Source organism: Aplidium turbinatum, chromosome 3, assembly GCF_918807975.1.
Source record: "Aplidium turbinatum chromosome 3, kaAplTurb1.1, whole genome shotgun sequence".
NCBI lineage: Eukaryota > Metazoa > Chordata > Ascidiacea > Aplousobranchia > Polyclinidae > Aplidium > Aplidium turbinatum.
This window is the reverse complement of record NC_137474.1, coordinates 34,151,799-34,223,887: the sequence shown is the minus strand read 5'-3', so window position 1 is coordinate 34,223,887 and position 72,089 is coordinate 34,151,799. Positions and strand designations below refer to the sequence as shown.

The 72,089-nt window shown below is 38.7% G+C and overlaps 1 protein-coding gene across 1 annotated transcript; it reads left to right on the top strand.

Annotated features, from left to right (window-relative positions):
- The first annotated feature begins 17,734 nt into the window (after positions 1 to 17,734).
- Positions 17,735 to 54,605, top strand: LOC145767047 (uncharacterized). The gene is made up of 9 exons (XM_082578784.1): positions 17,735 to 18,039; positions 24,525 to 24,621; positions 38,879 to 38,965; positions 40,642 to 40,986; positions 42,256 to 42,348; positions 42,639 to 42,788; positions 43,529 to 43,876; positions 46,195 to 46,302; positions 50,360 to 54,605. The coding sequence occupies exons 1-9, from the start codon at positions 17,789 to 17,791 to the stop codon at positions 50,579 to 50,581; spliced, it is 1,701 nt and encodes a 566-aa protein (XP_082434910.1). The 5' UTR covers positions 17,735 to 17,788; the 3' UTR covers positions 50,582 to 54,605.
- The last annotated feature ends 17,484 nt before the right edge of the window (positions 54,606 to 72,089 follow it).

The following is a 72,089-nucleotide window of genomic DNA, read 5'->3' as shown; positions in this document are numbered from 1 at the left end:
TCCTATATCCATACATTTGATCAGTAGAGAGATCCCTCATGACATCGTCATGCAGTGAAGTAAGAGGCTCTCCAATGGAGATTTTGGTAAATGAAGGATCCACTTCAAGTTCAGTAGCAGTGTCTAGCATTTTTCCAATCTTGCCTGTCCACTTGTTATGAGACAATGTCTTCCCATCCAGTTTTGTGATCAAGTGACGTAAGGGTAGCTCAATAGCTCATTAGTGTGTAGAGAACAAACCAACCAGACCAACTTACGACCAAGTTTTACCTCTATCCAGTGCATGCAACCACCCCCCCAACCAGTATTAGCGTTCGTTGAATCACCTCCAATGGCTTGCAGATTGTTATCAATACCCTTCTTCTTAATGAAATCAACGAGATTGTCTGCAATAACTTCTGCTGGTTTTTTCTGTAAGTTTTCTCAGGAGTGAAATGGTACAAATATCTTCCACCTGGCTCACTACATACACAATAATGCTCTTCTTTAATGACGCTGGGGAACTGACGATTGGAATTATCTGCTTTCAGCATAACTTTAGTCATATCTTAACGACCATCAAAGAAAATACAGTCAATTTCACCCCTGCTACAACGATCATCAAACTCTTGATCTAGAAGCTTCATAACTTTTTCTTGGGCCCTCTTGACTTTACTATGATCAATTACAAGACTCCTGTCTTCTTCACTGATCAAACCAACATCTATTAAGGCAGCGGTGGAGATGGCAGCTGCGGCACGTAGGCCAACACCATATCTGATACTTTGCATGGCAACATTACGTATCTCTAACGTGTTGTAGAACTGCTTGTTGCTATAAGCGGAAGATGCCGATGTACTTGGCAATTGAACTGTGACTTCCTCATCTTGAGTTTGAGCACTGTCACTTTCATCATCTGAGAAAGTAAACGAAACATCTGACTGACAGTTTTGCCTGTATTTATCTATCCTTCTTTTCTCATCTTCTTCCCTTTTCTGCCTTTTAACTTGCCTCTTATGCTCTGGCAGATCTGGTAATGCAATCTGATGTGGTCCAATTGAACCAGTCTTTTCCCTCTGACCTTTGATGAATGTTAGTTCTATCAGAGGGATCTTCATTGGCTTAGGGCAAATACAAATAACATGAGTTTCTTGTTTACATCCACCATATAACCTGTTTGCTCATTGCCATTTTTCTATAACTTGTGGGTAAATATCTTTAGCAAGAGCAGCTGTCGGATAATTTCTGACATCTTCGCAACTTTGTTCTCTTACCAGTAAACCAAATCGCAAAACATCTCGAAGAGTTGGAAGCTCTGACGGCAACAACTCCCTGCTTGTAATGAAGTTACTCATATGTGTGAATGCACTAAGCCTCGTCCTCTTGGAAGCCATTCAAACAGTAACAGAAATCTCTGAACTCGAAAACTTTAAGAAGCACAGCAGCAAAATGCCTTCGTTCTCTTTGGTAAACTCAGCTGTATATAACACTCAATCCAACATAAATGTACTCCTGAAAGTAGTTTTAACTTAACTCGAAGTAATTCACATCCTACAAAAAATTCATAAAAGGACATGACACTTTTTTGGATTATGCATTCTTTAATTAAAGCTAAGAGAATGGTGTTTCACCCTCACCACTTCAAAGTTTATTGTAACAGTAACACTACCGCAAACCTGTAAGTCTTAATTGCAAAGATAAACTTGCCTTGCCAACAATAGTAAAACTTCTTACACGCTTATAATAGTAAAACTCTCACAAAACGTCATAACGCTTGCTTACTACTTTTATTTTTGTTACAACCAGCCCCCACCAGTGCCAACAGATGCAAATAATGCATCATTATTACGCAGTAAGGTTAGCATTGATGTAGATACAGTTGTCGCAGCAAAATTCTGTGTTACGTCACAATTGGAAAAGAAAACTTACTAATTCCTATCAGCAGGAGGAAAACTTGAAGAAGCAAGATTTCGATAAGCTATTTACCAAGCTAAACTGCTTTATTTTTCGTTTAAAAGGGTATTTTTAGAAGTTTTACACCAAGCCACAACTTTTTAGCACCAGTCATTGTTGGGATTTGGCAATTGAAAAAATCAACACGCCCTACTACTCCATGCTCTTTATGAGGACACTGGCGAAGACAGCATAGACGAGGTTGTAAAAGCGTACTTGGAAGCACACAAAAGACCATTGACCGTGGGCGCTTTTCCAACGAAAGATTTCCAAAATACTTTTTTTCGCTACAACACGCCAATACCTTCCAGTGCTGCGGTGGAAAGAATGTTTTCAATGGGCAAAGACATATTGAAACCAAAACGCAGCCAAATGTCAGATCAACACTTTCAGATGCTTGTGTTTCTTCATGGAAATTCAAAATAAAACTTGTTTGTTTCGAGTGGTTTATACCGTGTGAATGTTTGGCACCTAGCAAACAAAATGAGTTTGCCCTAGTGTATGCGCTGACGCCGTCAACTTTTTTTACAAGTTGCGTTGACGCATGCGGCGCATAGTTTTTCGAACGTTTGCGTTTGCGCTGACAGCGTCAATATTTTTTGTATGCGCGTACATTAGGGTGCATCATCTGCCCTTTTTCGTTTAAATTTTGTTCTGCAGTTGTCAAAAGTGTTCCTTTTGTCAAAGTAAACACACCTGTGAAGTTTTATGCGAAATGATTTGGATCTAGGGGTACCACATCGCGAATGAATTTTGGCATATAGACGTCGAGCGAAAAATGTGAAAAGCCTTGTTTCAGATGGCATGTCTGTGGTATACATATGTACCGTTAGTCCAAAAGCGTTAAATCATTCATTTTAGGGTTTTTTTCTCTTAACTGCACACCTTTTGATTATCATATTGCAAAAAAATATTCGCTGAACTTTATCTAAACTTTAACATTCACTGTTTTGGTCACAAAACACCAATAAATGCACATTGTTTTGCCGAATTTGCAAAATTCTGTATTTTCCGAATTGAAATAACTCAGTTAGAAAAGGCACAGTTGCCTGCTCAACAAAATATGCAGTATCCATTGAACATTGTTGTTCATTTCCTTCTTCCGTAAATTCGGACGCTGCCGATAGCTGCCTTCAACAGTCTGCAGAACAGTTGGGAATCTCTGTTCAGACTTTGCCGATGAAACATGGTCGCATCCAAGCTTGACGCCCCGTTCAGCTGCATCATTCACTACTCTCAGCTGCCTTACAACTGTGCAGCAAGCTGCATATGAAGGACAGCTGTCTCACTGAAGAACATCTTCGTCCATGAAACTTGTACAAATGTACAATGGCCGAGCTTTAGTGCTGCAAAAAGGAACCAGGCATCTTCATTGATTAGATCAGCCAACTTGGTGGCTGACAACATTGGAATCAACCTTAGTTTTCCAAAACCTTCTACAAATCTTTTTAATGGCTGTCTGAAACTTTTCATTTTCTTCAGTATTGCTCTTGCCATTGCTGCTTTCTTAGCTGGCAGTGTCTTGGTGCTGAAAAGGGCTAAGGGAGAAAGTTCTCCAGACAAGTACCATGTGTGTAGCATGAAATATTTGAGCGCTACCTCTGCTACCAGCTTGTCTTCTTCTTTGTATTGGTGTAAGACTTCAATAAAGCGCAAGTCGTTTGTTGGTGCGTTGACTTGGCACGGTGCTAAAAACCAGCACCAGCCATAGCACGACAAGATAAATTTGACAAGACGTTTAAACTTTGCAATTTGTATGTAATACACCTTTTGCACGTCATGAACCAGTATGTCTGATAGAATGCAAAGGGATAAGTGTTCAATAGGGTGGCTCTTATTTGGCAAAAAATGAAAAAAAATTTGAATTTTATGTGGGACACCCTTTTAAAAGGTGAGGTTGTCAGAAAAAATAACTCCTGCAAAAAATTTTTGAATTTGAAATTGATTTAGAGGTGGCCCTCCCCCCCTAAAGTTTTGTGCCCTCCTCCCAAATACCAAATCTGCATATCTCAAAAACTGCTTGAGCTAGAGATACGGTTTTTGTGTCAAAAGATGCAGAAAGCATGATTTCCTATCTGCTTTCTGAACAGTGATTGCGCCTATCTTGAGTAGAAAAGCAGTTATTTAGAAAAAAACCTGTTTTCGGTATTCTAGCACAAAACAGTGCTGAATAAGTATTGTGGCCCAAGCTATTCAATAAACAAAGTTCATAAACTAACCTGTAAAACTGGTAAAGCAATGAACGAAATAAGTATTCCTAAACTTTTATGCATTCATGCATAGCTAAAATGCCCGTTTTTTGGCATATTCCTTGGAGAAACTTCTGAGCGTGGAATCCGTTTTCAAGCTTCAGGTGCTATGCATCGCACTTGTTGGATGGCAAAGGCGATTTATGCAAAAAGCTTGGTCTGCATTTATGGTATCTGTCCGAAGAAATGGTTGAACTAGCCTTGTTTGACTCTCGATTGTCTGTGGAAATTAAAAAGCTAATGGTGGCAACCATGTTAGATGAAACAGCAGAACGTCTACCAAGGAGACCAAGCATCAAAGTAGATGCGTTTCTTAGCAATAAGGGTCTAGAACAGTATTGCACCTCTAATTCAAAACGGCTTCTTCAGCTGTTGGGTGAAGATGAAGCAATAATTATACTTTCAAAGGATCCTGCTCATTGGACTGAAGATAGTGCATTTATTCAAGCTTTACACATGGCGAAGGGACTTTCAGTAGTCAATGATAGAGCAGAGAGAGGAGTTGCTCTAAGTCTAATCCAGGATTTTAACAAACTCTCAACTGAAGATGAGTACCAACTTCAGTTTCTTTTGCAAGTTGTTACTGAACACAGGAAACTGTTTCCAAATTCCAACAAGAACAATATTGTCGATTCTTCTTCGTTTAAACCTTCTTTGTTACTCCAGGGGTCAAGGGGCTCTGTCTTTTACCACTCTTGGGCAGTGGCAATGCGGTTTGGATGCTTGAGCAGGTGTCGAGCAGCAGTTGCATTGATTCGTCATCCAGTTCAAGCAGACCACGCACACTATTTGGCGCAGTTACAGATAGTGTGGTTTGTGGTTTGTTCCTCTTTGCCACACTCACAGATTGCGGATGGAGCCATCCCCCATTTGTGCATGTTTGAGCAGAATAGTCTGACTCCAGTAGCCCAGTACGCAGGCGGTTGAGCCACACCCAGGCCTTCCTTGGCAAATTATGCATTCCGGTTGGATGGGGGCTGGTGTCGGAGATAAAATTTTAGAGCATTGAGTTCTTCTTCCACTCTGAGCTCCATTTGTTGTCCTCCCAGGTAGCCGCGCTGATGGATTGGTTTTCAACGGTTTTCATCAGGAGTTGTGCATCACATACAAATGGGTGTCTCGATTTCAGTTGCAGAGGATGCTCGATTGCTCGCTCACAGACTCGTAGAGACTTGAGTGGAGCAAGTGGTTGGGGTTCGTAGTGCCGAGAAAGAGACAGGATGGCTTCTTCGCGACGAAACTCAGCTGGTTGGTTGCCTGCAAGGACAGGGAAATTGTCCGATGGTATAGGTCGCAGACATCCTGTCATGATACGCAAGGCAATATGTAAAATATTGTCGATAATATCGCTTCTTGCAGTACTGACCAGAATTACATTTTGAAATGAATATCGTTACCAGTGTTCTCTCTAAGGTGCAAAAATTAAGAAAAAAAAACGAAATTTTATAGACGGTTTCGTGGTCACAAAAAAAGTTGTAAAATCAAGATTTGGTCAAATGCGTTTTTTCTAAATAACTGCTTTTCTACTCAAGATAGATGCATTCAATGTTCAGAAAGCAGATAGAAAACCATGTTTTCTGCATCTTTTAACACAAAAACCGTATCTCTAGCTGAAGTGGTTTTCGAGATACGCAGATTTGGTATTTCGGGGGAGGGCACAGAACTTTAGGGGGGGAGGGCCACCCCTAAATCAACTTCAAATTAAAAAAAAATTTGCAAGAGTTATTTTTTCTAACAACCTCACCATTTGAAAGGGTGTCCCAAGCAAAATTCAAAAACTCAATTTTAAGAGCCACCCTAGTGTTCAACCATGTCGGAGTCGGTGTTTTTGTGATAGCAAAATACTGGATGCACAGTTGCTTGGGCATGTGTCCAGTGAAAGCCCTGGATTTCATTTTGCACATGAAAGGAATAATTCTCTGAAAAGTCCATTGCAATCAAAACATCACCTTCTTGCAAATTTTTTTTTCTGGGCTTGTAACAATTTGATTGTGCTTTGGACACATAACTATGTGGAAGAAGTTAGACCAGCTTCTCAATCAAGGTTTCTATGAAATCTGAAACACTTGTGATCATCGTAACAATTTCTGCTCTATCAACTGTTGTCCATTGTTTAAAAGTGATGTCTTCATCATGATCCTCAAACAGCGAGTTAAGGTGGCTTCTCAAAACTTCTGAAGATGGACATTGGTCGCACTTGCAAAACATGCATTCTCTTGAGGTAATATCACATACCATTAAAGAAAGCAAGTCTGTAAGATTCTGCCAAATTTCCCGCCTCTATCAGTAACTTGGAATTATCATGAATTAGACACACACAAACTGAATGGGTTACGGAAGCTCCTGCCAAAACGCACCACTTTGGCCTTAATGTGCAAAATTTTGACAAACCAAACTTCATATCTGATTGTCTCTTTTAAACTCCTAATACAATAATTCATTTAGTGTCACCAAAACCAATCTGTTTTGTTGATAGCATTTTTTGCCCACAGACACTTTATCATTTTGACTTGGAAGTAACCTACTAAATTCATCATCTTCATAGAACTTTAACACAGAATCAATAATCTCTTGAGGGAAAGCCCTTTGTCGACGTTGAGGTTTTGGAAGATTGGTTTTGGTGACACTAAATGAGTTGTATCAGGAGTTTAAAAAGAGACAACCAGATATGAAGATTGGTTTGTCAAAATTTTGCACATTAAGGCCAAAATGGTGCGTTTTGGTAGGAGCTTCCAGAACCCATTCAGTTTGTGTTTGTCTAATTCATGAGAATCCCAATTTAACGTTGTAACTGTTGTATAAGACGTTGTAACCGGCCACGGAATTGGTTTTAACGTCTCCCCTCAGTCAGTTGTTTAAACTGTTCTACCTATCCTTTCTTCACTTTAAAAAATGCATGGTTTACTACAGAAAACTACCTCATTTCTACTCAATTATCCCACTTCATATTTGGAAGCTAGAAAGCCAAGGATATTATCTTTCATTTAAGCCAAGTTGTAGAAAAATCGAAGTAGAGTGTTTTTTGCTATAAGCGATCAAAGTTTCGTCATGCATGAATGATCACAAATAGTCATGTGTGAAACTAGCCACTTGGTGGCCTGTAGTGATATAACAACAAACAAAAAATATATCTTTGCAGAACCTCCTTACTTTGGATAACTCATATGCATTGGAATTTTCAAGTTACCATTTGAAACACCTTCATAATAGCCTAATAGGTCAAACAAAATTTGCAGTTAATTTTTACGCATGAGCGATCACAAAAAGGGCCAATTTTCAATCGCCGATATCTCAAAAAGTAGTGGGCCGATTTTGGTAAAATTGGTATCACTTTTCTCAGAATTGCACAGAGATTCTACATATGAAATTTCATAAAACTCTACCACATACGGTTCCACAACTGTACCAGTAGCCACGAAATGACCCCAAAATAACAAAAAATGACATAATTTAATCCAATTGTGGTACCCCTAGATGTTAATGAATTCCTCTTCAACAATCATAAAAAGGAACATTTTAATCCACTGCAGAAAATCAAAGAAAAAAATGAGGGGCAGATGATGCACCCTAGCGTACATCACTGCAGATAACTCAGGTTATTTTTGATGCCTTGAAAGTTAAAAATAGTACAATTGTAGGAATACTGTTGCCAGTTTATGAAAAGGGCGCATAGACTCCCTTTAGTCTGAAAACTGTCAAATGTAAGATATGAATAGTTAATAGTAGGGTGGAGTGAAATAAATAAAAATCACTAATTCAAAAAACGTCCCCTCTCAATAGTTGCCTTTGGTCCCAAAACTAAGTTTAAAAGTGGTTTTGGGAAGTTGCCTCGAATACTCAGGTAACAACCTTGACGCAAAGGTCATGCGGGGGTCAAATCCCATAAAATGCCATAACTCTGTGAGCAGTGATGCTAGGGAGATAATTTTGATGCCAAAAGAAGCAGAATGTGCACTTTCCTATCTGTCTCAAAAAAAGTTTTTTTCGAAATTTCACTAGATATATGGTTACTTTCACAAAATGTAATTTTCAGGTCAAATATGAATAACACATAGCATTATGCACAGTTTAACATCACCATAACATAATCACTCCATAAGAAATCAGCATAATGAATATGATATATCTCTAGCCAATGAGACACACATTTGAGTGGTTTTAGAGCAAGCACAACAAACAAATATAAAAACAAACAAATATAAAATTGGGTTTCATAATATTACAATAGCCTAGACGACAGTCGTTAAATGCCAGTTTTTTTGCAGGGGGAAATGGTATCGGCAGGAGGACCTAAGATTGAAATTGCTTTTTGGTATTGTATTACTTCATCAGTTTTCGTGACCGAATCTTTAGCCTGATCAGATCGTCACGTCTGTTGAAGCCAGCTACTGCTGATGAAGCTTCGGTTACAAGCTTTATGTGGCGCTTCACAGCTTGATTGTGGCATGGGTCGCGAATAATGAGCTTTTCTTCTCTGATTTTTTTGATGTCACAGTTACTCAGGTGTCGAATGGCTGGTGGCTCGTTGGTTTGGCCAGAATTTAAGTTCACAAGTTTGTAGTAAGATTTAGCATGATTGAATTTTCTCACATGGACAGAAGCTACAGATTCTTCCCCATCGGATGGCTCGCACTTCATTTTCGATTGAAAATTGTTCAATGACCCCTCTCAAACTAAGGATTTTGTTCACAGCTAAATGACGAATATTATGGGTACAGAATCTGCATGGCCATAATGTTGGGCACTGTTGATGAAGATCTCGAGCTTCTCGAAGTTGGAGGACTATCCCATGCAAGGTGGCTGACCTTGGCCTGTCACATACCCCGTTTCTATGTTTCTGTACAACGACCACAACATTGATAACAATCGTAGAATTTTGCATTAGAGTTTACTTTCCGGCATGGTTTGAAATCAAGCACTACCACTCGATCGCAGATGGACCGAAAAACTTCTTCAACATGCTACAAAGAGTCATCAAATTTCCGAACAATAAAGTCAAGAAGATTGCTCTGGATGTCCTTAAGCGAAATGCATTCTTTACGCACCAAGAAAACATTCTCTTGGGGATGTTGGCAGATGATGATGAGACAGTTCGTCATTTAGCTGTGAACAAAATCCTTAGTTTGAGAGAGTCATTGAACAATTTTCAATCGAAAATGAAGTGCCTGAAAGCGAAGCAGCACCAGTCCTAAACGAGCCAGCCGATGGGGAAGAATCCGTAGCTTCTGTCCATGTGAGAAAATTCAATGTTCCAGCAATCAACGTTCATGCTAAATGTTACTACAAACTTGTGAACTTAAATTCTGACCAAACCAACAAACCACCAGAAATTCGACACCTGAGTAACTGCAACATCGAAAAAATCAGAGAAGAAAAGCTCATTATGCGCGACCCATGTCATAATTAAGCTGTGAAGCGCCACATAAAGCTTGTAACCGAAGCTTCATCAGCAGTAGCTGGCTTCAACAGACGTGACGGTCTGATCAAGCTAAAGATTCGGTTACGAAAACTGATGAAGCAATACAATACCAAAAAACAATTTCAATCTTAGGTCCTCCTGCCGATACCATTTCTCCCTGCATAAAACTGGCATTTAACGTCTGTCGTCTAGGGCTCTAGGCTATTGTAATATTATGAAACCCAATTTTATATTTGTTTGTTTTTACCATCCTGTGCTTGTGCTTGCTCTGAAACCACTCAAATGTGTGTTTCATTGGTTAGACATATATCATACTCATTGTGCTGATTTCTTGTGGAGTGATTATGTTATGGTGATGTTAAACTTTGCATAATGCTATGTGTTATTCATATTTGACCTGAAAATTACATTTTGTGAAAATAACCGTATATCTAGAGAAATTTCGAAAAAAACTTCTTTTGAGACAGATAGGAAAGTGCACATTCTGCTTCTTTTGGCATCAAAATTATCTCCCTAGCATGCATCACCGCTCACAGAGTTATGGCATTTTTATGGGATTTGACCCCCGCATGACCTTTGCGTCAAGGTTGTCACCTGAGTATTCGAGGCAACTTCCCAAAACCACTTTTAAACTTAGTTTTGGAACCAAAGGCAACTATTGAGAGGGGACGTTTTTTGAATTAGTGATTTTTATTTTTTTCACTCCACCCTAGTTAATAGACTTGTTTTTTCCTGGCATTGCAGACAAAGGAAAAAGTATGACCAATCACAATTGTATGTTTGCAAAAGTGATGTTACAAACAGTATTACTAAACTGCGTGTCAGCGTCTGGTTATTCAACAACACAAAATAGCATTTCAAAATTTACACCACCAGCAATAACACTAGTAACCTACTATTGTCAGCGTCTGAAAGAAGTCTAGTTATTTAACAATCAAGCCAACTGTCAGACCGAAACTCTGCCTGCAACCAAGCTAAGATAACAGGCACACCTGCTTCACATTAAAAACTATCAAAAAAGTCTCGTGCCTTTGCACCAGACGGTCTATTTTTAAAAAAATGCTGTAACAAACCTCCTACTTTCAATACCTCCAGTATTAGCCAAACACTTTTTGCTTCAACAGAGGCTTAAACCACCTCCGCAGGTGGCTTATATCTTTCTGCTTTTAAGCAGAGTATATGCCTTGCTAAAGTGTAAATCTGCTTTCTGAATCGCAAAATCGATGCTTAACGCAGACTTTTGTCCAGACAGACTTAAGCCGCCTTAAGTCTAGTTTCTGAATTCCGCCCTTAATACTACTATATTTTATCTCGCGATTACAATTACTAGGTACATTATATTGTGGGTAGGATTTCTTCAGCTGCTAAACTATGCTGGTAGATCTTCAGCTGCCAAACTATAATTTCGACCTGACTTCGATGTCAAAGATAATTGTTACAGTACGGTACTTGAATAAGGTTGTTTGTGATGGGTCCACGTCTTTTCGGCGCAGACAGTTAGGCGCCAGTCAAATAGGCGTGCACAACTGCACAAAGTCTGGGAGCCTACGACAGAAGATTTCACCCCATAAGGTACAAAAGGTTTGACCCCTTGAAGTTACTGGGTCAACCATGTCACTCACAAAAAGTATGGAAGATTGACCGCACCGGGTGGATCTGGTCCCTAGAGCCCCCTAAAAAGCCCAAAAAGGGGGTTAATTTCACCCCATAAGGTACATGGACCAAACTTGGTGAAAACGAAGTTCTATGTCAGGACATCACAAAAATATCAAATCTAACAATATTTTCGAGTGGAAAGGTGATGTAAGACCCCCCCGAAAGTGACCCCCTGGAGGTTAATTTCACCCCATAAGGTACATGGACCGAAGTTGGTCAAAACGAAGTCTTATGTCAGGACATCACAAAAATATCAAATCTAACAATATTTTCGGGTGGAAAGGTGATGTAAGATGCCTTTAAAGTGACTTCCCTTAATGTGACCCCCTCGGAAGGTTTATTTCACCCCATAAAGTACATGGACCAAACTTGGTCAAAATGAAGTCTTATGTCAGGACATCACAAAAATATCAAATCAACAATATTTTCGGGTGGAAAGGTTTTGTAAGATGACTTCAAAGTGACTTCCCTTAATGTGACCCCCTCGGAAGGTGTATTTCCCACCATAAAGTACATGGACCAAACTTGGTCAAAACGAAGTCTTATGTCAGGACATCACAAAAATATCAAATCTAACAATAGTTTTGGGAGGAAAGATGATGTAAGACCCCCCGAAAGTGACCCCCCCAGGGGATTAATTGCACCCCATAAGGTAGGCTACAGGGACTAAAATAGGTTAAATCGAAGTCTTATTTCACGGCATAACAAAAATATCAAATCTAACAATATTTTCGGGTGGAAAGGTGATGTAAGATGTCATCAAAGTAATCTTAAGAGGGTTTATTTCACCATAGAGTACATGGACCAAACGTGGTCAAAACGAAGTCTTATAGGACACCACAAAATATCAAATCTAACAATACTCTCAGTTGGGGAGATGATAAAAGACCTATCCAAAAGTGAATCTCCTCCTATAGTTTAATTTACTTCATCCCTTACTCGAACCAACCTTGGTGTAACGGAAGTGTTATGCCAGGACAGTACGAATGGATTAAATCTAAAAATATTTTTATATAGTTTTTGGTGAAATACATTCACAAGCTGTCCCATGATGCATGAAATGGAACTATAGCCTAGCCTACTTTACAAAAAGTTGTTGTATAAATCATATTCAGTCAATCGAAAAAAGGCAACAGGACATGACAATGCATGGCTTTGTAACACCAAAAACAGAAATTAGGCTACATAAGAAGCATATAGGCTACAGTAGCCAGAAAATTGATCAAAGATCTTGATACGACCACTAAATGTCGAATTAATCGAACAACTGACTATCCAAATGAAAACGTTTCAAAGTGAATCATTTGGAACGTTAATTCAGGCAGTAATGAACATTTTCCAGCTGCTACAATAAATAACCCAATAAACCCAATGTAGTAAAGTTTTGTTTAATGCCATTTGCTTCATGTCTCCAATCAGTTATTGTAACTGTTCATTCATAAACAGAGATTGTTTGTGTAAATGTAAACGGTCGTTTCTTTATTCTTTATTGTCACTGCTGTCGCTTTCACTTTCTTCGTCTTATTCTTCGTCTGATTTGGATAGTCAGTTGTTCAATTAAGTCCACTTTTAGTGGTCGTATCAAGATCTTAGATCAATTTTCTGGCTACTGTAGCCATGGGCGCCGATCCCTATAGGACAATGGGGACATGTCCCCACCATCTTTTTACATTATTTTTGTAACATAAAAGGGAAAATATTACCCGAATGTCACAATTTCACCAGTCAAACGTTTAAAATATATTGAAAGGAGGGGACAACATTTTTGTTTTATGCGAGGAAGCACCAACCGTAGTAGAAATGTTTTACTAGGCAGAGAAACCCTGGTGTAACTCGCAAATTGTATTTAATTTGGTTACGCCAGGGCCACACAGTGCAGAGTTTTAGAATTACTTTGAAAGAGTCGTACAAGCATGTAGTGCAGTAAGCGTAGCTTGTGTTACTTTTTGTATAAGAAAAAAGCTATTTTTTCAGTTATTATTAGATCGAGGTTAAGAGCTGCTGAAACGTCTTTACCAGTTTGGCAAAAAATTGTATAGGCCTATAGGAAAATCAGCAGTTGGAAGGCTGGCAGGCAGCTTTTTTTCAATTGAAAAAACTCTTACCCTACCCAATTATTAAAAGACTTGTCACGTTCCAAATCGTCTTCAGTATGGACATGGCCATGGTCAACCTCCTAAACTTCAAGATCGATCGATCAGAGTATTTTGCAGTCATTGACAGCTCGCAGCAAAATCTTACTGACTATTTCAAGTCGACCGATCTTGAGCACTACAAAATTCTACAAGAATCACTCTTTAGTGGAAAGCTACAATCACATTTGGTAGACGATTATCTTGAGTTCTTTGACACAGAGTCCCTTGCACAAGATTTTCGAATGATATTCAAGAAGCTGTTTGGTAAATGTTTCCGCAAGTGGAACTTTTGCTCATATCACCAGCCGCTCGTGTTCAGCTGAACGGTCATTTTCAAGTTTGCGACGTATCAAAACTTTGTTACGATCTACCATGACACAGAAACGGTCAAATCATGCAATGGTCTGCTATGTGCACAACAAAGTTTTGAATTCGATCAACCTTCATTACAAGCCAAAGATCAACCAAGGACTTCGTTTTTAATTCGCCGGAGACTCGTTGCCGAGTTGCAGTGTTTGGACTTCTGCTTTCCAATGCTGACACTGACAATTAAAATACATCGCATTAGACTTGTAGCCTATCTACTGTAGGTCTATTTGTTTGTTTGTTGAACAGACCCCAATCTTTTAGCTCGCTTCGCTCGTCTGCCCTTTCTTTCCTAGTAAATGTCCCAACCAATCTTAGAGAGCGATCGGCGCCCATGACTGTAGCCTATATGCTTCTTACGTACTTCTTACGTACTTTCTGTTTTTGGTGTTACAAAGCCATGTATTGTCATGTCCTGTTGCCTTTTTTCGATTGACTGAATATGATTTATACAACAACTTTTTGTAAAGTAGGCTATAGTTCCATTTCATGCATCATGGGACAGCTTGTGAATGTATTTCACCAAAACCTATATAAAATATTTTTAGATTTAATCCATTCGTACTGTCCTGGCATAACACTTCCGTTACACCAAAGTTGGTTCGAGTAAGGGATGAAGTAAATTAAACTATAGGAGGAGATTCACTTTTGGGTAGGTCTTTTATCATCTCCCCAACTGAGAGTATTGTTAGATTTGATATTTTGTGGTATCCTATAAGACTTCGTTTTGACCACGTTTGGTCCATGTACTTTAAGATGAAATAAACCCTCTTAGGGTTACTTTGATGACATCTTACATCACCTTTCCACCCGAAAATATTGTTAGATTTGATATTTTTGTTATGCCGTGAAATAAGACTTCGATTTAACCTACTTTAGTCCATGTAGCTTACCTTATGTGGTGCAATTAACCCCCTGGGGGGTCACTTTGGGGGAGTCTTACATCATCTTTCCTCCCAAAACTATTGTTAGATTTGATATTTTTGTGATGTCGTGACATAAGACTTCGTTTTGACCAAGTTTGGTCCATGTACTTTATGGTGGGAAATACACCTTCCGAGGGGGTCACATTAAGGGAAGTCACTTTGAAGTCATCTTACATCACCTTTCCATCCGAAAATTTTGTTAGATTTGATATTATTGTGATGTCCAGACATAAGACTTTATTTTGACCAAGTTTGGTCCATGTACTTTATGGGGTGAAATAAACCTTCCGGGGGGGGTCACATTAAGGAAAGTCACTTTAAAGGCATCTTACATCACCTTTCCACCCGAAAATATTGTGAGATTTGATATTTTTGTGATGATCTGACATAAGACTTCGTTTTGACCAACTTTGGTCCATGTACCTTATGGGGTGAAATTAACCCCCGGGGGGTCACTTTCGGGGAGGTCTTACATCACCTTTCCACTCGAAAATATTGTTAGATTTGATATTTTTGTGATGTTCTGACATAGAACTTCGTATTCACCAAGTTTGGTCCATGTACCTTATGGGGTGAAATTAACCCCCTTTTTGGGCTTTTTAGGGGGCTCTAGGGTCCAGATCCACCCGATGCGGTCAATCTTCCATACTTTTTGTGAGTGACATGGTTGACCCCAGTAACTTCAAGGGGTCAAACCTTTTGTACCTTATGGGGTGAAATCTTCTGTCGTAGGCTCTCGGTCTAACACTGTGGCGTCTAGATATTTAGGTGCGGAGCACTGTTGCACCCGTTCAGTTAGGTGCTATTCCTAGTAAAGACTGCAGGTTGTATCAGCTTGGCAGGTAGGGCAATGCTTTTCACACAAAATGTTATATTGAACAGAAAAATATGTTGTTTTGTTAATGCGCGTGTGGAGATGAGATGCAAGACAACGCTCTACTCTTGATATTAGCACGTCTCCACAGGACATTTGCTATGCATCCTAAACACTGGTTGCAGCCTGATGGAACCTTACTTAATCTGTTATCTTTCGCAATTACTTCTACTCGGGATGGATTGGTCGTGTGGCGAGTACGTATGAGACAATGCTCTACTACATAAATACATTTCTATATGCAATATGAACCCCTGGCTACAAGTTGCAAACATGATGGTGCGACTTTGCTCGTTATTAAACCTAGTCAGGGTTTTGACGGAAAACTAAGTTACTCTTCACTCAAGCCAACCACCCGCTTGAATATAGGCTACAGTCTATTTTTTACTGATGTTTAGATTGTTTAGTGTAGTTATTATTTGACTCACTAAAAGTGAACTCAGTCATGTTCGGAAACTTGAATAATTTATTGATAAAGCTTTCGCCGACGCAAACCTGGACTAGCAACAAATAAATGCTGAACATTCGCATTTAAATACAATACATTTTTCTGTTCAATAATATAACATTTTGTGTGAAAAACATTGCCGGTTTAAGCAGCTTCACTCACGGAAGACATGACATATTGTTTTGTTCAATGTAACACTTTTTGTGAAAAGCATTGCCCTACCTGCAAAGCTGATACAATCTGCAGACTTTACTAGGAATAGCACCTAACTGAACGGGGGCCACAGTGCTCCGCACCTAAATATCCAGACGCCACGGTGTGCACGCCTATTTAACCAGTGCCTAACTGTCTGCGCCTAAATGACTTGCTCCCTTTATGATGCCCAACAAATACTGTCTCTTGTTAGCTAGTGGAACATTGTTCTGGTGCCATTCAAAGCCATCAATTTGATTGTGGATGGTTGTCATTGATGGCAAGTCAATCTAAGTTATTAAACTGAAACCAGCAAATAAAATATACATCTAGATGAAAAGGGATTCAGCAGCAGGCCTTAAAACTCGTATTTTTTTCTGGCAGCCATCATGACCTACCGGGAGCTCCTTCTCGGCGGCCAAATCTGCGCGCTTGGAGGCCAAAATACAAATAACGATAGCACAAGTAAATAGAATTAAACGTGCTACAATCCTAAAATGATCACTTAACATTGTTGAAGTCTGGGCGACGTCCTGCAATAGAATCGTTGTACCATGCAATAACTGCTTTATCGGGATTGTAATCCGGTATTGCGGGACCATATAACGACACTAAATTGTTTCAACTGCTTGCTGCTCAGCAAATTGTTTCAACTGCATTACCGAATACCGCCTTTCATAAAACCTGACCATTTATACCGTTATGATGTCACCATTGAGAGTGTGAAGTCACTATCCCACAGCGGAAAGATTTCTCAACTATGAAGACACGTGTTTTCCCCTCCCTCGGATGTCAACTAACCTAGTTCTCCTGTTTAACAGCGATTGAATGTCCGACAACATTGCATCGACATAAAAACAACAATATTCCCAGCCGATGTAAATTAGCACTTTGGATTAACACTTATAAAAACAAACGTCCAGAATTACAAACAAGGCTTACAGCTGGTGATCGCAGATAGCAAATATTCCCGTGCAAAAAAGTGGTGATTATGACACACTGACCTAATTCTGCGTCACTCTTTGATATTACATAGTTTCAACAGTTAATCCACGATCATTCTATTGCAAAATTAAATAATTGACTAGAAGAAATCGGCGGCCAAACTTGGCCGACTGAGAAGGTAGCACTGGTGGTCATTCAAGCACTACTTAGCGGCCATGGCCACGATGGCTGCCTGCTGCTTTAAGGCTTGGAGCAGAGAATCTCAGAATGAGGGATTAAGTTGAAAATGCAAAGTTAATTTTTGCTGGCAGAAGTCAAAGACGTTTTATCAGTTATAATAATAAAACAAGCTAAATGCGACTTTATCTTTGAAAATTAGGTTTTAGAAATATGTTTTAGTCAATTTACTGCAGCTCTAAACGCAGGGTAGTTACTTTGTTTTGGATATATACTTAATTGATGTCTTGTATAAATGTATCAATCTTGATATCGCTTGTTTGTTGCAAATGTTTCAAACCAACTAAAAATCTGTCATTGCTATATTTTTTAGATCTGTTTTCAGTTGATTTGAATGTTTGCACAAGTCGCAAAATTTGATTTAATAATTGCCCTCATAGTCTCTCAACTGCTTATTTTGAAACAAAAAATGGCCACTTATCATAAACACTTTGGTTTAGTGTTGTCGAAGAGTGAAAGTGATCTCAACAGAATTCGAATGGCTAGTTACAGAAAGGACCGTCTTATTTCGAAAATAAAGGAAATTATTTCCGTGGTTCATGATCCTATTTCTGGAGACTCTCAACACTTCAAACACTCAATGGATACAAACAAATTTGGTCAAGGTATTATAGCAACAGTGAAGAAAACTCAACCTCTGGATAATGAAGCTGATCAAAGGTTTGCAAAACATTTACATGATTTCGCTTTAGCCTACTATGTGAAAAAAGAGTCGAAGTGTTTTAGGTGCAGACAGTTAGGCGCCGGTCAAAGAGGCGAGCACATTGAGGCATTAGGAAATTTAGATGCGGAGCACTGTGGCACTCGGTCATTTAGGTTCTACTCCTAGTAAAGTCTACAGATTTTATCAGCTTGGCAGGTAAGGCAATGCTTTTCACACAAAATGTTATATCGAACAGAAAAATATGTTTTGTTACTGTGCATGCATTTATTTGTTGTTAGTTATGGCTTCAGTGAGTGAAGCTGCTTTATCCGGCAATGCTTTTCACACAAAATGTTATATTGAACAGAAAATTCATAGGCGTCGAAATAGGGTAGGCTGGGTGGGCGACGCCCACCCTGCCTTGAAACGAGAGTGGGCAAAATATGTTTTGCCCACCCTGTTTTCATGACACTTATGAAGTGTTCGTTACAATTATTTCCGTTTTTGTTAAACGCTGAATTATCCAACCAACTGCAACGCAATTTGTTCTACGCTATGTCTCTCGCTAGGTATCCGACAGAACAAAGCAATTCCACAACAACGCTACGTTAAAAAAAGGCCTTTGGGCACGATTTGATAACAAGCCAATACGCTGTAAAACTGCCGAACTCATCTCTCTCTCTCTCGTGACACGTTGCACGTTGAAAACCTGTCTAGAGCAGAAAGCCAGGCCAATTAGAATCCGCGTGGCCTAGCTTTTTGTGGTAATCGAAATTGCGCTGAAAAGCCTGTCTGTACTTGAAACGCTAAATCTGATGCGCGCATTTACCGCACTCTCTTCTAAAAGGACATGTCGTACGTTTCCTCTATTTATGTATTGAATATCGTCGCGGTTAGAAACAAAAATCTGCATCTGCAAACCATTTTCTGTACTCACTTCATTGTTGTTGCTATGGCAACTGCCATACGCTGGCAATTCCTGGTGAGAGAAAGCCACGTTTGATCTTTTCTCCGAATGGTCTCACTTTCATTACGTCACAATCAAACTTCAGTTCTGGGTCAGCGTAAGGGAATATGAATTGGATATCATAATGAACATGACAATAAAATAACCGATACAAACTAAAGACGTACTGAAACAATCGCAAAGGAAAGCATAAAAGAAGTTTGTTTAGTTTAGCATTGCTCATAAGATCGCAAGGCGCAAGAAAGCAAACATCAAAGCTATTAAAGCTTAATTGCTGCAGCGACGTTAAACGCAGTCTTTGTGAGAAACAGAAAGACTAACCATTGCGAATTCACGAACATACACATTCAATGTAATCTGTTTGAAAACTCTCGCCTACCCAGAATTCCTCTCTTTCTAAGAAAAAATCGACGCCTATGTATATATTGTTTCTTTAATGGGCTTGTTCGCCATTTCTTTGTTGTTAGTCCAGGTTTGCGTCGGCGAAAGCTTTTTCAATGAATTATTCAAGTTTCCGAACATGACTGAGTTCACTTTTAGTTAAGTCGAATAATAACTACCGTACACTAAATATCAGTAAAAACTGTACCGTAGCCTATATTCAAGAGGGTGGTAGGCTTGAGTGAAGGGTAAGTTAGTTTACTGTGAAAAACCCAGACTGGGTTTAATAACAAGCTAAGTCGCACCACTCACTGAAGCCATGACTAACAAGAAATAAATGCACGAGCACATGCATTAACAAAATAATATATTTTTTTGTTCAATATAACAGTTTGTGTGAAAAGCGTTGCCCTGTGACCCCTCATGCTGATACAATTTGCAGACTTTACTAGGAATACCACCTAAATGACCGGGCGCCACAGTGCTCTGCATCTAAATATCCTGGCGCCACAGTGTGTGCACCTATTTGACAGGCGCCTAACTGTCTGCACCTAAAAGACGTGCTCCGGTGAAAAAAGCAATACTGTATTTACTTGATTGTAAGCCGCGGCTTATAAAGTTTTTTTTCCATCATGTTTGTGGCTTAAATTCAAGGGCGGTTTACAATCAAAGGCGGCTTACATTTTTTCTTTTTTGTTTTTGCCCTTTTCCTTGTCGACTTTGCCATAGATGTTTTGCCGTACTGCGTTGTCTGATGCTGACAATTGTGAAGTTGTGACATGCATTTTAAATTGTCACATACATTTATGACGTGCATTCGAAAGAAAAAAGGAGTTGTCAGTTTTATTTATGGTCAGGGTTGCCAACCTTGCGGTTTTCAAAATTATATTGTAAAATTATAAGATCATATAACAGTATTTGCGGCTTACATTCAAGGGCGGCTTACATTAAATTTTTAACACTATCACATGCGGCTTACAATCAAGGGCGGCTTACAATCAAGCGCGGCTTACAATCAAGTAAATACGGTATATATCTTGCAATGCATTGAAAATCGTAGAAGTTTTGTGAAAATTGTTAAACATTTTAATGTGCTTTTAATTCCTTTGCTTAAAAGCAAAGGAATTTGCACTAATTACCTTTAGTTTATCAGTTTAAGAACAATTTTTTTTGCATGCTAGCTAAGTTGTTTGTATGTTTAATGTTTATGTTAATCTTACATATATGTAATTGTCTTTTAATTAAGGATGTGCCGATTAATCGGCATCGGAATCGGCAGGTATCGGCAATTTTTGGAGAATCGGAATCGGCATCGGAAAAACTTGCCGATTCTTTATCAAAGTTTCCTATTCAAAAGTAGCGCGAGCGCATGGAAATACCGATCAAAGAACGGCTTCTTTGAACAGCCGCATCAGCATCAACTGTGTCGAACCGATAATAGACCCTCAGCTCCCTCGGGAACAAGCCGGCTTTCGCCACGGAAGATCAACCGTAGACCAGGTCACTCTGATGACCCAAGACATCGAGGATAGCTTCTCGGCAAAAAAGAAGGCTGGCGCCGTGTTTGTCGATCTCACGGCTGCCTACGACACTGTATGGCACAGCGGCCTTACCTGCAAACTACTCCATCTCCTTTCTGACAGGCACATGGTCCATATGATTATGGAACTTGTGCAAAACCGCAGCTTTACCCTTTCCACCGGTAGCGGCCGACGAAGTAGACTACGTCGACTCAGGAACGGCGTCCCACAGGGCTCTGTCCTGGCTCCCCTCCTCTTTAACACTTACATCTATGACCTGCCTGACACCATCTCCAGGAAGTATGCTTACGCAGACGACCCGCCTCTCCTGCATCCAGCCGGAGATTGGCAGTCAATGGAGAGGAACCTAAGCCAGGACATGTCAACTATACCAACATATCTCCAGAAATGGAAGCTACAGCTCAGCAAGGCAAAGACAGTGTCGGCGGCCTTCCATCTAAACAACAAGGAAGCAAAACGTGACATCAACATTACCATCGATGACGAACACCTCCCCTACTGCGCCGAACCCACCTACCTCGGCGTAACCCTGGACAGGTCACTCACGTACCGACGACACCTGGAGTCACTGCGCAAAAAACTATCGGCGCGCATTGCACTTTTGAGGCGGCTGGCGGGTTCCGGCTGGGGAGCTGATGCAAAAACTCTTCGCACAGCTACCTTGGCCCTCGTCCATTCTACCACTGAGTACTGCGCACCAGTGTGGTGCCGCAGCTCTCACACCCGCCACATTGACACCGCCATCAATGACGCACTACGCACTGTGACTGGATGCCTGCGTCCCACTCCAACGGACTGCCTTCCCATCCTTGCAGGCATCCAACCTGCTGAGCTTCGCCGTAAAGGAGCCATGATTTCCCTTGCTCGTCGCGCACTGGACTCCGACCACCTCCTCCACAGTACACTTCAGCGCCTACCTGGAGGACAGCAGCGACTGAAATCAAGACGCCCATTTGTGCCCGCCGCACGACAGCTTCTGAACAACGTTGAAGGTCTTGGAATAAGTGTGGCACACTGGACGAACTACACATGGAACATGGAGTGGCAAAACAACACCTTCCGACTCCGTGATTTCCTACCCGACGTCGATCCCCACCCTCCGGGAATGACCCTCGCAAGACTTGCGTGGGTCTGGCTTAACCGGCGTCGGTCGCTTTCGTTCAGACATGTGCGCCCCCCTGGTATGTACCTGCCTCGGCCGACTTGGGTCAAGCTCAACAGAATCTGAACCGGAGTCGGTCGCTTCCATTCCAACATGCACAAGTGGGGTCTGGCTCCCTCATCGGCCTACGGATGCGGCGCGGAGGAACAAACTGCTAACCATATCATTCTCGAATGTCCCATCTACAAGGCACCAAATGGAACGCATGGTATAGCAACGCTGGGTGAAGCTACACTCACCTGGCTCTCCACCACCTGCCCTGAAATTTGATCTAGTCTCAAACGAAAGAAGAAGAAGTGGCATTAAAATATTGCCAAATTTCTTGAATTTACAGATTTTTAATGTGCGGTAGCACGTTCTAAATTTTTTCCGATTCGGATGAAATTTTTTTTGTAGGTGTTTTTTCTTCATATGTAACAATAATCAGGGGTAGCCCATTCAATTCTCAAAAAAAAAACATTTTAAGGACCACCCTACTGTCCAATTCTTCTTTGAAAGCTTGCTTCTTAAAAAAATGGACTTGGACTTGATTTACAAAAAACAGGTTTTGCTTTCGGTTTTAAGTGAATAGAAACTTTTTTCTTAAACATTTTCCAAAAAAAACTAAGAAAAATTTCTAAGTTAAAGCTGAAACTTGCCTTTCCCTCTCCATTAGTAAAGCTTCTTCTGTCTGTTAAACTTGTGATGATACGAGACGTTTTTTTCTTACCTGAAACTTGATCTAGCACCGAAATGTCCTGACTGGGTAACTTTGACATGTTTGATTAATTGTACAAATTCACTGAGAAACCAGAAAATACTGAAACCAATAAACAACTGTTGATAAATTTTATTTCTGACCATAGTCAGTCACTGCAGGATCAATTTAACTTCTACTTTGGTGATTTGAACTTTCAGAGTTTTTCGTGGGTTTCCAGTCCGTTTCTTGCACACATTGATTCATAAAAATTACCAACATCGGAATTAAATCAATTCATTGAACTGACCTGTGACACTACTTTGAATAAATGAATGTGTTGCATCCGAGAGTGAGCTTGATGAAATTTTGGATACAAGCTTCACACGAGTATCCACAACTATCTCAGAAAGCTTTGAAATGTGAATCTTTGTGAAGGTGGATTTTCTGCACTAGTTACAATAAAAGCAAAGTATCGTTCCCGACTTGAATCGAAGATAAACTTCTATTGAGTCTTTCAAGTATTACACCTCGTTTGGATATGCTGTACTCAAATGTGCAAGCTCAAGGCTCGCACTAAATGTAGCATTCTTTCTAAAACTAACTACTGTTTGTGACTAGGGATGCCCAAAGTAGAATTTCGAATCCTTAAGATTCGAATCCATCCAGAATCGAATCTAAAAACCGCTTTTTTATAGGGTAATTGGATTCGGAAATAAGACGGAGAAAGGAAAAAAAATTATAAACATTTTTTTTTTAAAAAAATGCTCCGCCGATCCGCAAAACGCCTACAAGTCACGTGCGTCGTGCATGCCAATGCGTTTCTGCATGTGATTAAAAGAGGTCCCTTACGTGCGTGTGCGCGCGTGTGTTGTTTTGAGAGAACAAAGGCAAGAAGAAGAAAACGATTGAACTTGAGAATGAGAACTTCTTAAAATGATGGCTTTGTAAAGCTTCTTTTTCATGCTGTTATGTGTATTTTCTCAATAAACAGAAAAGGTTAAAAATTGACGCCGAGGATTCTAGAATAGGATTCGAAATTCTAGATCTGAAAATACATTCTAGAATAATTCTAGAATAGGCAATTATTCTCCTTTAGGCATCCCTATTTGTGACTTAGCAAGAAACTAGTGACATTTATTCGTTACAAGGGGAGGAGGAAGGGGGGGTAAGTAGTGGTCCATGACTGAGACACAATTTTTTTTATGTGGTCCTTCAATCTCAAAAGATAGAGAACCTCTGATCTAACCCAACCATGGAACATGTTGAGCCCATGTTCCACTGGCACGTGAACGGTTTGCCGTTGCCCGAATCTAGATTTACTTTCCAATGCATTGGTAAGCTTTTGAGTTCCACTTTTCCTTCCATGGAGGTGTCTTTTGAATTTGGTTGCAACGAGCCATTTCGTTTTGGAACACAACCTTTTCCTCTTCCTCCCTGACCACACCAAGCATGATATCATTTTCCAATGATGTGCTTCTCTTGGACCTTGGTGTGGCCCAAATACGAAAGTTTCTGTTTTGACTATTTTAGCATCTAAGGATATGTCCGTTTTAATTTGGTCCAAAATTTGTTTATTTGTTATTTTAGCTGTGCAAGAAACACGCAGCATCCTTCTCCAACATCATAATCTTACAACATACCGTACTTGAAATGATAGTTTTCATTTATGCAGGCCATTATGTTTTTAAAATCTTTTCAATTTCTACATATCAAAACTTTTTTGCATCATGGTTTTGACATGTGCATTTATTTTTGTCCACAAATTTGTTCAGACAAAAAGATAAACTTCCTGGTTTTCAAGCAATGGAAACAGACGGTACTGCATCATCCAGCACAGCAGCTCAAAATGCCCCCATACCTTTAGAACAAGTAAGATGTTCAGTGTTCAGTAATTAATGAGGTAATGGTTTTAGTTGTAGCACAATCAGCGACGGTTAGTGAATTTCATTTACTCTGTTTATAAAAGTGTTATTCTAAGCATGATAATTTAAACATTTTTATTACTGTTTAGGCTTTTCATAAAATACGTCCGCAATCAGGGGGGAAGGGGTTGCACGTTGCGGACTTTTGCAGACAAGGGGAGAGAGGGAGATCTAGGGATGCGGACATCCTTTTTCATAGTAAAAACAACAAACAACAGAATCATTTTGCCAATCGTGTTACCCGCGTTTCCATACCGATTTTACAACCAGGTTTTGCATCTGATTATGAAACCAGAACCAGTTCAGATACGCGCAAAAATCAACAATGTAGTAGGTTATGGCATCACCATCGTCTGAGTTGGGTTGGACATCTTGAACGAATGGATGAGAACAATTTGTTTGACAAAGCGAGTCTGGAATAAGGTAGTGGCAGGAAAAATGAGAAAAGAAAGGTCAAAGAAAGGGGTCTGCTACTATTCGGTGAGTCCGATTCGGTGAGTTCCTAACCCCAAACCCTAAAACGGCAATGATAATTAGCCTATGGTACCCGATAATTTAAAAAAAAAATTCAAAAAATCCCCGAATAGGGAATCGGACTCACCGAATTGGACTCATCGAATTGGACTCACCGAATCGGACTCACCGAATCGGACTCACCGAAACGGGCCATTCTGCAAAGAAAGCGTGGATGAAAACGTGAAAGATGACATAAACAAAAGAAACCTGGAAATTAAAGATGTCAACAATAGAGAGAGATGGATGAGTCGCTGCAGACAACTGGTCGACCCTGACGTTTCGGGACAAGACCAGGCTTCTTTGAAGCAAAATGGATGATGATGATGTACTGTAGTAGGTTATGGTATGTCCATTTCAGAGTAAGTGATCCCTTAGAACCGGTTCCAAATTGGAACCAGATCCAAGTTATGGAATCAAAATAAGATATATATATACATATAAGGGTGTTCCTTTTTTTCCCCATTTTTGAAATTCAAAATGCCTGGGGTTCCACCTGGTGGTATTTGGGGTAAAAAGTTTACACCCCAAATTTTTTCAATTATGACGTCATATTGAGGTGGTCCACAAGGTTTGAAATTTTTGGCCCTCAAAATCTCGAAATTTGGCCGTATCTTCGGAACCACTCATCATAGATCGACAAAATTACTGTCAAAATACGCAGAAGGACCGGTTTCCTATACCTGATGTAGAGAATATTAAGGTCTATCTGCTTCAGAAAAAAAGTTGTTTCAAAAAATCTGATTTTCGGTCTATTTTCTCCTGATGAACAGAGATCAGATGATCAAGATAAAAAGTTTTTCTGTATTTTTCCACTCTTGGAAGCTGCTTTTGCGTAATAGTAGTCCTTGTTCGTTTTGCAAGAGATGAAACGCCGAAACGGTAATAATTGAAGGTATTACTATTATAATGATGTAACCGTTGAAGAGATATGTTGCTCACCTGCTTTAGATTTTGATTAAGTGTCATTACGGCATTAAGGTCAAGTATTAGTTAAAGGCATATTCAATGAAATTTTCAAACTGGAATTAAGCATTAAAATGCGTAAACTGAACACTCAAGAATACATTTTTAAAAAAATTACCAAAAAAAAATTGTTTTCAAGGGCGCTGGCAAGGCCCAAAGTCCAATGTTTCATTTATTTTTTATTTTTTTCAAAATGACCAAAAAGTGGAAACACTGCTAGAGTATACGTCATAAATGCCAAGAGCTCCAGCAATATCAAAAGTATTTTCGTGCGCTGGGTTGCAAAGTTCGGACCTGTTGCGTTCAAAGGAGTTTTGCAGGATAGTTTTACACGTTTTATTAAGTTTCTAGGATATTTCGTTGAGTAATAGTAGCAATGTTACGAGAAAGGTGAGGTACGGTAGTATAATTCTAGTAGCATTGCTAAAAAGTAAATATTCATAAAATCAATATTGCATCATTGTTTGACTATTGTAGAAACAATGTTGCATCATAGCAAATACTATGCCTGACTTTTGTGTTGTGCTTGGCTGTGACACGACAGCATTGCATAAAGTTATTATGTTTGGGTTTCCCAAAGACAGTACACAAAAAAAGGAAATGGAATAAATTTGTCAACACCACAACTTGTCATTGGAGTGGACCAAAACCACACCACAGAATTTGTAGTCTGCATTTTCAAGAAGCAGACTTCAAAAATTTTCTTCAATTTTAAATGGGATATGCCAAAAGACTTGACTTGACACCCGGTGCATGTCCATCAATCTATCCTTCTCCACCAGAAACTAGTGCAACAGCTGAAAGATCACATTTGACTTCTTCCTGGCGACCAGCTTATAGAAGACGCCAAGTTAATGAAGTAATGTTGATTTTATGGTTCATTGTATTTATTTAGAATTACAGTATTAGGTTTTGATAACCTGTACGGTACCCCAGGGCCTAATTTACAACAAGGCCATTAACCTAGGACAGGGGTTCCCAACATGTGGGTCGCGACCCCAACTGGGGTCGCCTGACAATTTGCCTGGGGTCACCTGAGGCCTTCTGAAAAGTTTAGAATTTTATTAGTTTAGAAACTTTGCCACAAGTATTCCAAGATACAATGAAAAGCGTTGTACAGTAAGTGTCGTGAATTTTGTAAAAGCTAGTGCTTTAAACAGCCGCCTATTTTCAAAAGTTTGCAGTGAATTGGATACATCCAGTAATGTTCTGTTATTTCACACTAGTGTGAGATGGTTGTCCAGAGGCAAAGTTTGGAAACGTGTTTTTGACCTTAGTGATGAATTAAAAACATTTTTTAATCAAAAATCTAAACCACAGTTTGAAACACTTTTCGGCGACAAAAACCAACTTCACAAAATTGCTTGGTGTCAAACTCGTATGTTTACTTTGTCATTCTGTACTTGTTTGCGCCAGCAGCAAAAAATAAAATTGAATGAATTGAATTCACTTTAGGCCTATAACATCGTTAAAAACAGAGTGAAATGGTTCACCAGGCATTTGATAATTAAAGTAACTTGCGTTCTTCTAGGCTACTAGGTTACCAGAAGAACGCAACCTAGTATGGTAGCCTATAGTCACCAGAAGAACGCAAGTTACTTTAATTATAACATCATTATTGTATTGTGAAGAAAGGGGCATTCTTCCCGGCTATCAGCACAAGGCTGAGCACTCACTAGTACAGCGAGCAGTTGCGATTCGCTAACCATAACGGTTTAGCTTCCACGCTAGCCATTCAGACCATCCAATCAACAATATGTTTCTCGGCAGCCGAGAGCCCAGCCTCATGGGCGAAACACGGTGTCTATCGCTGTCAATTCTTGCTACAAATCAGCTGCCGAGAAACATCATTATTGTATGCGTGGTTTATATACAGACGAAATCGGTTAATAGTATACTGCTTAAACGTATCAACCGTTTATTTGAATCAAAACCTGAAATCCCAAACCAAATCCAATCTAATGTTAAGTAAAAACATCGGTTAAACGAATACCGCTTAAAAGAATAAGTCGGATAAAAGCATCAGGATTTGCTTCTAGTTTGCATACTTCATTCATTTAATCGTATAATTGTGCCTGTTAGCGAAAAGAGAATGTCTCTTTTTTGCTTCACATAATTGTCTGCAATGTTTAAAGGCGAAATGAAGCAGAGGTGAGACATACGCATGCGATCAAAACAAAGACAAGTGTCTGTAATCCCAGGCCATAATCTTATGTGCTAGACATCACACTACAAAGAACCGATTTTCGCACAGCTGGGCTTCATTAAAACAGAAAAGCAGACAAAAGGAATCACACTTCCCAATAAAGAAGTTTAAATACTTTTGATGTCATCCGTCGGCGACTGGCCTTCCAAGGAATGGACACGGACAAATTATTTCAGCTTGAGAGGGAAGTGTTGGAAAGCATGTCCAAAAGTTTAAACCAGAAAACTTTGGAGAATTTTTTTTAAATTGCTGAAAAAAAGTAGCCTACTGTTGTGAAATGCAGTGCGTAATTTCATTTGTGCACTTTCGTTCAGTTGAAGAATATTGCAAATTAATTATTTTACCAGACAGCGCAAAAGACTTGAAAAAAAAAAACTTTGCGATTTCAAAACAAACAATGAGTGTGAGCCGTGTTTTTCTACCATACCACTATTTTCGTAGGCCACGTTCCATACTCACAACTACACAGCTGGTGCGGAGCTAAAAATAGCACGGTTGAATCAAAAACGTCAACGTCAAAGTTCGCGTTGTGACGTCACAAAGATCGGTTAGATTAAAAGAAGTCCGATTGCTGCAGTTTGCAAAAAAATGCTTTGATTGTAAATGCTCTCCCAGTCAGCAAAGCTGGTCTTTTTTACATTGTTTCAACGTCTGCAGATGATAAATCATGGAAAATGGACCAGTTTTGCTGGCTGGAACATACAGCACAGTGTTATGTAACACAGAAGTAGTAAACTCTTTAAAATTTTCGTAGGCCATGTTCCATACTCAAAATTACACAGCTGGTGCGGAGCTAAAAATAGCACGCTTGAATCAAAAACATCAACGTCAAAGTTCGCGTTGTGACATCACAGATATCGGTGAGATTAAAAGAAGTCCGATTGCCGCCGTTTGCAGAAAAATGCTTTGATCATAAATGCTCTCCCAGTCAGGAAAGCTGGTTTTTTTTACATTGTTTCAACGTCTGCAGATGATAAATCAATGCAAAAAGGACCAGTTTTGCTGGCTGGAAAACACAGCATAGTGTTATGTAACACAGAACTAGTAAACTCTTTAAAGTTTAACCAGACTCGTAAACAGTTGTAGGAAGTATCAGTTGTAATGTGCGTTGCAGCCTAGTCAGCACAGACATCTTCCCAACAATTACGCCCATTCACAATAAACCTTTTTTTTTAGTAAATTGGTTAAACGAATCAATCGGATAATCGTATCAAAACGTCTGGCAAATAGGTAATTCGATTAACCGGTTTCGTCTGTAGTTGTCAATTTTTAGGTGCTTTAGGTTACTATAAATTTTTTTCAGCCACAGACATATACAACCAAGCAACCACACGGCATTTAACATAATGGATTAAAATTGAACATAAACTATAAGCTACAAACGTTTTCGGCCATACACACGTTAGCCCTTATCAAGTAACAAAAAATAACTGCTTATCATATCTACAATGAAAATGAATGACTGATCTAAACACTGAATTGAAAAACGAAATGCAAAATGAAACGGCAGAACAGAAGAAAGGCACATCACGTGGCGTTTAAATTACACCAGGCAAAGACGCAACATATGACGTATCAAGAAAAGACGTTGAGTAGATAAGAAGCACCTGAGGCAAACAACTGTGTATTGAGGCGAGGATTGTATGATTTTATTAGCAAAGCCTCGTGGATTTTAGTGTCGAATTCGGTGAAACATTTACGCATAATTCTAAAGGACTCCAAGGATGGTTTGTTATTTGAACATGTTTGACAATCGAATATGTGATCTTTAATGGCACTTTGCTTGTTCAAATTAGTTAAATCCAAGTGCTCCCTCACTCTCGTGGCCAAATGCCGCGTAGACATACCGATGTATGTACAATTCGCGTCATGCGAACAAGTGAACTTGTACACGACATTTGAACACAAGTAGGAGGGAGTCCTAGATTTAAGCTGAAAATAATAGCCAACTTTGAACGTTTTATACACAGGAACAATATCCACGTTGAACTTCATTTTGATAAAACTTGACATATTACTGACAAAGCGTCTCGATGCTTTACCCACAAAGGGAACTGTAAGGCAGTTTTTCCATTCACGTTCGTCCGCTTGAGAGTGCGTAGAACGTGAATCCAAAAACCCCCTCAGCACCTTATTGAAAAACCATGTGGGGTAGTTGTTCGCAATAAAACAAGACCGTAAACGATTGACTTCAACATTAAAATTATCAAAATTAGAGCAAATATCTTGTGCTCGCTTGAGCAGGCATTTAATTAATCCAGATTTGTAGGTTGAAGGACATACAGCATTAAAATTGAGAAGGAGGTTGGTATTGGTTGGTTTTCGCCAAACCCAAGTGTCAAATTTGTTTTTATTAATTTTAATTTCGACATCGAGAAAGGGAATGGTCTGGTTGGCTTTTTCTACCGTGAAAGTTATATTAGGATGTTGCGAGTTGAGAATGTTGAGAAACTGCATACAAGATTTATCATCATTAAATATAGCAAAAACGTCGTCAACATAACGTAGGTACAATTTAGGATGGCAGTTCACATCAGTTTCAGAAAAAATCTTTTGTTCAATATGTGCCAAAAAGAAATTAGCAAGCGTTGGACCCAGAGGCGAGCCCATTGCCACACCATCAATTTGTTTATATAATTTGTCTTTGTATAAAAACATACCTTCGGTGGCTATGTGCAACAGTTTTATAAAAATTTCTTTTTTGATAGGTGGTTGGTTGGGTTGATCTTGCGAAAAAATACAATTGGCGATAATGTTTATAGTTTCTTTTAAAGGAACATTGGTGAATAATGACTTTACATCGAAACTAACCATCAGTTGATTGGTAGCACACTGGAATTTATTGAGTTTTTCCAAAAAATCGTTAGTAGAATTGAGCATGTAATCATTCGGTATATAAGGTTTGATAATAGAGTCCAAAAAGCCAACCAGACCATTCCCTTTCTCGATGTCGAAATTAAAATTAATAAAAACAAATTTGACACTTGGGTTTGGCGAAAACCAACCAATACCAACCTCCTTCTCAATTTTAATGCTGTATGTCCTTCAACCTACAAATCTGGATTAATTAAATGCCTGCTCAAGCGAGCACAAGATATTTGCTCTAATTTTGATAATTTTAATGTTGAAGTCAATCGTTTACGGTCTTGTTTTATTGCGAACAACTACCCCACATGGTTTTTCAATAAGGTGCTGAGGGGGTTTTTGGTTTCACGTTCTACGCACTCTCAAGCGGACGAACGTGAATGGAAAAACTGCCTTACAGTTCCCTTTGTGGGTAAAGCATCGAGACGCTTTGTCAGTAATATGTCAAGTTTTATCAAAATGAAGTTCAACGTGGATATTGTTCCTGTGTATAAAACGTTCAAAGTTGGCTATTATTTTCAGCTTAAATCTAGGACTCCCTCCTACTTGTGTTCAAATGTCGTGTACAAGTTCACTTGTTCGCATGACGCGAATTGTACATACATCGGTATGTCTACGCGGCATTTGGCCACGAGAGTGAGGGAGCACTTGGATTTAACTAATTTGAACAAGCAAAGTGCCATTAAAGATCACATATTCGATTGTCAAACATGTTCAAATAACAAACCATCCTTGGAGTCCTTTAGAATTATGCGTAAATGTTTCACCGAATTCGACACTAAAATCCACGAGGCTTTGCTAATAAAATCATACAATCCTCGCTTCAATACACAGTTGTTTGCCTCAGGTGCTTCTTATCTACTCAACGTCTTTTCTTGATACGTCATATGTTGCGTCTTTGCCTGGTGTAATTTAAACGCCACGTGATGTGCCTTTCTTCTGTTCTGCCGTTTCATTTTGCATTTCGTTTTTCAATTCAGTGTTTAGATCAGTCATTCATTTTCATTGTAGATATGATAAGCAGTTATTTTTTGTTACTTGATAAGGGCTAACGTGTGTATGGCCGAAAACGTTTGTAGCTTATAGTTTATGTTCAATTTTAATCCATTATGTTAAATGCCGTGTGGTTGCTTGGTTGTATATGTCTGTGGCTGAAGAAAGTAACCTCTTTACCAAAATTGTATTATAAATTTTTTGTGTCATATTGGAGAATTTCTACCTCTTGGTTTCCAATACGAAGAGGAAGATAGTACGGTGGTTGAAGTGAAAGTGATGATAAAGAAGAAAGTATGCTAGAACCTGAACCCTGTCGTTTTGAGCCTGAGTACACAGAGGCAGAGATCAATCGGCTTTACCTTGCTGATGTGACTGACGTTTCTCAGCAGGAGGATCGAGTGGGGAACACTGATTGGTAAGCAAATTTAGATATTTGACAACATATACTGCATTTGTTTAGCTTTACTTAACATAAAAATAATTAAATCACCGACCGTAGCGGGATAAGTGCTCACTGCTCAGCTTTGAATTGTATTTCCCTATGGGTTTGCAAGGCCTTGAACCTACAACACGTTGAAAACAACTTTACAAATGCAACTGAAATTATAAGAAAATGAAATCTTAACGCTCTTAAGTTTACCTTGCCTAATACTAGTTATATTGCAAAGTTGAATTTTCCCGTCCCGGTAGCCTATGCAATAAATTATTACTAGGGCAGTTATTTTTTGGCCTAAAAATTGAAACTATTGACATTGAAATTTGTTTTGACAAATTTTCATGTATGAAGAACTCAAGTAGTTAAATTACGCATCATTGTACAAAATGCCGTACAACACAAGCTGCCGCAAAATGACATATATCAAAAATTTTACCTATTTTGAGGTGTGTTGAGCACCACACCATATTAACCTAATTATTTCACCTAATGGCTAAGATTCACAATAAGTAGACAATGGACCATTTACACCAGTATAAAGTAAGCTAAAAGGGCAAATGTGATCCCATACTTGATTCAACTTCAAGTGTTGGGTATGAGAAGATAGGTGCTCATTGTATTAAGCCTTTGGCACTAAGAAAGTAGGGTGGCCAGTTCCTTTCTCTCAGCCGCCTTTCCTGCAGCAATTATGCCCACCCAATTTATTACACCCTAGCTAGAGGTGAGCGATGTTCTCAACAACCAGCTGAAGCTGGGAGTCAAACCAGGTTTGGTTGGTTTTGAATCTTTATCGTCGGACTAACAAAGCCTTGATAGGTTATTCCTGGTAGTTTCGCATACATGTAGATTGTAGAGGGTCTGCTACAATTCGGTGAGTCCAATTCTTATCCGTTACACCATCCCTCTGCGCCAAAGTAGGCTACAAGGTGTAAAATGAAAAAACTTCACTGACAGTGCAACCTCTACGACACCACAACAATGCAGTTTGTAAACAATTTTTGATCTAACGCTACAATTTTGATAAATTTTTGACTTTTTGACAAGTAAAAAAGTAATCACCCTAATTATTACCAATTTTATATCAACAGGTGTTCATGTTGTCACTGTGTGGCAATGGTTGAGCAACATCAAGCTTTGTGCTACTGTGAGATAGATACAGCACAGATGAAAGACATGCTAGATGGACAATTGGACATGCATGATTACATTTACTCTGCTTGTTTGTTAATATATGGCGCTGTTGAAACAAAATAAATTGACTTGACTTGCTATCGCCTTATTTGTTTCCAAGTTATCAATTCCGTTCAGTAAAAATAAAGTAAAAAAGAATTTTTTTAGGTTAAATTAAAATGGCCTTAGTAATATGTAAGTCTGCACCGAGTGAAAAATGCACTAAACTATGAAAAGCAATTCAATGTCCTGTTAAATCTACATAAAATCGCTCATTTTGTTGGTCCAAGAAATGTAGCCTATGTGATCAGACGAGCGTGAATTTACACAGTAGCCTATGTAGAGTTGGTTGATTGTGTAAAATCATGTGTATGCCATTTCTTTGAATGCAGTATTTGAACTAGACAAAACATTATTTAATTCTTCAAGTATAAAAACTACCGCTTGTAATCATAGAAACTCTGGTTAATGAGAGAATACATACAGTTAAATCGCCCGCAGTAAGAAATATTGCTCGATCAGCTTTTATGACGTAGGCTGTACAGTCGCACGCTTCGCTGCTCACGCAAATTCCCGTTTTGACAGCACTGACAAAACCACGCGCGCAATGGTGGTCAGACCGCAATTGGGCAAAATTTTATTGAAAATCGTTTTATGGTAGCATGTTAAACACAAAGAACATGGAAAGTCGCCAAGTCAGGTTTTTCCTTTACTACCCCTTTAAGTCGATGCAAAACTTCAAGCAATTGGAGAGAAATGTGCTTCCCCTTAATTCAGATATAGTCAGTCACTATTTTCACTTGAGAAAGAAAGTAGCCCAAACTAATCCTATGTTTTTGAAGAAAATAATACCCCATTTCAAAGATTTGAAAGATGAACTGCTGAAAGATGTAGTTTGCTAATGGAACAAAGATGGTCTTCCAGTGCTTAGCAAACAGAGCATTGAAGCAAAGTCAAAAGACGTGATAGAGAAGTACAACATGTAAAGCAAGAGAGAAGGAAATGAAACGCAGAGAGGTTAATCAAGAATGGTTGCAGAACTTGTTCGATATATGTGCAATGTGCATCCAAGTGTTCGATCTCCGAATATCCGGTTGTTTTTCAAATGAAACTCTCTTGCAGCTGTGAACTCGAAAACCGACTCCAGGAGAAAGAAATCGCTTTCCTGAAAGATCAGCAAAAACATCGAAAAATGTTCATTGGTGGCATTAGATGTCAACCATGTGGAAAAGGCTTTGGAACGGGGAAATCATAAAAGGAGGTGGGAAACGAGCAGTGACGTTGAACAACCCCTACATTCTGTTTCAATAAATGATAGAAGTTGTTTACTTGCTGATCTTAGGATGACTTCGGTACGGACAGTATATCGTCAACGACAAAAAACCAAAGAAAAATCTCTGATGGAAAGTGAGAACCTTCTCAACTCAGCTTCTGCCATGCAGTTATGTTATGATGGGCGCGTTGTCGATAAAATAGATCGATACGTTTTCTTGAATCAACTTGTTGAATGTTGATGATAATGGCATGAAGCACGAAAGTGTGCTTGCTGTTAAATCTTTTCCCAAAAGTGTGTCGGTCATTGCAGAACTGATTTTTGACACCATCATCCAAGAGGCTTGCAGAGTTCACCTATCCGAAGTATATTCAGCCATGGCTGATACGACTGCTCTCAACACAGGAAAAAAGTCCGGAGTCAATACTCGACTGGTCAATTATTTTAAGGATGAAGTTGGTCATGATATTGATACCCTTGAATGCATGTTCCACATAAATGAAACATATCTTTCCCAAGTCATTTCTTTTGTGAACGGTCCAGGAGCAGTGCAAGATGGGGCTTTGCTTAACCAGATAGCAAGACTAGACAAGCCAAGTACTGAAACCTTAACACCAACTGATCAGTTGAACGTCCCGGTAACAAGAATAGCTGCTATGCATTTAAAAGCTAAGCACATTTCTCTCTAATTCCTTGAAGTTTTGCATCGACTGACTAATACTTGACCTTAATGCCGTAATGGAACTTAATCAAAATTTAAAGCAGGTGAGCAGCATAGCTACCTCTTCTTCAACGGTTACACTACAGGGTGCGGCGAAAGTCCTTGGACATATTTTGTAAATTAATTTAAAGTAGGTTTTAATCTGTTTACCTCATTGCCATTATTCAATATGGAGTGTAATAAACTCTATTTTTAAGATTTCAGTACTTGGGTGATAAAATTTAATTGAACTTAATAGTATGAAGGCTAAACGTGAAGCCATTATTGAACTCCACCGCGCGGAAAGACAAACTCTGAGATTGTAAAGCTGATTAAAGCTCCCAGATCAACAGTTTATCACACTGTGAAGAGATTTGAGGAACTTGGAAATGCTGCAGATCGACCTCGCAGTGGAAGACCACGAACTGCTGGGGCTCCAAAGCTCATCAAAGCTGTCAAAGCTCGTGTTAGGCGCAACCCAAAGAGATCCATGAGGAGAATCGCTCATGACATGGATGTGAGTGAAAAAACCATGAGAAGAATTGTTAAAAGTGAATTGAAGTTGTCGCCTCTCAAAATGCAAACCTGCCAGCCCCTCACAGATCTCCAAAATGAAAAACGATTGACTCGAGTGAAGATTCTCTTCAACAAACTGAAAGATGGTACACACACAGATGAAATCATTTTTTCTGATGAGAAATTGTTCACAGTTGAGGCAATTTGCAATCGACAAAATGATCGAATTCTTGCAAAATCATCAGCAGACATTCATGATTCCGTAAAGCGGGTTTTCAGACGTCAAAAGCCCTCATCCGTCATGGTTTGGGCCGCCATATCCAAGACATGGAAATCTCCTCTCATTTTTGTCCCTCAAGGTGCAAAAGTGAATACAAATTCTTACATTGAGTTGATTTTGACTCCGGCACTTCAAGGGGCCAAGAAACACTTCAAAGAAAGACCATTCACGTTCCAGCAAGATGGAGCGTCGTCACACACGTCAAACAAAACCCAGAAATGGTGTCAGGACAATTTTTCAAGTTTCTGGAGCAAGGAACTTTGGCCACCCTCATCACCAGATCTCAACCCCATGGATTATTCTGTTTGGTCCATTTTGGAGGCAAATGCTTGTGCTTCGTCTCATGGGTCAGTGGATGCTCTGAAGCGCTCCTTGGAAAAAGCATGGCTCAAAATACCCCGGAAACCCTGTGTAACGCTGCTAAGAGTTTCCGTAAGAGACTTGAACTTGTTATTCAGGTGAGAGGACGTCATATTGAATGAAATTTTGTAAATATGTTGCAAACTGTCTTCTCTAATGCATCTTAAAATTTTATCTTGTTTCATTAACTTTTAAAATAATTATTTAATTTTTAAGTTGTCCAAGTACTTTTGCCGCACCCTGTATAATAGTAATACCTTCAATTATTACCGTTTCGGCGTTTCATCTCTTGCAAAACGAACAAGGACTATTATTACGCAATAGCAGCTTCCAAGAGTGGAAAAATACAGAAAAACTTTTTATCTTGATCATCTGATCTCTGTTCATCAGGAGAAAATAGACCGAAAATCAGATTTTTTGAAATAACTTTTTTTTCTGAAGCAGATAGACCTTAATATTCTCTACATCAGGTATAGGAAACAGACCCTTCTGCGTATTTTGACACCAATTTAGTCGATTTATGATGAGTGGTTCCGGAGATACGGCCAAATTTCGGGATTTTGAGGCCCAAAAATTTCAAACCTCGTGGACCACCTCAATATGATGTCATAATTGAAAAAAATTTGGGGTGTAAACTTTCTACCCTAAATACCACCAGATGGGACCCCAGGCATTTTGAATTTCAAAAATGGGGAAAAAATGAAACACCCTAATACATATACTCGCTAAATGTTTGCCGCTGCTGCGCCGCTTTCTGACTATGATCACACAACCCACCCATCACACAACCCATTTGTGCGAAAATTCGATGCGTTTATGTGAAGCGAGATGTCGCTATTGTCACTATATTTTAATCGTTGCTAAAATTTGCAGTGCGAAGGTCGTATGACGAAGACTTTTCTCTTTAGCACTCAAAGATTTAAGCACACAACGAAAATGTTTCTTACACTCACAGCAGTCATATTTCGCAAAAAATAGATTTTATATGATCTGTTCAACCCTGTAACACCAGCAGAAAAAGTGAAGCCCATCTATCTTCTCTATACCGTATGTCAAGTGTATTTTCCATATCCGCCGAAGTCACATGTCACAGAAGGACAGCACACATCAAACACAATTGTCATGGAAATGTTGACTCAGAAGTCGAGGAAGAGAGTGGGGACAGAGGTTGGGTTTATATTGAATAAAATTGATAAGTATGATCCCATGATGATCTACAAAAACATTTTTGTTGCCTTGCAGTGCCTTTGGAGCGAAGATGAATAGATTGGGTCTACATATTTTGCATTCAGTCAAAAAAGAGTTTTGAGTACAATACTGCAAAGGTGTGGTATTACAACGAATTTTAAGCATTAATGCACTTCATGGAGATCTGAAATAGTTATTTATAGGGAGTTTCTAAACCGCTATTCAGATAGAAATAGTATATTTGCAGTCTCACGCAAGCAATACAACTTTATAGAACAGTAATAGCCACTTACACTTCAGAAATATCGCCATCGGTAATGTCATCTGCATGGACACGGGGAAAGGAGAGTTCACACAGTGCAGATGTTTTGTGGACAAAAGGGAGAGGAGGTTTTTTTTATTAGGACATCTTCTATAGACAGCCCCTTAAGCATTGTAAAACGTGTTTAGTATAGAAGTTACTAAGGATCATCTGATAAAAAATATTTTAACTCCTCTAAAAGTCGGTAAATGAAACATGTTTTCAAAGTTAACGACATTTTAACAAATTGTATCTATTAGGAACCTTTTCTGTTAAAAAATCGCAAGTGTTGTGATATATTTAAGCTAGTTTAAAGTCCTGCACTTTGCAGTGTAGGCTACTTTTCAGATTTTTATCATTCAGATTTCAATTTACTATTCAAGTTTTTATCGATTACAATACGAAAAGCTCTGAAGTAAAATCATTTTCCACAGATTTACAGAGACCAAATTCTATGGTTGACCCATGAACTGAAAAAGCATTCACCTGTTTTCTATAATGTTTCTGAAAAGTCATCATCGGTAAGAATCAGGTTCATGAATTAAATGTAAAAAAACTTGCACTTGTGTTTCGGTTGTTCAAAATAAACATATTTTAAAACTCTTAAAACAATCTTCTTCTCTCGTGTTGTCGCTATATGTCAGGGCATCCGTTGGTTAGCCACTGCCTGGTGTCGTCATCGATGGAAATTAGGCCTTCCATACCATGGGGTGGTCTGTATAGCCGGCAATCCTTGATAATGTGGGCTGCCGTCTGCATTTCGCCACACTCACAAGCAGCACTCTCTGCCAAGCCCCAGCGCAACATGTCTGCACCATAGCGTCCAACACCAGTGAGCAAACGGTTACGCCTTGATGAGGCAAGTCTAGAGAGGCCATGTCCCAGCTGGTTTTCGGACGGGGATCTGAATACTTGGCGAAGTGGGGACGTGCTGCTTGACCATTGTTCACACCACGCCGCGTGGCACCACTGTTTGCTAGGGCTTCCACCAGAGGCTGCCAGAAGGTCTTGTGCAGCGTGTACAAATGGCTTTTTTGATTTTAGCCGCTGCTTTGGTGGATATCTCAGCGTGGTTGTGTGTAGCGGATGGCCAGGGTTTAGGGCTTTACGGCTCAGGGAAAGAACAGCACGTTGGCGCCGTAGTGCAGCTGGCTCAATGCTTGCAAGGACAGGCAAACAGTGTTAAAACAATAAAAACTATTAATACTACAAAAAATGCTCAATGCCAAGCAAAAAGGCAAAGCAGAGCGAATTAAATCAAATATAGTTATTACTATCTGATAGTATAGGTAGTAATAACTATATGTGATTTATTTTAAAACTCTTGTGTGAACAAAGTTTTCTTAACTTATTTTCTAATGTACTTGTACAAGTTCAGTTGCGGACACATTGTAAATAAATGGCTCAGTTTATATTTGTCAAAAAACATATGTATAAATCAAAATATAGTTATTACTATCTGAATTCTTAACAGCCTGTTTCACCTCAAACGGATCATCAGATGGGTCTTATTCAAATTCTATTTGAATATATATATATTTGATTTAACTGCAGACAGTGCACACCGTTTCGACCTCCCGGTCTCATCAGTGCAGTAGTTACACTGGAATGGCCATGGAGATACAGTATATACCTCCATGTGACATTTTCCCATTTGTGGTACCTAAACAGTAACCAAAAATGGTACCACTGCCAACCTTGCCAAAGTGCTCAAACTGCAAGCAGTGAGTTTTTCGCAATGCATAGCAAGGTGCCTCCAGTAAAGTGCTCAATCGGCACAAGCCAAGAGCGTCCATAACTGCAGACAGTGCACACCGTTTCGACCTTCCGGTCTCGTCCGTGCAGCACTGGAATGGCCATGGAGATACAGTATATACCTCCATGTAACATTTTCCCATTTGTGGTACCTAAACAGTAACCAAAAATGGTACTACTGCTACTGCCTGCCAACCTTTGGTACTACTGCCTGGTACCGGTACTACTGCCAACCTGTGGTACTACTGCCAACCTTGCCAAAGTGCTCAAACTGCAAGCAGTGAGTATATAAATCAAATATAGTTATTACTATCTGAATCCTTAACTACTGCCAACCTTGCCAAGGTGTCGCGTTTTTTTAAGGAAATATAAACACGTTGTCGTTAATATTTAAAGCTTTTTTTGAAAATTTATTGGATATCATTCGTTTTCTTGTCTTTAGGAACCATTTCCTACAGCAGCAAACTCAAAACGTGATTTTGCTGCTCAAACAACTATAGATGATGTTCAATCAGAATTGGCAAATACTACTCGTGAACTCCAAGCCGTTCAATTGCAATTGAATGAACGTAGTGAGCAATTGCAACGTGCTGAAGCGCAGTTGAGCGATCGCAATGATGAGCTACGTCATATCCAAGCACAGTTAGTTGAACGCACCAACCAAATACAACAGATGGCGGTTACATGTGAATCACAAGTTGTGGAAATTAACAAGTTAAAGGAGCAAGTTGAAAGTCTTAGTCATGGAATGGATTCAATAGGTTCTGAGAAGTTTCTTCAACATGAGGTTAGATATTTATTCCAATGTTACTCATCGAATTCTATGTTTCATTACGATGCTACATTTTTTTCTTTCTAATTGTTGTGTATGTATGTGTAATGTGTATACTTCCAATGTTGTCCTGATATGCAGATTTACAAGACTAGTTGACCATTTCCAGCATTACTAGACATGACTTACAATTTGGAAACATTCATGCAAAACAGATCTTAAGTTTTGAAATTTTAACATCATCGAACCATTTCAAATAAGAAGGTTTTTTGAATTGCCAGTTGTGAAGTACCATTTTAAACGATTTTACTTCCACTTATTCAGTGAGAAGTTTAACTCTGAGGAAGCAGAAAGCAATGATGGAAAAAAAAAAACGCAGATGAATATTTTTGAAAGTGGACTAATTTTACTGTTCAGTGCATAGGCTACTGTATTAGAGAATGGCATTAAGGTTGTTTTAAACAAAGGGCAACAAAATGCAGTTATTGCGCTTCAACGGCCCTTTATCTGGTTCTCTATTTACTTTTAGAAGAAAACAAACCATTCCCCATTCAATATTATTATAAATTTATTAATAAAAACAAACTATTGACTTGTACGGTCGCCCATTTGCGGAAGTATCTTAGTACCAGATTGCCTTTTTCAGTTAACTTTTCCCACTTTTGATACTTTCGGACAAGTGATGCCTTGCAAAATTTTAATGTGAATTCCGATATTGAGAAGGAACATACAGTTTATTATTATTTTTTCAGCACTGACTCAACGGTACATTGAATACGTACATAATATAGGTAGAGATAGTGAGGTAACGTGGTAAATGTGGTGCTGGTGCTAGGATGATGACAGCACTGCGTAGTCATCAGAATCAGCTACCACCTTCGTACAACGATGAATTTTGAATAAACAATAACCAAAACAGCAAACCAATACACAGCTAGTTGTTCACCGTTAATTTTTCCAAACAATACCACTTGAAGCTCTCCACGATAACTTTCGTCAAGTATCACATCCACCACCCTCTAGATCAGCAGATGTTGAAAGTTTAGGTATAAGGCCAACGCTCTATTGTCGAGTCATGCCAAAAACTTCATGATAAATGCACTGAGTGTCATTTATGCTTTGGGCTCTGTGTTGAGTGAATAGATCTTTTGCTGCACTAAAGCTATCTGACTTGTGAAATGCTTAGAGAGACCTGTTTACGTCTATATAGAAATAGACATCCTTAATATTAATACATGGTATTATTGTTGTATCTTCAAGTTTGGTTGTGGTGTTTGTTTACAGGAACCGCTTAGCCTTCCAAACTTTCCAAAAAATAGCTCAAACTTACTGCAGAAAAGCAAGAAAATGAAAGAAATGGAGGAAAATGTTAACAAAGTGATTATACTTTTAGTTTTAAGTGATATATAGTTGTCTGAATATTGTATTGGTATGTAGTTTTTTCTGGTTTAACTTTTGGGCAATTGTGACGTATGGCTAAGCCAAGCGTCGGATTAAATCCTTTCCTCGGTTGGTATTTTGTGTCTTGGTTTTATATACCTATACCACCGTTTACATTTCGAGTGTCTTATTTTTAAAGTTTTTGTGTGTCGTTGGATTGGTATACGCCACGGTGCCAAACTTTATTCGCCTGTTTGCTTGTAGGTTAACTTATGAGTTTGTTTCAGCTGACCGAGATGAATCTTCAATGGCAAAAGTTTAACCAGAAAAGAGACATCCAAATTAAGAAATATGAAACTGAAATTGAGAAATTAAAAGCGCAAATAAGAAACTCTACAGATTCAAGAGGAGTAGTCACGTTTACAGAAGCACAACAGGTAGATTTGGTTTCAAACTGTATTTCACCCATGGCACCAATTACTAATGAATGCTTGCTTGTTGAAAGTAGTAGTGTTAAGTGAGTTTCCTCTTCTATCCCTCAGGAGAGCAATCGTTTGAAGGGTACTTTTGAGTTCTTTGAGGACAACCCTTGCAATTAAAATAGATAGGCTAGCTTCAACACCAGATGGTGACTCTATAAAAGTTGGAAAAATTCTGTGTGCCCATAAGTCAATCTCAGGTTTCCTGTCTTCCCAGTGCAATAAGAACAGTGGTTTGACCTCTCTTAAAGCAAACTAACTAGGCTATCCTTTGATTCTACTTTTACTTGTAGTTAAAGTTGCACCGGATGTCTTATTTTATTAAATCTGGCAAACAATTACAATTTTTATGTGTATTTATTTGTTATTTATTATAAAACCATGCAATTTTGGACACAATTTCTGCATCTGCCGGCATACTAACACGGTAAGTTGGTGATGGAATAAGCAAAGGTATGCACTGGATCAGTTTTACACAGTTGAATCTCGCCGTGAGTGCATCTCCAGCAGGCTAGGTTGTTCATATGATGAAGGTGAAGGAGTTCTAAGTGTCATTCCCCCCACAAAATGTTTAGTTCTGTTTTTCTGTTAGATTGCGGTAAAACCTTCCAAATAGTCTTTTTGTACCGTACTCAATTTGATAACGTGGTCTCGTGTTTCCCGTCTCATTTTATAACTGATTGCTTTATCCTGTCTAGGAAAATATTGATAGTTATTGTCAACGCATTCGACGAGATGGGGATAGAATTCGTGGTGAGCTAGAAACAGCTCTTGCAGAAACCCAACAACAGTTAGCGGCTGCTGGGCAGCAGATGGAAGAATCTGTAGCAGAGGCCGAACAACGAGCTACTGTTGCTAGACAACGGAAGGATGAAGCTGTGGAAAGAACAAGAGAACTTCAAAGACAAGTTGAGGAGTTAAATGGACAGGTGACATCTCTCACACAAGAAGCGGAAGAACTTCGTGGGGCATTAGTGGTTGCTACACGAAGACATAACCATCAACCTCCACCTGATCAAAGATTAATGAACAACTTAAAAGAAAAGGTACGTAAAAACAACCATTTTTTAATAATGACTGGAACTTAAGCAGTGTGCTCAATCGAAGTTAACCAGCATTGTTAAACAAATCACAGATTTTTTTGACTTGAATCAAATTTTTTAAAGATAAACTGATGTTTATTCTCTATTAAACTTTAAAGTGGAGAGGGGGGTTATTTTAGTGATAAGTTTATTTTTGACTTATTGATAACTTCGACTAACATATACTAATTTATAATTATTAATTATGTCGTTTTTCACTTAATCATTGGGATTGAGGTCAGAAATCATCTCATCAGACTTACAGTCAAACTTAGACTTTACCTTATCCCTTAAGCAGAACGTTTAGTAAGAATTTCTCTAAACGAGAAAACGCTTGCCTATTGGGTGTTCACGAAAAGGTAAAACACCTAAGTTGCGACAAATATCCGTGTTTGTTTAGGATGTGACATATATGTATGACATGATGTGACATCTAGAATGATGTGACGTGTAACATGACACGCCGTAGGCTACATATTGGCCAAGCAACGACGGTAAAGATTCGTATATATATCTTTCTTTCTGGACAACCGAGTGCCGCAAGAACAGTTGTACTAATACGTACTTTTGCTGATGAGGCTGAGTTCATCGGTATCACAGCACTAATTTATGTCATAGAGTACTTGTCTTGTCAGAGTCTTGTGTAGAGTCTTGTCATAGAGTACTACTTACGTCCAATTGAACTTGCTACTGATGTGAATTATTTTTTGTGCTCGTTTTTCGTTATTGTTTTCAAATAACGTGTTTTTCATAAATAAACTTTACTTTTTTTTTTACAAAAAAAGAAATAATTAAAAAAAAACTATGTTTTTTGTAAACAACCTTCAAACAATTTAAATTCTGAAGCATGTTTTTGCACTTTTGCGATTCTGAAATAACCAAGGCATTTGTAAACGTTAACCTGTATCGATTTACTCAGCTGCGGGCTCTGATTAGCTTGATAAAAATATTCAAATTGAAATTTGTGTTATTTTTAGCAGATCATTTTGTTGGCATAATTTTGCAGTTCTACTTTCATTTTCACTTTTACGTTTCCATAATAGTGATTATTCTTTAAATCTTTGTTGCTTGAAAAGTGTATCAAATGTTTGCTGATACATTAGTTCTCGCTTGTTAAGCCTAATTTGGTTCCGTCCGGAAGTACTCCCATTCATTCCTGTAATAAAAAATGTTCCCCGATTAATAGGCCCACGCGCTTAAATAAGCTCAAAATCGCCTGGTCCCGAGATGGGCTTAGGGACTACTGTAGTATAAAACCAAAAAAAAAACAAGTTCAGTTTGTCTTCATTTCTGACCATCACATCGAAAACTCTATATGCCAAACATAGTATATAGATCTGCAAACAAGCATTTTTTTTTTTAGACACCTATGACTAGAAAAAGGTAGAAGCGACAAAAGACGAACGTTATGACGTTCTGAGACCGAAACAGGATAATGTGTTTGAAATTTTGCTCGATCACAACACCTTAAAGCAGTGGTTCTCAAACCGTGGTACATGAAAGTCTTCCTGGGATACGCGAACAACTCACTGAAGTTAAAAATAAAAAAATTGCAAGAACTTTCAGTTTATGCAACGTTCACTTTAGTACCATTTTTACTTTATTTAAAGGAGGGACGCAGGATTTCAGCGTAAATGATGCAACAAGGCTTCTCAGCTTTGGTAGTCATCAAATGGAAATTTAGGAACCGTCTTGTTGCCCCTGAGCTTGATTTTAGATATATACGCTATTAGCGAAGTTTTTCATCGCATTCACCAACTAGCGGGAAAAAAAAATTATATCCATGCCATTACAACGATTTGATAATTTTATTTCGTAATTCTTAATTTGTCGTTAAACCCTTGGGCCTTGGTTATACATTTTTACGTTAAGATTTTCTGGATGTAACTGGTACACGAACAGCCGAACACAGTACAAAACTTCCGAGAATGGTACGTGAATAGAAAAGGTTTGAGAATCACTGCCTTAAAGTTACATTTAAAAGTATTAAAACCAAGAATACGTGTAAAAAAACACTGTGACTAAAAAAACTTTTGAAAGATTAACATCTCCAGTTTTTGCTCGTATGTTTGGTGCAGTGTTGATATGGTTGGTCTATCTCTTAGTTGTTTAAAAGCTCTTTTCAATATTAACAATATTCATAACGAGAGAGAGTAATTTACAACACATTACACGTATTGACATATCGTGATTCTAGAACGAAGTAATAAGCCTGGGGCCACTCCCCCTTTTTGATACAAGATGGCGGATGTCCTCTAATATTCTTGATTTGTTTTTCGCAGTCTCGCCGATACGAGCAAAAGTATCTGAACATAAGTAAAGATTATCAAAAAGTACTACATGAAAACACTCAATTGTTAGCCCACCTTAATGAGAGGATTTCGGGTGGTGTAAGTATTTTCCTAAATAAGTACATTAAGACATCACAATAAGAGTAGGGAGTGTGGCTAGTTGAGGCATTTTAGAAATTTTTGGCGAAAAGTTTCATACCCGGGCGCCTACAAATCTGTAGTTTGTAAACCATTTTTTACTGTTCATATTTCCAAAGGCTACTTGTGATTGATTGTGAAAATATTTATCCTCGAAAGGAGAATGCCTTTAAAAGCTTAATGCTGGCAGTTTTGTATACTTGTAGAGGCATTGACCTAGGCCTTATCACCGAGATGGGCGGAGAGAAGTTTTCACTCGTTATATGTGAATTAATTCATCCACTTTAACTGGACTGGGTGCTCTTGTATGGGGAGTAAGGCGATTCGAAAATCAAATTTCAAGATTTAACCTATCGCTCATGGATTGTAGCAATATGTAGAGCATTCCTGTAAAATATTTTGTAATAAAACGATCTAACTTTAAACATTGAAGCGTTTAAAGATTAGGTATTTACAACTTTTGATAAGACGATTCACCAAACTAGATTGCGTAACGCCTGAATCACGTGATCCAAATAGCGCTGGCCGCTGTGTGATTGCGCAGTTCCATGGAAACGTGGTCTGTGACGACACACGACACAAATATTAGAGTTTCTGCAGGTGATTGCTTGGATGTAGCCTAATTTCTGCTCGGTGCTAAAACATTACTGAATCACGATGACAAATTGTATAAAATGTAGAGTTTGTTACAGATTAATGAAGTACAAGGCCTAGGAATTTCAATATTTGAAAATCAGTGTTAGAAAAAGTTCTGTGTTCCATTGAGTTCTAGTCTACTTCACAGTTTGTATGTACCGTAGTCATAAGATCACAAAACTATAACGGTACCATACTCTTCAACTATCTTTTCAGTTAATAACGCTAAAATAATTGTAGACTGTTGTATCAGTAAGATAATGCCTAAAACTTGTACGAAGACTGTTGGAAGCGCTGAAAGCTCTGTCATTGGACCCTCGAAAGAACTCCCGATTGCAGATCTACCAACGCTACGAGTTGTCCTCGCATTCTGTGGTTTGTTGAAGGTAATATTGAAATTAAACAATTTAGTTCTGGTTTTATCTTTTAGTTCTGGTTTTATCTTTAAGTTTTGGTTTATCTTTTAGAAGTAACATAAATTGTGTACATCACATACCACAAACAGATTCCTCCTTATTACAATAATTAATAAACCACATTTTTTCCAGGCCATCAAATGCGATTACCACTTCCAACAGTCGCAAGGGAAGTAATGCGATGGGGTACAAGTTAAAGAGAAGCTGCTGCTTTGGTAAATGCTACACTTATTGATGTCGGATTTATTTCACCAGACGACCCTTCAATGATAGTAGACCAAAGCAAGATCCGGAGGGAAGTGAAAAAGGTTCGCAAAAGAGAAACAGAAGTAGATCGAGAGAAAAGATGAGAGGAAAAGTTACAGGGTATCTTCTTCGATGGGAAGGAGATTGAAACTGTTACTGTAGAAAAAGAGGATGGGGTTTTTAGGCAAAAACGAATAAAGCAAGAGAACGTAGTTTTAGTTGGAGAACCGGTAGGCCAATACATTGGACATGTCACACCTTTTGGGAAAGCTGCAGAGCCCACAGCTGTTGAAATAACAAAACTTTTTAAAGGAGGAATACCTCATCGACAACTGGTTGGTTGTAGGAGCAGACTCCACTGCTGTTAATACTGGGAAAAAATAATAGAATAATTGCCAGGTGTGAACGACACATTGGCCACCGTCTCCAATGGAATATATCCATGTTGCATACCAATGAGCTCCCATTGCGACATTTATTCCAAAATCTTGATAGAGCAACTTCTGGAAGTGCTTCCTTCAAAGGGCCGAACGGAAAAATTCTGCCGCATGTTGAAGACCTTGAATGGGATGCAAAATTTCAGCCAATTGAAGGCCCAAAATTGCAAGTACCACCTGAGATTATCTCTGATCTTTTCACAGATCAAAGATATCTTCTTCTTTCTGTAACATCAATTCAAGGTGGAAACATTTTAGACAGCTTGAAGCATTTGAAAACCGGTCCAATTTCTCATTCACGATGGCTTACACTCGCATGTCGGTTATGTCGTCTTTACATGTCAAAGCATGCTCTACAGGGGACGATTGTTGATGCTCTCCAGAAGTTGGTAGCATTTATTGCCACTAATTATGCTCCACTGTGGTTTGACATAAAAAGCAAGCCATACATTCACCATGCCCCATTTCATGTTCTCCGTGAGGTCCAGCTGCTACATCTTCTTCCTGCGGATAATCGGAAAGTTGTCGCTCCTTATATAAAGTCGTGGCATGCTCACAGTGAGAGCCTCCTTCCAGCGATGGTAAGCAATGACGACCCTGCTGTTCCATCTTTTGCTGTGGGAATTTTGGAAGACATTCGTAAGTGCAACAACACTGGTGATGCTTCCATCCGCACATTCATACCTCCAAAATTAAACTGGAATGCCGACTCACTGTGCTCGTTAATTAATTGGGAGGATATCACACCTACAGAGTCCGTATTAACTTCTCACTTGACCTTGGACGAATTAAAGAATATGAAGTTCGAATGCGCTCATTTCTTTTGTCATACTCAGGCTGTGGAGCGCCTTATCCGGGAAGTGACCAACGCCTGCGGAAGTGTGGCTGGCTACCAACGACGGGATGGCTATATTCGAGCTAGACTAGCTTCAAGGAGAGTCACTCCAAAAGCAAATACAAAATCCGACTTTCTTGCTATGACCACGATTTAATATTTGCTAGTGAGCACCGTTATATCGTTCTGATTGCTTTTTCTGTTGATGTGGTTCAATATTGCAATTTTCTTGGCACATATTTTATAGATAAACGTTAAAGTCGTGCATTTCCAAGTGATTTTTAATTTGTAGTTGTTACTACGTCCATATGCATGAGGTTGTTGTATGTTAGTGCTTACTGCAGTCCTACAGCAAAGCAGATGTTTGACGATTTAAGACGATCGAGATTATACTCTTGATATAGAGTTGAATAAGCCACATTTGTTGCTGACTGAACAACAGCAGGGTTGCCAGAGTGATCGTGAAGGATCGCGCAGAAGATGTTGAACCTGCTTTTGAAGAAAAAGTAACCATTACACTGGTTCTTATTGCAATTTAGCTCATTAGGGTTGCCAAGTTTTTCTGTTTTTAGAATTTTGCACAGTTAAATTCTTAGAACAATTAGTTTCTGGCAACTCTGTCTTTGTTACAAACGCCTGATCATAAAATCGCCTCAATGTTTAAAGTTATGCAAAATACAAAAAAATTTGCTTTGAATTAGTGTTAGGAAAGGTTAAAGGTTGCTTGATTGATAGGTTAAATTTTGATTCTTCATAATTTTTGAAATTTCGAATCGCCTTAGTGGGATTGGGGAGCTGTCCTTAAATTGCTCTGCTCAAGCGCACATCCCCATAGTCAAACTAGGGCTGCTTGATCACACCATTTCTTTGTTCACAATGTCTCGAGCTATCGCGATTCCTTTTTTGGCTGTTATACAATGGTTTATTCTTTATAGTATACAATACTTAGTTAGTATACAAATGGTTTACGTAATTTATATACGTTATAATTATATACTGTACAATAGGTTTAGGGGAAGCTCAATAAATCTAACTCATTTTTTTTGAAATGTGGTACTTGGTAATGGTTTATTTTATGATAGAAGGTTGCATCACGGCTACATTCCATTAACAGTAAAATCAAAAGCCAGTTGCCTTGGTGGTGGCTGTGCTGCTGAAGTAAGTGACTTGTGACATCGAAACTAGTCTTTCATGATCATCAATCTTGATGTGTAATTTCCTTCGAGAAATAATTTGTCAATTTTTTCCTAAAAATTTCATTGTGGTCATTGTATGTACACCGGTTGGGTATGTGTAAACTTGAAGGTAAAGGTTAACCAGAAGTAGATATTGTCTGATTAAATGAGTAAGTCATTACTCATTAACATGATTGTAACAGAATGGCTAATGTTATAATAAATTTTTAATTGGCTAAAAAATTAAATTGGCTAAAAAATTTTCCGTTTTAGAATCAAAGAATGCCACCTGGTCTTTTTGAGACCATTTTTAACCCTGTTTCGACGGGAGAAGGTCCAAGCTCTCACCAAAGCAGTCGAAGCACTGATCGCAATCCGGAGGAGACGAGAGGAGAGCCGACGGACCCTTATGACGACATAGAAGTCGACTCCCCTGTTGCCAGATCTTCCACGAGACGTTCGCTCTCCTTTGATAATAAAACTAGAACGAAATAGCAGCAGTGATCGTTACGTGGAGCTGTTGACTTGTGGTTTTTCCGGTTGTCTATAGGAGGTGGTTTTGGTCGTGCGTCTTGGCGGTGATGAGCTGAGGTTCCGCACCTCTGCCGTTTACATGCATAATGATCAGCTGGCTGCGCAGCGGAGTGGTGAGAGCCATGGCTTGGTGTTCGAAAGGTCGCCGGTTCGACGCCGCTCAAGAGCATGCGGCTGTGTCTTTAACAGGACACTTAAAGGCATTTCTGAAGGTAAACAGGAAGATTGGCTTTCTTGCCTTCCCGTCCACTTAATCTAAATCTTCAACCACCGGGTATAAGCCTGGATACGACAAAAGCTGGCCTCCTAGGGATTCAGAGTATCATATTTAAAAAAATATAGCCTACAATTAAAAAAAAACTGTGCTATTATAAACCAAGTAAGAAACACTTGCCAAAAATGAAGCATTTTTGAAGTATCATATAGTCTCACTTTTCAATATATCCTAGTTATAATTTATATTGAATCATCGCTCCTAAATAAGTTGCCCATGATGTGAGGGTCATAAAGTTTTTCTTGGAAGCCCGACGATCGTTTCTTTTTGTGGCTGAAAACAGTAATTAACTTTGCGCCTCTTGAAAAATAACATGCTTATGTGGGTAACTAAATTTTAAGCTAGTAGTCTTCATATGATTGCGCTATGATAAAATTCATGCTTAAACGTGAGTTTTCCCGGCATCTCAATTGGATTTTGCATCATCAGGTTTTTCATTTTAGAAATAAAAAACAATAGGCAAATGCAACCGGCTAAAAACCTCCAGTCAACTGCTCTTCGTATTCCGTGTGTTTCTGAACATGCCACGTTGGCAGTGGCGTTCGAGTGAAGCCAAGATTTTTTTCAATTTTGCGATAAAAAGATAAAAGTTGAATACATCTAGCACCATGCGGTAATCATAAAAAAGTAAGCTCAGTTTCCTTTTGGGCTTCACTACCCGTTTATGTATTCGCATTCGCCCATTGGTATGGTATTAGTGAACATGATCTTACTTATACTACAGACAGGCAAGGCAAAACAATATAACAGGGTTGGGCATTATAAGAAGATTTTTTTACTTATTTACAAATGGTTTTAACAGTCGAACGTTTTCGGCTTAATCTCAGCCCTTATCAAGAATCTAAAAACATTTGTAAGAAATGCAATAAATTTCAACTTAAACGTAACTAGCTAACTGAGTAACAAAGAGAAATACGCAGCGACCGAAAACAACAATGTGGAATCCGAAAACATTCGACTATTAAAACTATTTTTAAATATGTAAAGTTTATTCGTATAAAGCTCAACCATGTTGTGTTGTTGTGCCTTGCCTGTCTGTAGTATAAAAAAGCAATCTCCCGAAACTATATTTACTGTCGATAGGCTATGGCCTACTCAATTCAAATGGTTTTTGTTTATCCGATATTCACCAACTATTGTATAAAGCTTATTTGTCGTAAAAGCCGTTTACGCTTAACTTTTTATTTTCCTATGCAACTACCGGATGTAGGCTAAAGTCTGCTGATCATCCCTGGCACAGAATAAGTAAATATAAAAGTGCTGGAAGGCTAATGACTTTTTCTTAAACCGCAGTCGCTGAAAAGCTTCAAATGGCTCTTACAGCACTCGTATGCTATCTTATGTTTATACTACAATTTAGATAGAGAGGTTACTTTTTTTTTAACAAAAATGCATAACTGAGCAACAACACAACATTTAACATTATAAAAACAAAATAGCCAACGTTTTTGGCCACACACATAGCCCTTATCAAGCTTTTAAAAGTAAAATATTTTCTTTTAAAGTTTTGATAAGGGCTGTATGCATAGCCGAAAACGTTTGCTAGTTTGTTTTTATAATGTTAAATATTGTGTTGTTGCTAATTTATGTTATTTCTTAAATATACCGCAGTTAGCGGTATATTTAAGTTAGCAAAACCCTTATGGAGACGTGAAATTAATGTAAAAAATGTGGTTATTTTTTATTCACATGTAGGCTAATTGTTGTGTTCACGCTTGTGCACTCGCATTCATTCTTCCAATCTCATTTCATAGCACGCCATCGGTGCACGATTTGTTCTACGTATTGCTCAATATTCATCTTACCACATTATTAAAACAAGTGTTGTTATGCTACTAATGGCTTGTTCAAAACACTCAGCAACTATGATAATTATAATTGCTATTTTATGTCAAGGTGTTGTTCAGTTGTTGATTATTCCTGTGCACACACAAGCACCTGTTGATGGAAATTTGTTTACTGTTCATTTATTGCAATTCTTTTCAGGCGTGCCATTTTCAAAAGTTTCTTGACTCAAGCTCCTCGTAGCCTACAGCTGTGACGTCAAGAAATATTTTTACATTGTAAAATATTGTACCAACACAATTCTGTGACTTTGTATATTTCAAAAGGCGTCTCTTTTGGTTTTCGACAAATTTAAATGTATCAGGAAGAAGGGGGTTGGAGGGAAGGGGTACTGTCGGTTTTTCAAAACATTTTTTACGTTTGCATTGCATCGCTTTCTCTAAGTTTTTAAAAAAATGTAAATTTTAATGTCTTTTCAAGGGCACACCGTCTGCAATTTACACCAGTTATTGACTTAAGTTTAAAACCAAAGTTGTGTAGTGATAAAATGCACAGCAGTTCTGATCACGTAATAACTTAGCGCTTGCTATCCGCTTTAAGCTTCAGTTGGCCGACGCTTACGGTAACAGATTCTTGTGCGTTTCATGGCTGTTTCTGTTTGACAACGTAACGTTTTTTTTGTTTTTTTTTGAAATAAAATCAAATTTTCCACGCAGAAAGGTAATTCGAACCAAATAGAAGAATAGCTTTCACCTGTGCTCACGTTTGTAATTGACTCCCATTTCTGAAAGTCCCGATTACAAAGTCACTGCTAAGCTTGATTTCTTCACTTTGAGGTGATATAACGTAACAGTAGTTTAAATATGTGATGTAATCGCTGGATTGGACTTAGACCCTCAATGTTAGAATCTCTATGTTGGGGAAACCTGTGTAATTTGATACCACGTATACTATACATTGTATAGGCTAATTTGAATCACCCTTTTTAATTTTTTATTGGTGTGTCGATTTTTTCTTCAACCGCTACAATTAAGCGTTAATACCAGTTGGCCATGTGTTTCATTTTTTTGCCAATGGCAACAATTGTTTAAAAAAAAAATTTCCAAACACGTTTTGGTCAAATATCATATAATTTTGATTTGACAAAAAACTAGGCAGCACTAACGAAAAAACGGTTCTATTAAACACGTTTGGTTTGTAATTTACTCAGGGTTGAGAATATTTCTATCTGAGCTCATTTTAAGATGGTTAAAGCACGTTTAGAAAATGTGGATTACTTGTGTAATTTGGATCTGATATAAAGCGATTTGAGGAGTGAATGCAACGGTTAGTAAACGAAAACATATTTTTCCTCAAAGCATTATGTCGCTTTGAGGTTATACGGCCTTCGTTTATGCTAGCAAAATGTTGTAACTTACTGTTAATTGTTGAAGCACGTTTGCATGTTCATATTTAGTTTTTGTATTCTTTATAAGCTAAATATTTCCGGTAGTTTTCAGTGTAAGATATTATTTGGATGTTTTTTTAATTGCAATTATTTTCCCTATATTATCACTGTATGTAGGCTACTGTAATTCTGTGTGATTATTTGTCTCATAGGTTATAGGCCATGGTATCATATGCCGCCATTATTATTTTCATCCCCTACATGATGCTTAGGGCAATCGCTCCTTAAAAATTTTGTTTTGCCCCTCTCCCCCAAAAGAAATATTTTAATACTGTTACAACCTTTTAATAGTATTGTAATTCATGTTGAATGCTGTAATTCTTCCCAAACGTTGATTCCCCCCCCCCCTTTCTGAAGTTTTCTTTGTGTGTATATCACTGCGTCCTATATAACTTAATGGATTATGTTCTGATATCGCTTCTAGGGCGTCATATTATATTTGATGATCGGACTTGTATAAATAAATTGGATCGTTCTTATTCATTTGTGTACAGGTTACTGAAGTGGTTACTTTATTTTTTTCCGAATTTGAGTCTGTTGCTGTTGCATCAATTAATAATAATCTATTTTACACCAGTGCAAAATAGCGTAAATTGACATTTGGGCCAAGAAATTAACCAGTTATTTTTGCAAAGAAAATTAGTCGAAACAGTGAGAGATATATTTTGTTGCAACCTAGATTTTGTAACCCTCCAAAGTCATTTAGTCTGAACTTTGGGTGAAAAAAGTAGGCCAAAATTGTTGTGAAGAAAATTTGGGCACAGTTAGTCAGAACAGTGTGGAACACGTATTTGTTGCAACCTAATTTGTGTAACCCTGAAAACTCATATGTGTGACACGTAATTTAATCAGAAAGAGTTCAATCAGAAAGTTGTTTCAATATAAAAAGAAATCACATTGAACCAGTGCTGTATTCGTAAAAAACGCACAGGGTATAGCCTACTGTCAGATTTGCCAAAATGATAAATAAGACACAACTTGCAAAAATTCTAGTTTCTACCATGGCATGAATTATCAACATCAAAATTGGACGAGGGGTACAAAATTTGTTTATTTTTCTATGAATACATTGCAAACAGCCTGCCGAGAGGAATCTTTAGAAATTTGAGATCTAGACCCACCCTTAGCTGATCGGTGGTTTAGCAGCCAGGATCTTACACATTTTTTAGCGGTAGGCCTAAATTGAGCCACAGGTGGTCCATTGTAATTAATAAACATGAAACAGCTCACATTATCAATGAGCAAATATGCTCTTAAACTGTGATAATACTCTTCATTAAACTGAAGCCATGTTCACATTCTGCTGTAGAACAAGGTAAAGTTGAAATAGCTGTCAAGAGAAGCTTCAAATTATTGGGCACATTCAGTAAGTCGAACCAGCGCCGCTTGATCTTGCCTGGGGTGCTTATGCTTAACCACATATTTCTATTGTATCCACTGCAGCCCACCACAATACTTGCAAGATATCTTATTTACCCCCCTTCGTTTTCTCTTACTCTTGTAGCCTAAGTCATATTGAAAATATTGGTACGGTGTCGGTAGTTTAATTTTTGTGACTTTTAATGTATATTTTTGTCTTGTCACTGGCTTTGTTTGCCTTGGAATTGAGAGACTAATAATTTAAGTAGCATGGTTAACATAGGCTAATAATCGTACATTATAGTTTGTCAGCAGTGATTTTTTTATTTTAGCTGACATGCAGGCTACAAATGAAGTGTAGTTAACATATTGGTCATATATTAGCCAAGAATAAAATAGAAAAAAAAATTACAGAAGAAAGGTCAAATGTAGAAATCTTTTATTCTCGGATTATTTAAAAGAACATTGAAAAAGGAAGCCTGCCGTTACAGGGTAGCCTACAGTATAAAGTTGGTTTTCAGGTGTGGATGATCCAAAAAAAAATTTAAAAGTTAATGCAAAGAACACAATTCCAGATAGTAATAATAATTAGCCAGCATTGTGACCTGTGCTGTAAAACATGATTGGGTAACACACCAGACTAGTTAGACTCTATTAATAACTGTTTCAGACTGTGTTCTACAATAGCCTACACTCTACAGAACCTAACATAACAGTAATTTTTTTGGAAACTCTAAGGTATGGATTTAAGTTCTGTTTTATATGTGGACTATGCTTTGCAGATGTAGTCTTTCACAGTTGCACATAAATATAACCTAACTTAGTAGTAGCAATATTAGAGTGAGATGCACATTTTGGAAGATGTCAGAGATGTACATATACGCCGCAAATTCTACGCCGTAGACTTGCGGCGAAGACTTTTTGTTTACACTAACGCTTACGGCCACATTTTTTTGGATAGTTGTCGCTTGAGGCTACGCCGTAAAGTTTTCGCGGTTTTTTAACGTATACTTTTTAATGTCTTTTTTTCGCTACAACACGCTAATACCTTCCAGCGCTGCAGTTGAAAGAATGTTTTCAATGGGCAAAAACATATTGAAACCAAAACGCAGCTAAATGTCAGATGAACACTTTCAAATGCTGCTTGTGTTTCTTCGTGGAAATTCAAAATAAAACTTGTTTGTTTCGACTTTCGAATGGTTTATACCGTGTGAACGTTTGGCACCTAGCAAACAAAATGAGTTTACACTAGTGTATGCGCTGACGCTGACGTCGCCCACTTTTTTTACAAGTTACGTTGACGCATACGGCGTATGGTTTTTTGAACGTTTGCGTTTACGCTGACGGCGTCAATATTTTTTGTATGCGCGTACATCACTGGAAGATGTGTTGTAGCATCGCAAGATACAGTAGCCTAAATGTAACTTTGACGGATCCAGGATTGAAACTGTAAAACAAAAGTGACAGGTTTGATGTTTTTGAATGTGAGTGGGTTTTAATGATAAACTTAGATATAATATAAGTGCGTTTTATTCTGGATCGTTGCTTATAGTTCTGCACCGACATTGTGACTTTCTTAGGTCACATAGCCTACTGGTGTTTAATCCCTCATTTCAATGTTTATCAAACGCAGCAATCAAGACCAAGTAATAACTGCAAAAAAATGATGACATGCTTTGAGGTGTAGAAGGTTTTATTGCAAAAACTTTTTGGACACATTTATTACATTTGGGCAGTATTTCTTTCACACCCTCCTATAATAGGCTAACCTTCTTCTGCACCTATGCCCTTCCTGATAGTAGGCTAAACTTAATGTTTCAGATCGATAGCCTGCCTCGTAAGATAAAGGTCCGCTCAAAATTAACTGGCTGGGGTTCCGTCCCGATGGTTGAGTTGGACACTCATCTTTCTTCATGAAAAAGCGTTAAAACCAAGGAACGTTGGTTTAACTTTCGAGTAAACCATTTTAGAATTACTCTCATTTAGCGGCACCTATAGGCCTACTGGATGGAATAACATTTCACTAAATAACTTCCTTTGTGGTGTCCAGGGTAAGCAGGGTTGCATCATCATTCGTCACGATAGCTTAGTTGGTTAAACTACATGTATATTGACCTAAAACTTTTTCGGAAAACCGCTATGCCCTTACCATGAAAACAATCAATCTAGTACATCTTCGTAACAAGCTGAGTGCAAACATCTAAAACGAATCCCAAAGCTGCTAAGACCATTCTTATTTACCATTTACTGGAATGAATTTATGATTGTTATATATCCCATTAAATTTTTATCAATTATCTGTCTGTGGCCTTTCAAAATTGATTCTCTCCCAAAGCTATATTAGTTGGCAAGCTCTCGACTTTGTAAGCGAAAATACAAGATCAAGCAGCGCTAGTTCGACTTTAGGGTTGCATTTCAAGGACAGCTTTCCATTCAACGACACTCAGTGGATAGAATCACTCACAGACAACAATACCTCAAGCAAGTAAAAACTTTACTCTGTCAACATCTGTGAGTTAAAGCTTCTACAAATATACGAAGCTATCAAGATAAAGTTTTTGGAGAGGCTTTCATTCCGAACATACGAATCTCACTTTTAATCTCACACTTGTCAACCGCTTGGTAGAGCTATAAACATAAAAAATCTATTCATAATTTTATTTTTACTGAAGTAGGCATGATTCAACTATTTTTTAAATAAAAACAATAATATTTTTAACACAATAGCTATGTTTGGAAACAGTGGTGGCTGTAGCGGACAGCAGGTAACTTAACTTATCCGCTCATTGCCTACCTAGCTGTAATACTAAGTCTACACAGCGACAGTTCGGGCGCAACAATGCGGCAGAAATGATCCAACAACAAGGTCTGGGGTACTTTATTGCATATATGATTTTATTGTCACCACTTGACTTAAAAGATTGCAATCGTCTTTCCACAACAGAACATAATTCAAATCATAAGTTCAACCCAGGAAGCTGCACACTGAAGGTTGACTGACGGAGCCAGATGTAATATCACTACTGTACTAAAATCATATTATAGTGAGCTGCACCAAAATCATACCGTGCTCTGACATACTGTACTCCCTACACCAAAAATAGTACTCTCTGTCTTGAATTGAAGGCCAGAACGTGATATGCATAGTCGCTGAGGCATCCAACATCTGTAGGCTATAACGTTGAAGAGACGAAAAACTACGTAGGCTATATGTCATTAAAACTGCCGGTTGCAAGAATGCGTTTGGCTTATTGGCTGGCGAATTCTTGAGGCACGTAAATTCCTGATCACGCTTCAGAATCCTGAAGCACAACTGCATAATTACTTGAATTCCTGGGTACTGTTACATGTAAGTTATGTAAAAGAACGACAATTTCACGACGGTAGCAAACGTTGAAAAGATTTAAGCAGAAACGCAGGGCGCTACAGTGGCCTTTGAGGTAGGCAAAGTGGACGACCGCCCAGGGCCCGCAAATTTATGGGGCCCGCGCTTATCCAAAATATGTACAAATAAAATTTACATTATTCACTAGCAGAAAGCAGTAGGCTAACTTAAACTTTCCATCACATTTGTTTGCCGACCTCCATCACAGAAGAAAATCTGTTAAAAAAAATGCTCTGAAGCACCCCCAGAATTTACTGGAGACCTGGACAGTGAAGAACTTTCCACTGAAGTGCAGAGCGTCACAAAAATATATTAACCATTGAAAACAAAAGAAACCACAGTTCTCTCTGTATCGTACTACAGTATCTGTATCAAACCAAACTGAATGTTGTATAGCTACCCTAACTTGTGTTTGTTACTAAGACTATTTCTTACTGTGCTGGTTACTGTAGCTCAGGGAAAAAGATCATTTTCTAAACTAAAGTTGATAAAAACTTTCCTCCGCTCTACAATGAGTCAAGAACGCTTGGTTGGACTAGCTGTTGTTTCATTTGGGCACAACGTGGGCAAAACATTGGACAATGCTTCTCTTATTACAGAGTTTGCCGCAATAAAAGCTAGAAAGGTGCATTTTGTGTAAGTGCTGCCAGTGGCCACGAGAGGGGGGGGGGGGTGGGGAAGTCGGCCAGTTTCCCCCCTAGCAAAACATTGTAAAGGAAAAAACGAGTAGTTTTTTGTTTTTGCACTTTTGAGGGGGGCCCATTTTTAGTACTAAAGTAAAAATGTACCAACTAAATAATCAACAAATTCTTAAATGAAGTGCGTAGTTCCAAGTATTTCTAAATCGTTGTAAATGTCACTCTCGATGGTTCTCATCAAGAACAAATCATTTTTGTGTTAAGGTAGGCGATGTTGAACAGCTTCAAGACGTAAAATCTGAAGCTGAAATGATTTCTGTATCACTGAACGGTTTCGATTGTAGGTTGATAGTGGTCTTGAAAACTGGTGCTGTTTTAGCTAAGCGGGAACTACTTTTGCTTGACAACTGAACCTTAACTTCAAAATCTGCGTTGGCCAGGCATATGATGTTGTAGCCTATCCAACATAAGTTATCTGGGAAAGTTAAAGGTATCAGTCCAAGCACGATTAAAGAAAGTAAATCCTGTATATTTTTTGTTTATGGATCATCATCAGTCATCATCTCCGCCTGCAGCACATTGCGCATCAACATGAGTTATTTGCTTCCAAGAGTGGCTATTTTGAGCCAACTCGCCCAGTATCGCCAAGTTGAGTCCGGTCCATGATTGGATGTTGTCTTGCCATCGTTTTGGTTGTCTGCCACGTTTTCTTTTTCCTTCTACTTTGCCTTCTGTGCAAACTTTTGCTGATTCCGAATTGTGATCTTTTAGTGTGGCCGAACAGTTTTAAAACTTTTGATTTTATTAACTTATTACTGCAATTGGATGTAATTTTGTCATAGTTAAAAGATCTTCTGTTTTCGTGTGGTCAAGTAGCCTTTTGTTGGTCATGCTTCTCATGATGTGATTTTGGAAGGTAGTGAGTTTTTTCTTTATTTGAGTTTTTTGTTTATGGATGTTGTTGCTTAAATCTAGTTGGAATTCATAATGTTGCCTACAGACAGCGTTGTTCAAATGTATTATCATTTTTGGAGTAATTGATTATGTAAGCTAGTGGCATCTTTAAAGTAAATTATTATACTCAGTCAGAGGAAAAATTCTGAAAAATCTGAAGAAAGCTGTCATATCGGCGTGGTGCAGTCAATCCCAATGCTTTACATTATCCTTTTGCAATTGAAGCTCTAAAGACGACTGCTTTGCATTATGTGGATTACGGTCCTAAACAAGATTCACTAATGAATTTAATGAAATTAAAGGAAGGTGTAATCTAAGTAAGAGAAAGCTGAGAAGAGTAGGCTACTACTCGCAAGCTAAAGCTGCAGTGGCAATTATGAATTTAAAAGAAAATGATTTTCTTTTCCTGAGGACAGAACACTTTTATAACCCCACTTAACTAGCTGAATCATTCGAAGGAAATGTATTCTACTGTACATTGCAAAGGATTCGATAGTTGTTGGAATTGACAAATGTATCAACAAACTCAAACATATCGTCGATGAATTTGAAGTTCCATGAAAATTTTATCGTATGTCTGTTGTGCAGTTGCGGGCATGTGGGACAAATTTAAACCATTTGTAGGCTACATCAATGAGATTTTTCAAGACATTTTGGATGAGTTAGTATTTTTGACAGAAAGCCACACAGCAAACTTCAGCTGCAAACCAGAACGAACCACCCTATAATCTCTACACAAGGAATCATTGATTGCAACTTTCGAAAGGTTTTTCTAAATAGTTTTGTTATGATTTTTTTGTGTGTTCCGGTAGCTACCTCCAACGGTTGCGCTTTGAGAACGTGGTTTTAGCAATTACTGAAATTTGTAAAGAATTGTTTGCGCTCCAGTAGGCCTATAACTAAAAACCGATTGGAAAGCCTAACTATACATGTTGTGCATCAATTCAGACGTCGCAAAATTTTATCATATGATGCTGTGATCCGTAACTTTGCATTGCAAAAAGTCCATAAAGGGTTGAATTAAATCAGGGATGTCCAAAGTCTGACCGCGGGCCAACTCCGGCCCACGAGACGTTTTTGTATGGCCCGTGCCTGTTGTTGTGCAATGTGTTATTTTTGGCCTGCAGACACACAAAAATCATATAAATTCAACTTGCAGTTTTCAGAAAAATTGTTGTGGCTGTTGGCCCGCGAACACTTATTATCACATCTGGCTCGCGTGGGAAAAAGTTTGGACACTCCTGAATTAAATGCTTGGTTGAACTATTTTCGTTGCCTGTATGCCTATTGTGTGTTTACAAAGCTTTCTAGACAAAATAGTTAGCCTCAATGGCATTTTTGCTGCAAGTGTAATCCAGTGATTATTGATGATTTTTACATTGAACGAAGTTCTTTTCATGCTGAGGAAAGTAGGCTAATTTCAGCTTAACACGAACATGCAACGCAATATTCGCTAAAAAATATTATGGTCCCATTTTTCGTATTGTTTCCCGACCAGTGCTGATTTCTCTCGGAGGCCCTGAGTGCTGCAGACGGGTGGTGTAGGACCAGCAGGGCACTGGGTGTGGTGGTACAACATGGCATCAGAGTGATGAGAAGATGTCACAGCATGAAATACACCTTTCTCGCTTACCATCGCTGTTTGTTGTTGTATCATGTTAATTTCTTTTTGAGTTATTGTGATTTATGGTTATTTGAGTTTGCGTACTTTAATTTTTCGATACCGGGCTGTAGCCTATAGGGGGCCCTCATATTACTTCTTGCCCAGGGCCCACAAAACCTTAAGGCCACCACTGTTTGGAAATATACACAAAGGTAATAACTATGCCACTACTTTAACCTACAGGTTGAATATGCTGAGGTCGTTTCTGAGCCATAAAAGGTTGCCTACAATTTGTGATTTTTTATCAATCTCGAGTTTGAAATCGAATGCGTAACCAGCTTACAACTTTTCACAGTAGTTATTCTGGCTCCAACTTCGTTGTAGGCTAATTGCCTCAGTGGAAGTTTGTCAAACACATTCTTTGTTTTCAATTTTACTGTACAACCTCCATATACGAGTGGACAGTAGGCTAGATCTAGTTATAACGTGATACGAGTGGACTACCATTGGCCCACTATGCAGAGTTTTCCGCTTGCTAATCTTATCTTATTAGGCTAAACTATTGGGATTGGGAACGCATGGTTTCAGCAGTGGAACCCCTTCAACAAATTTGTTTTTAAATCTTGTGGATGCGAAAAAAAACATTCAAAAAGAAACTTCAATTTTAAACCAAAACTTGTCACTCAAACTTCTAAGGATTCTTATTAGGCTTAATAACGCACGAAAAGCAATTAAAACAAAGTTAAATTTGTCAAACTTTTCTGGAGCAAGCCCTTAGACACACTATTATAATTGTACCTTTTCTAATCTAAACTTTTATGATGAATTTGATTCTTTCAAATATCTGGTTCCTTCCCGGAATTTTCCTTTTAGATTAGCTGCTAGCAGGGCCCGATTAACCATGAGGCACAGGCCTCAGGCCCCCTGGTTTTGGGGGCCCCCAATTTTTTTTACATTAGTACCGTAGGCAGGGCTCACAAGAGGGGAGACAACCGATGCATTGCACCGGGCCGGTGAGTTCAAGGGGGCCCGACAAAATGTCCAAAATTCAAGCGATAAAAAGATTGATTTCAACGATTTTGCATAAAATATTGTTTTTATATTAGTTCTGTATGTCGAATGGGCCCCTCATGGGAAGCTTAGGGTATGCCCTTTTTTAAAATTACAGAATTTTTAATTTTTTGAGTTTAGGGGGGCCCGACAAAATGTTTAAATTTGCGTGCTCAAGTCAATTTTGCATAATATATTGTTTTTTATATTAGTTTTGTATTTTGATTGGGCCCCCTCATGGGTATTCCCTTTTTTTAAACAACAAAATTTTCAATTTTTTGCGTTCAGGGGGTCCGATAAAATGTTTAAATTTGCGTGTTAAGGTCAATTTTGCATGAAATGTTTTTATACAGTATTTTGAAGTTGGTATTTCTTATATGAAGTTCGTATTTCTTAATGTCGTGAATAATAGCAATACATTCATCCTAAGTTTGCTCCCCTAGCCTCTGCAGATTTCAAGGTCAGAAATGGTATTGCTCGAACTATTTGTTAACCCATATTTCATCATTCGCAGAAAGTACATGGCATTGCATCGAAAGCGATTGCCAATAGGGGCCTCTAAACTCAGTTGTGCCTCGGGCCTCCGTGAGCCTTAATCAGGCCCTGGCTGCTAGTCCCCAATTAGCTTTTAGTTGTTCAAATAGAACATTAATTTATTTGAATGTGCAAATTAAGAGATAATTTAAGTGAACATCAAAAAGATGTCAAAGAGATGACATCATCAGAGATAGATTGGGTTGTAGCGCTCGACTAGCAGCAGTGCCGGTCTTTGGGGTGTGCAAACCCTGCGATCGCACAGGGCCCGCAAATTAGGGGGCCCGCAATTTACTCAGAAAATGCAGTAATTTTGTCATTTCCAATGGAAAAATTCAACAAGGGAATTCAACAAAGGAATTAGCAATAAGAAAACATAGAGACTCAACGGGTGCAACCTTTTCGTATCCTGAAAAGAAAACAAAAACAACATAGCCGAAGTTGCTGATCGGAGTTGCCGCAAACATTTCAAATTTTTCTCGATCTTTTCAGGGACGAAATTTGATTTTGTTACTCCGAGTTCAGGGTACGAAATCGGGGTACAAATTTTTCAGGGGACGAAATAGGTTGCATCTAGACTCAACATAGCTCTATTTCCGAAAAATACCTAAGAATGCATGATTTTATCCTTTTGCTATGCCACCGGACATCACCATTTTACAGCAATAAGCCTATTCATACCCAAATTTTGAACATGCTCTCAGAATGCCCCAAATTCAAAGTAATTTTTCAAAATTTTCTGGGGGAGGTCCCCCAGACCCCCCGCCGCTGGGTATCGCCTTCGGCGATCACGCCGTCAGGCTTCGCCGCCTCCCCTTTCAAAATACCTAGCTACGCTACTGAATTGGATCATTGTCATTGGGGCCCGCAAATCATATTCCGCACAGGGCCCGAAATACCCTATGACCGGCATTGCTAGCAGCTGTCCGCTACAGGGTCAAAAAAATATAACACTTTTTTAAAATTTACAAAACCGAATTGTGAACAAAGTTGTATGATTTTTTTTTTTTTTTTTTCGTCATTAACGCGTCCGAGACGAAAAAGATACTAACTGCAATCGATATAGACCTATCAGCACGTTAATAAACGGGAAAAGGTGGCAAAACCTTAAAAGGTTTAAAACATGCCTGATAAGAAAAATAATGTGGTAGGCTATATGCAGTAGCGTAGCCAGGAATTTTGAAAGGGGGGTTTGACCACCCAGCGGCGGGGGTCTGGGGGGCCTCCCCCAGAAAATTTTGAATAATTACTTTGAATTTGGTGCATTCTGAGAGCATTTTCAACAAAAATGTGGGCACAAATATTCCTGTAAAATGGTGCTGTCAGGTGGCATAGCAAAAGGATAAGATCATGTTTTCTTCGGCATTTTTCGGAAATAAAGCTAAGTCTCTATGTTTTCTTGTTGCTAATTCCTGGCTGAGATGTTTGAATGTTTGGTATTGGCAAAACTCGCTCTTTTAATGCAATTTTGTTTAAAATTAGGCAATTTTTTTTAGACTGAAAGCATCATTCTCAATATCGTGACGTCACACGCGTGCCAAAGGAGGGGTTGTAACCCCCAACCCCCCCCCCCCCCTTGGCTACGCCACTGGCTATATGTATGTAGTTAGTACGGCCACAAAAAACAAAAAACAAATAACAAAAAACAAAACAAAAACAGAGAGAAGCACACACGTAGTAGGCTAATGAACGGCAGCCTAATGAAAAGTGTTGTGCAGCCTAATGGCAGCCTAATGAAAAGCAGCCATAATAAAAATAATAATAGGATGGAGAAAGAAAACCGGACATAAAAAGAAACCCATCCTCAGGCAAAAGCCCGTTTCAACGTGGCGCAGGAGAGCAGGTGTTGAACTCTTTCTATGTTCAGACTGCACATCACACAGTAGCCTGCGACGATTGAGGTTTGAGATCCAGTTTAAGTTATTGTTTCTTGTCCTGGTAGGTGATGGAATGGATAAGCTGGTAGATACGATGACGATGTCGTGATGGTGTTGATGAAGCTCTCATCCCCTTTTGTGACGATGTCGTGTTGGTTATCGAATGTTGCGTTTGCTGTTAATGTCTATAAACATAAAAGTACAACACAAACAGTCGACATTGTTAGATAGGCCTACCATAAAGTAGGCCACGCAGTGGCGTACTTAGAAAGTTTGTTTGCGGGAGGGGGGGAGCAAGACATTGTGACAGTCAGCCGCGTAGCGGATGACTAGGCGGCTGGAGGCCAATGGGGGTCTGGGGGTAGTACACACCGGGTAGTCTCAGCGGTAGGACACAGAAAGCTCAAAATTTGGTAAAAATGGCAGTTAATTGGTTCAAATTTTTTCTACTTGGAAGACTTTTTTGACCCTTTAAATAGGGAGGAGGGTAGGCTATACAAAAATGTCATATGATGCGTCAGAACGGGGGGGGGGGGGAGGAGTTAGCGGAAACCGTCAGAATAACGTCAGATAGGGGGGAAGGGATCCAAAATCAAGAGCGAATCCGCAGAAGTAAATTACTGTTCCAATCAATGAACCAACAAAAGATATCAAACACTTCAGAACATAAACAATAAGTTAGTCCTTCCAATCTTGAATACCTTTTGGTACATGTTGTTTTTGAAGCATGAAACAGCATGGTGATTAGACCGGAAGTGACGTATTGACGCAAAAAATCACGCAGTAAAATCAATAGCGTACTTAATACTTAACCTTTAATTCTAAAAATAAATGCTTTTACATAAAATTAAATATTTTGAAGTTTTATACTTAATAACTGTGACCGGACGTTATGGAATTACATTTAACGGACTTAATTTTCTCAACCTTTAAAGTTCAATGTCAATGTTTTCATGTAACTTTTGACACATTTTTTTATTACATTGGATACTTTCACGGACAAGTTTTACTTACGCGCAGTAAATTTTTAAAGAATGGTTTAGTGCTTATAGCCTAAATATACACTGAGAGTGCCTTCAGACAACAAAATCCATTAAAAAAAAAACAGCTTCAAGCCTCAGTCAGCATTCGATGCATTACTTCTGGTAGAATTAGACCTTGGTTTAATTTTATATAAAATCAATTGAAAACGTCAAAATGTCACCAAGGTGTTGTTTCTTGCGTCCAATATCGAGGGTATGTTGAGTTTCGTACATTACAAAAACTTTTTGTATTAAAAAATCTAATTTACAAAAGTTTGTTTCGTGAAAGCAAATTTCGTATATGATCACTCATTTTTTTTCTGAAAACATCACTCAAACTTGGTGGAAAACTCGACGTTATTTCTAAATCAAACTTAGGTAGTGTGCAAGGCAGGGCCGTTGACAGGATTTCTTTGGCCCGGTACCAATTTGTTTTCAGGCCCCCTTCATCGACAATGTTGTGAATATAAAGGTTGTGTAGAAACTTTTATTGGTGTCGTTTAAACATGGTAATTTAACAAATCTTGCGAAATCTTAAAATTTCTTCAGCCGCAAAACTTACTATTAGTAGGGTCAAAATAGGAAATATATGGGCTGACCCGAAAAAAATTGCAAGAAAACGTTTTATTGGTTTTTCCTTTGGCTTAACCTCAATAGAACAACATATGAAAAGTTTTCCAAGATTTGAGCATCACAAAGTCTGAAATATGACGTCACAAAAAGTGGCCTATTGCAGGTAAAAAATCTCTCTAGACTGCCAATTGTGAACCAACATAGCTGTTTATCCATAATTTGTTGACAATGAATTTATAAAATAAGTGTCTAGTGTTGCTATTTTTCCATTATAATAGAATATAGATAGATTTTGCTTGTGTTACAATTAGTATTATGACGTCATTATTATGTCATGATGCCTGTAAGAGATAGCCGCCTCTAAGCAAGCAGTTTCACTGAGCGATTGTTACTAGGGTCATATCCCTGACTAGGGTGGACGGAAAATTTTTTTTTTCTAAAAAAATCCCCCTCCAAAAACCTGGCAAATGGCCTAAAATTTGTTTAGGGGTGTTGCCCGCTAAACTGGTCGAGCCCAGGGCCGATAAAGGTCACGGAAAGGTCAAATTTCATAAAATTGCCGTAACTTTTGAACCAATTATGATAGAAAGGTGAAACTGGTCTTAAAAGATGTGGAAGGGCAAAGTTTCTATCTGTTGTATGAGTAAAGTCTTATCGATCTTCTTCAGAAATAGAAATATTTCCAAAAAACTGCTTTTTAGAGGTCTGAGACACTAAAATATGGAACAAAACTTGTAATTTATTGAAGTTGAACAAGACAGGTAGCTACACTGTGCAAACGTGAAATTATATAATTGTTCCAGACGGTTGTTCGCCTGGTCAAACGTCATGTAGAAACCGTTCTGGTCTACTGAATATTACGTCATGGAAATTCCTAAAACATGAGCCAAAATTGCACCATCGTCCGTAAGACCTGTGTCAAACCTGTTGAAACCGGTTTAAACATGAAATGTTGCGTCGCGCTACTGCTGGCGTGCCTTTGAGTTATCATAAATTTTTCTGATTCATTCTCGAAGTTGTTTGTTGGAAGTCGGTCGCACATTTAACTGGTTTATTTGGTGCTTGCTAGCTGGACAAATTCTCCGTCTTTTATCCAAGTAATCTGTATCGTAGTGACAGTTTTAGAGGTGTATCGCGTTGCACCCCATTTCGATAGCTGCGGGCTAATTTTACAGAAATACACTGTTTGAAAAGAAGTTCAAGTGTGTGTTTCTTCGGTCATTATATACAGACAAACGGATTCGGGAACTTTATGTTAAAATTTTCCTACGAAGAGATTATGGTTTACCGCTGTGACCAATAATGCTATAGAAGATTAGCTATTAAAGAATGATCAACACAATGTAAAGTAGGCGTGAGCATCCAGGTCAATCATCTGTTCTCTTTCTACCAATGATCGATATGTACCCCGGAGACAAAACATGTATTCTAGCCACACTTGACTTCACCTGTAAGCTCGCAACAAGGCACAACATTCCACCTGTTATAATTTTTGATCAGCCATTATTTTGGAAGGCTTCTGAAATTGTTAACGAAGTTGAAGACTCAAGTCCACTAAAATAAATTGTCTTGTTACTTGGTAGTTACCATACACTCATGAATCTGTTGAGTACCATCAAGACATTGATGGAACTGAAGGAAGTTCTAAAGTGCACTGAAGGAAGTCCTAAAAACAATCTAAAAACAATATAAATGTGACCCAGAGTTTGAGATTTGCCTGCTTGAACTTGAGCAATTATACAAACTGAGGAAGGTATTATAGGCTAAATGTCGCCACATTATCCAGATCAGCGTGCACGGATATGCTTGCTTGTTCAGTTTCCGCAAAGAAATACGAGTTGTCTGAAATTTCGAAAACTAGCAAGCTTTGGTTAAACTATCAGCGGATGTTGGGAATTGTCCGAGAACTTATCGAGGCCGATCGCACTGGATCATGGGAAATGCATCTCCATACCATATCCGACTCTCTGCCAATATTTGCTGCCGCGGGTCACCCAAATTATCTGAAGTCAGCTTACCTATATCTCCAAACGATTACTGTCTTAGAGATTGAACACCTTGATGTGTTTCAGATGTTCATGCAAGAATACCATGTCATTCGGCGAAGTGACTAATTGTGAGCTGGACTAGGTTGCGACTTGGTGATCGAACAGACGCTAATAAGATCACTGAAAAGTACTGGGGGGCTTATACGAGGCAGTGGAATGACGGAACATCAGCGGACCATCTGGACGATGTCGTCTCCTGTATCATCTGCCTACTGTGCTATGCAAGAGTTTTGTGATATGAGATATACAAGCAGTGAACAGCCAAAGAGGAAACTTCAGCAAGAATTTCAAGGGACACAGTAGAACGGACTAAACTGGCTACTACAACTCTACAGCCCATTTAAAGATGAGATCACACTGCGCAATATCATTACTGGGATGAACGCTGGCGCTGACGTGAATGTACACAACCTTTTTGCTGTTGGTATGGAAATTGTTGCCGAAATGGATAGCCAGTTGATATTTTCGTATTCACATAGACGGAACACAAAGGTGAAAACATTGGCATCAGCGAAGGTAATCAAGGTTGCAGATGAGCGATTGATAGAACCATCACTCCTGTTTCAGAGGTTTATGGTTGCGTCGCAGTCTGGAGACCTAAGCTTGAATGAATTGATGCAGTACGAACTCTGCCCATATTCACCATCTTTGTTTGAAGCTCAAAATCTATTAGGGAACGTTCAAATATTACGTAACGCCTTCGAGGGGGAGGGGGGGTTTATGCAAAGCGTTACGTTAGCGTCACATCGGGGGGGAGGGGGTTCAAGCAAAACGTTACGTAACGCTTTCGAGTACGGAATGGTAGTTTTTTGTGCTGAATTCGTAGTGAAAAAGCGTTACATGGGGGAGGGGGGGATTGAAAAAAGCGTTACGTTGGCGTTACATGGGGGAGAGGGGGGGGTCAAAAATTCGGAAAAAAGGCGTTACGTAATATTTGAACGTTCCCTTATGCAAGCCAGACAAACCTGCCCTGCTGGAAGCAATACGGAACTATGCCGCTTCTGTGGAAAGTGCTGCTCTTCGGACTGCATCAAAGACAGAGCACTACGTCCTAGATTGGGGTCCTCTCTTACATCGACTGAAATGGACAGAAGGATGTACATATAGTTCAATTGTGGATGATTACATATCTTTCACAACTGGGTTGTATGGTAAAGCAACTGTCGTTTGCGATGGATATGGAGGGCCCAGTACAAAGGATAACGCACACCAAAGACGGAAGACATCTGCTGCTAGAAAGTCAATGTGACCGAATCTACCAAATTTGTTGGGTGAAGCAAGACTTCTTGTCAAATGCTACCAACAAGAAGTCACTCGTTGGTATGATATCAACTCGACTAAAATAGTGTGACTGTTATGTTGTGAAAGCAGAAGGGGATGCAGATGTAGACATAGTACGAGCAACGGTGGATTCATCTAAACTGAGAAGCACCACGCTCATTGGAAAGGATACAGATCTCCTCATTCTGCTTCTCTACTATGGTGATGTAGACTGTAAAGATCTGCACTTCCGATCAGACAATGGGAAGCCAACTATCCACAACATCAGAGTTATGAAAGATTTGCTTTGGAATTTGGTCTCCACTGACCTGTTGTTTGTTCATGCATTTACAGAATGTGATACATCTTCCAGAATCTTTGGTGTTGGAAAAAAATCAGTGTTTCAAAAAGTTATCAAGGAAGACTCTGTATAGCGATCATGCTCAAATATTTTTTGTGCACCACACTCTGAACAAGGTGTCGAAAGTGCTAAATGTAAGGCTTTAGTATCACTATTTAATCATAATGGGACAACATCTGACTCTGACCCACTCCAACCACCCCAACGCAATCCCATGGCATGCAATTTGTCTCTGATAGAGACTTATTGCGCTGTCTCTATAAAAAGCCTGTGATTATGTCACTTTATTCCAAATTATTACGTGATGGCTATCTTTGCAAAAAAGTTGTGACATCAAGCACATTTGTTACGCCTGAGCAGTTTCCGCCAACAGAATATGCATTGAAGTACCATTCATTACGCTGCCACTTGCAAGTGATGGCATGGATGGGCCTAAGTACTCAAATGGACGCTGAAAAATGGGCTTGGAAAATTCAAGGGGATAAGCTATTATCAGTGATGACGGACAAAAACCCTGCTCCTGACGTTCTACTAAAAATGGTTCACTGTAATTGTTCAACTATGGGTGCAATGCACTCAGGTGCGATTGTAAGAAGTATAAACTTGAGTGTACAAGGGCATGTGGTCCTTGCTAGGACGACAACTGTGCAAATATTAACAATGCACCCATTCTAGAAGATACTGATGATTGATTTGTAACTCAACCTGATAAGACAGTTTCGTGAATTTTGGTACATCAAAGTCTTCTTTGAACGTATTTAGTGATGGAAAAGTGTGAATAAATAACATATGAATGAAGACATTGGCATATTGATGTCATCGGAGATGAGGCAAACTGATTAAGTTTTCTGTAAGTCAATCTTTCACACACGTATTTTTTCACTATATCTCCAAATACTTTAAAATTGTAAATATTCGTGTAGGCTAAATAGGTGAAAACGTCATGATGATGTAATAGATGACGTCAAAAGTGAACGTTAGATTACTGTGTTAACCAGGGGTTCCCAACCTGGGGGCCATGAGTCTATTTCAAGGGGGCCTTGGAAACATTTGAAAAATAATAGTTTTTTTAATTTATTATCTCTAAGTCCACTCCAAAACTATAGAACAAAAAAAATTAAAATTTAATAAAAATACTAGTACATTTTGCCCAAATCTGTGGGTTTTCAACAAGGATATTCAATATGACATGCGGCTTGCTCTTTCCACCACCAAACCAGAAATTAAGAGAATGTCACAGCAAAAACAAGCTCAACCATCACATCAACTGCATATGTAATAACTAATTAATGTATTATC

Bases quoted from the DNA above. Each gene is read 5' to 3' on its own strand.
- LOC145767047 (XM_082578784.1), top strand. From the start codon at position 17,789: ATGGCCACTTATCATAAACACTTTGGTTTAGTGTTGTCGAAGAGTGAA. The intron at 42,349-42,638 runs GTGATTATACTT...AGTTTGTTTCAG, and splicing joins TGGAGGAAAATGTTAACAAA to CTGACCGAGATGAATCTTCA. The intron at 43,877-46,194 runs GTACGTAAAAAC...TGTTTTTCGCAG, and splicing joins TGAACAACTTAAAAGAAAAG to TCTCGCCGATACGAGCAAAA.